This window comes from Ictalurus punctatus, chromosome 21, assembly GCF_001660625.3.
Source record: "Ictalurus punctatus breed USDA103 chromosome 21, Coco_2.0, whole genome shotgun sequence".
Classification (NCBI taxonomy): Eukaryota; Metazoa; Chordata; class Actinopteri; order Siluriformes; family Ictaluridae; genus Ictalurus; species Ictalurus punctatus.
In genome coordinates this window covers 553865-625953 of record NC_030436.2, presented here as the reverse complement: position 1 = coordinate 625953, position 72089 = coordinate 553865, and the positions used below count along the sequence as shown (strand labels likewise).

Sequence of the window (72089 nt, the reverse complement as noted above, 5' to 3'; positions counted from 1 at the left end):
ACATAATCGCAAACTCTAACTGGGGGCAGCAGTTAAATCGGTAATTAACGCCTACAAAAACAAAAAGATTTTAAACGCGACGCTACAGTTTCACCAGCGTAGCTCCTTAGCAAACGGATATATCGTGAGATATCGTTACATCGTCCACTCCTATGAGTAATAATTAACGTTTGAGAAATCACCCACCCTCTGTAGTACTGCTCAGGAGGTAAAATGGCGGCGCTGATCAGTTTGTGCAGCAGAAGGCCCAAGTGCTCTCGGTCGACAGTGCGGCGCTCGAGCGTCAACCCCACGGTTTTACGCACGAACACGAAGAGCACGGACGGGCTGTTCAGCTCCTGTACACACTCCACTGCAGCCTACAATGGGGGGGAGGGAGAGAGAGAAAGAGAGAGAGAGACGGAGAGGAGTTATAACTTGTCTGTTTAAAGCGAGTGCTGTATAGAATTGAGGTTGTGAAACCTTCAGGTCGTTGATGTGCAGGTACTCCTCGATGATGGCAGTGGATTTCTTCTCCAGCTCCTCCTCGTTCAGGGTGGGTTTACTCGGAGCGGGCGTCGGCACCAGAGCCATTTCAAGCTTCACTAATACACACGATATAACGCAACATATATACACACTATACTATACTATACTATACTATATTATATATATATATTTTTTTAAAACACAAACAAAAACTTTTGCATGCTTAAAAGTACTTATTATTTCACACCGACGCGTACTTATGAACTGCCATGTAACTATAAATATCACTTATAATTTATAACATCCCCATCCAATTTTTATTTATTATAACACTAATTTATAATAACTAATGATAAAGAGCAACTAAAAAAAAAATTATGTTTAATAAATTTACTAAAATCTACCTTTTCATAATGTTTTAAAAATGAATTAAAATCTAATTTTTAATATAAATATTCTACAGAATTTCTATAACTAAAATATTTATAACTATAAAAGAAGTTCCTTTTTTTAATAAACTTTATCGAGATTACCCTTCATAATAATAATAATAATACTAATAATAATAATAATAATAATAATAATAATAATAAAGATCATACCTGCGGTCTCTTGGCTGGCAGTCCGGTCTCGGCTCCTGCGTTCTCTCTCGTCCGTCATACTGGAGACACGGCGCACGTCTCCGGCTCGAGACCGGTCCTCACTCTCCCTGCTGAAGCTGCGTTTAATGACGGGGACACGCGTCCTGTCCAGCCCTCGGTCTTGGTCCTCACGACCGTCCCGTCGGTCCAAGCGATTAAAGCGGTCCCGGTCTCGCTCACTGCAGTCTCGACTCGAGCTGCTCCCGTACATCAGAAAAGAACAAACTGTTGACGTCAGCAACAAAAACAGAAGCTAGAAACTGTAAATATAACATTAAATGCAACTCATTGCTCCTCGGCTCCATCAGGGTTTAATTAATCAGTGGCCCGGAGACATTTCTGCAGGCTCGCCTTTGAGGAGCTCGGCGCCCAGGGTCCAGTGAGGATGAGGAGGACGTGGATGAAGGTCCTGACTGCTGAAGAGCTGAGAAGCGGTTCAGGGTGCTCGTAGCCAGCCGTCCTGCATCTTTAAAAGGAAAAAGCATAAAATAAACAAGACATGAGGTTCTGTGGACCGAGGAACGTTATATCGTAAAGGTTACTGTTGTATTTAAAATATACATGAAAAACACGAGGGAGACCTAGTATGAGTAATATGTAATCTTATTAAGAATCTATGCAGAAAACAGAATATGAAACAGATTAATTTCTGTTTTCTGCATACACACCAGGCCTCTGTGTGTGTGTGTGTGTGTGTCTGTCTTAGGTGAACATCTGTTCATACAGTCCACCAGCCCAGTGAATTCTCAGTAAGATTACATATTACTCATACTAGGTCTCCCTCGTGTTTATTTCATGTATATTTTTTATATACATTACGCAATAAATAAATAAATAAATAAATAAATAAATAAATGGATGGATGGATGGATGGATGGATGGATGGATGGATGGATTGATTAGAGCGCTGCTGTAAGGGAAGCGCTAAACGTGCTGAAAAAGTAAAGCACTCGGGTTAGCGAGGAGAAAAATAATCAAGATTAATTCAAAACATCAAAAGCAAGATATAATAGTAGTTGTACCTTGTTCAGTGCTGGTTTTGGCTCCAGACCCACCACTGCTCCCTTTACCCCAACTGCCCCATGATCCCTTTCCTCCAGGGGCAAGAAGCTGACTGTTGAAATCCAAAGCACCAGACTTTGGGAATAAACAGATTACAATAAAATACTGGAATATTAATCGTTTTAATGACAGGTTTTTACATGCAAAAATATTTATTAGTAAAATGTAACTTCATGTCATATGGACCCCCTAGTGGTGTTAATCATCTCACACACAAAACAATATTGAAGAGATATTCTTTTACGGTTACTAATGTCTTGGAAAACCTGTCCAATAAAACGCTGTCTAGAACACTCATGCCCCGACCCTAAACAAACTGCGGGTAAAGAGCTACAGTAGCAGCTAGTTAACGTTAAACACGGGTCATTAATGTACATTAACTTCTCACAACCGGCGTGACTGAACATCTCTGACACGCAATCAGGGCTCAGCTTTAAAATCTCAACAAAAAAAAAGATTGTTGTGATTGAGATCGTTCGTTTGTTAGTGCTCGGGCGCTCAGTACCTTGGTGATCTTGTTGAGGCAGGACGTGACGATGGGCCGGTTCTTGGTGCTGATCGGAACCGTGTTCCAGCCCTCGTCCTGAGGCTGATTCATTCTGCCTCCTCTTCCTCGACTCGGCTCTTTCTTGGACAGAAGCCGCTGCTGCACTTTAATCTGCTCCCGGTGTTCCTCTAGTTCTGCCTCTTTATGGATCTGGTCGATGGTTTTAGGGCACAGCTCACCTCGCCGAGGAACCCAGTTGCTCTGTACACACGGAAAAGACAAGGATCAGAGGCAGGACAGCAGGAACGAGGACAAGACTTACACACTTCCATTCTTACGGCTCAGAACGACCCCCCCGAGCTCACACATTAACAACAACGCCACTGTCCTTAACACTGATACGTTTAAATACCCCACCCCACAACACACACACGTACAAATAAAACTAAATCCTAAATATTACAAATAGCTCTATTTACAGTTCCAGGTTTAAAACTCGGATCGGAACCGATACGGAATTGGTGCTGTATCTACTTCTTAGTTCTTTAAAATATATAATTCACACGCTTAATTTATTTAATAGATACACTTTCATATGGCATGTTGTATAGAAATAAGGGTCTATATGATAACAGGACACACAGGAAGGCCCTAACATTTTAGGAAAACTTAAGGGAGGAAAGAAAAGAAAAGAAAAGAAAAAGTAGATTAAAGAGAGAACAAAATAATACAATGATGAGAAAAAGCAAAAAACCACCAGATCAAATAAATAAATCAATAAATATGGCTGCTTTCACGCTCGAAAAGTGTTTTTGTTACAGAAACAGTGCTGCCCTGTGTGCTGATTATTTATTTAAATCACTTTCACAAGTGTAAACACTTCTACCTGCTTAAAGAAAAAAAGAAAAAAAGGGGGGGGGGGTAGACTGTGTGAAAGCAGCTTAGAAAATCTTACTGTACAGGAAAAAGATAAGATAACATTTTATTAATCCCCAGAGGGAGAAATTTGGGGAAAGAGAGAATATTGTGAAAACCAAACAGAAAAATAAATAAATCTTATATAAATTCAGAGTTAATACGAAAGAGAAACCTGTAGACAAGGTTAAATGAAGAAAATAAAATTGTTCACCCTTCTCAGGTCCAACACGTCCTGCAGCATGAAGCGGATCCTCGACGAGGTTTTCCTCTCCTTTATTATTTTCTCCATTTGGTGGAAGTACTGGTCCATTCGGGGCTACGACTCACACGCACACACACATACACACACACACACACACACACACACACACACACACACACACACACACACACACTTCATTAACACACTGCGGAAGTCATAAGGCTTAAATATGTGCAAGAACTTCAACACTTAACATGACTGAAGAACGTTGAGCCAGCGTGTGTGTGTGTGTGCGCGTGTGTATGTATGTGCGCGTGTGTGTGCGCGCGCGTGTGTTACCTTGACCTTCTCGAAGTCCAGGTCCTTGCCGATGGTGGACAGGAGGCTGCAGAGACACTCGAGACTCTCCTCATCGTGGTTCTTCAGCAACTTGACGATGCAGTCATGCATGATCGGCTCCGTCAGCATCTTCAGCTTGAACAGCTCTCCGATGAACTTGATGTTGCCGAGGGAACGGCGGCGAGCTTGGTCCTTCGCTTCCACCAGCTCATCATTCAACCGCTGGCGAACCTCCCCCTGCAGGGAAAACATCGCCGCTCGGTTACACACCACCATTTAATATATTAAACACAGCGGGGGTGGCGGATCGCAGCTTCTTTTCGACTGCGCATTTTCCATAGCCAGATAACCCAGGTTTAACTTTAATGGCTAGTCAGTCTCTTGTTAGCATAAAGAAATTCAAAATGACCAAATGGTCATGATATACAAAACCGTCATTGGAGAGAAATATCAGATCAAACCAGAGAAATCAGACTGAAGTAATTTAAAGCGATTCTTACACGGGATTTATTTTCTCTCTTAAACGTGCCGTCGGGTAATAAAACAGCTTCTAATGAGCTGCGTGAAGAACGTGTCGGACGTGTGTGTGTGTGTGAGTGAGTGTGTGTGAGAGAGAGAGAGAGAGACAGAGAGAGAGCGCGCGAGCAGCACCTCAGTGGCAGCGTCCAGCTCCTTCTGCTCGAAGATCTCGTCATCGTCCTTGTCCTTTCCAAACTCTTTCTGGCAGCGATTCAGCAGCAGTTTGCGGAAAGTCACAGTGGTTCCCGGTTTGTCCGTGGTGGGCACATTCAGCTGGATGGGAAAAAAAAACACACGATTATGTGCTTCATAAAGATTAATCTCTAGAATTGTTTAACGCTCATGTCTGTCTCGAGTCCATCATGGACATGTCCCAAACCTAACAAGAATCGCCGAAAGACAAATGAGAGAGTAACTCCTCCACCACCTGCTGACCAGATGTGGGATCGCTGCCTTTATCATGCAGAAATAATCTTGAAAATTCCCTGTACTTTTATCTGTAATTTTCTAAATATAAATCCTGGCGGCTGCAGCGATCATAAAATCTACAGCGCATGCGTTAATGTACACTATTAAAACAAATAGATGGTGTCATATCAGGAACAACCACTAGATGGAGCTCTATAACGTTTCAGAAACCTGATAGAGATTAATTATATCTCAGGGATGTTAGACCCCCCTGTGGTCTATCAACGCTATTACACCAGGCAAAATTAAACAGCAATGTGGAACAGTTAGCAAATGCAAAGCAGCCATTTTAAATGGAATTTTAAACCAAAAGGCACACTGAGAAAATAAAGTACAGATCAATAACCGATATAAAGGTTTTATGGCGACATCCCTATAGGTCTCATAGGTAGAATTTTCTAGGAGATTTGTTTATTTTATACCACATCAGCAGCAATGGCTATATTCATTGTTTACTATAATTTAACTTTTTTTAAAAAAATTTTTTATCAATATACATGTATCTAAAAAAAAAAAAAAAAAATTTATATAGAATCTTTCCATTTAATGTATGATAGAAATTCTAAAATTATTCCAGGAGAATTTCCATTTTCAGATTTGATTTTAACATTCATTTGATTTGGTTTTAAGGTTAGACGCTGGTATATTACATTCCTTCATTTCTAACTTCCTGACTGAAAGGTTGACGGTTTGATTTTCAAGAATAAGAAGAAATTAGCAGCGCTTATGCGTAAAATATTACATAAATGTTAACGAAACAGAGTCGGAGTGTCCGAGTGTGGCGACTCACCCCAATAAGGCAGCGGCACATGTTGGTGTAAGCGGCGGAGAAGTTGGGTTCAGAAATGGCTTTTTCGAATATGAGGTCGATGACACCATTGAGTCTCTCCTCGGTGTCAATGTTCAGATCGGTGACCTTCTTCATGAGCTGCTGGAACATCTGCGGTGTCAGTTTGTTCAGGACGCTACGCACGCTCCGGAAAAGCTCCTGGGTCTTGTTGGTTTTGGGGTCGTCCTCGTCGCCGCGTGACTTCTTCACCCACGGCTTCCAGGCTTTCTCGGCCTTGTTCAGCTGCACATCGTCGTTCAAAGACATGCTGGTGATGATCTTGCGTGGCTCTTTACGCTGACCCTGCTGAGAGGACAAAATTAAACCATGTGGCTTTTGATTAAAATAAAAATCAATAAAACCATTTAAAATGAGCAAATTAACACGAGAAGAGACAAGTCAAAGCTCTTCGGTTTTAAGCACCGCAGCAAATAAATTCAAGCTTTCCCCGATGCGTTATCGTACAAAGAATCTCCATAACTAAAAAGAATGAACACATCTGCACGGCTTCTCTTAACTGCGATATTAAACTCCTGTGGATCTGAGAGTTAATAATACTAACTGGTGTTTAAAAATTCCTTTTGTGAGACTTACAGGTCCTCGTCCTCTTCCAGGGGGCGCTCTGCCCAGATTAGCGAAGGAAGGCGTGAAATCAGGCCCGCAATTCATCGGACGGCTCGGATCCAATGGCCGCAGAGGCGTTTTATTAGCCTGAGGAGCAAAAGAAAAATAAATAAAAAGATTAGGAGGACTGTAACGGGGGAAAATAGGATGCAATTGAAGAAACAACAGGAAAAATAAACAAAACAAAACAGCAATTGCATAACGCGCTCCGACAGAGCACTAACAGTCTTGTCTACCTTGTCCAGGACTACGTCACTGATGTGGGGAAGGCCCTCGGGTTTGTGCATGCTGACACTGATGAACTGGAAGCGCAGCAGGAATTCCCGATCATACCGCTTCTTCTCCTCCGGATTAATGAGCTTCCAGTGCTCTAAAAACAGGAAGTTTGTATTTTATTTATAAAATAAAATAAAAAAATAATTCCAATGAAGCTGAAAGATCGAACACATAAAAACCGGCTAAACGCTTCACTTAAAACATCTATGAAAGCATTCTCAATCGCAAATAATTCCAGCCTCACCCTCTTTATACTGATATTTCTGTTCCACGGGTTTCTCCGCCTCAGGCTTGACGTTCTCCGTGTCCAGTTTGTCCTCTTTTTCCTCCCATGTCTCATCCGTCTCCTCAGGGGAGGGAGAGGCAGCGGGACGAGGCTCGGAGGGTGGGACTTCGACGGGAGCCGGCTCGGGAGTGAGATCCTTCTCCTCCGGCTGAAAAATAAATAAATAAATAAATAAATAAATCATTTTTTAAGGGACGTGGCTGGGATCTAGTACACCGGGAGGTCATTTCTACAATCGGTGTAATAATTATATATATTTAAATATTTTTAAACAACACGAAGATGAGGAGTGAAGCCAAATCACACAGACCTCTTTATAGGCATCCAACACGTCTCCGACCACTTTATTATTCAGATCGCTTTTCTTCTTCTTCTTCTTCTTCTTCTTCTTCTTCTTCTTCTTCTTCTTCTTCGGCACAGACAGAACAGCTGAGAACACAAAGGAACGAGTGTTCAGACAGTTCCTGTTATACAGTCATTTGCAGTTCTGGTTCATAAATGTTACTAGTTAAATATAAAAAAGTCCCCTTCAGTGTAAAGACGCTTTATAAATAAAAAATACAAATCAAATAAAAATAGCAATAAAAGAAATAATATTGAATTATTTTAGTGGGTTTTTTTTGTTGTAAACACGCTGGAGGAGAAACGTTGGGTCACCTTGCATAGTTGTCTCCTCAGCAGGAGCGGATTCTTCCTCCACCCCCCCCTCCTCTTCCTCCTCTGCTGCAGAAGCAGGTGTTTTTGCATCGACTTCCTGAACCTCAGCCGCCTCGGGTTCAGATTCTGGTTCAAGTTCAGCGACCGGCTCCGGTTCCGCCTCGAGTTCCTCACCTTGCAGCTCTTCGGGTTCCTGAGGCAGGCCGTTGTCCACAGGGACGATCTCCTCCTCAGAAACAGGTGTGGCTGTGGGTGCTGGGGTGGGTGTGGACTCGGCAGATTCCGTCTCCCTGTTGGCTGCTGCTACAGCAGTGAGCGCGTCCTCCTCCGCAGGCGGCGCGTTAGAGGCGGACTCAGGGAGCGGCATTTCGGCGTGTGGATCCGTCTCCTTTTCTAGCTCTGTGTTCTCGACGTGAGCACACGGCTGTTTCGCGGGGGCGATGTTAGGCTCCTCCTCTTCCTCCTCCAACTTTTGGGCCGTGGTTTCAGGAGGCACAGGGGCATCAACGGCGTCACTTGTTGGCTCCGCAGGGAGCGCTGTAGGAGTGGGAGACGAGGACGGAGAGGGTTCTGAAACAGTGTCTTCGCTTTGTTCCGGAGGCACAGGGACCGCCGGAGGAGCGAGCACGATCGGGACAGATTTAGGCTCAGGGGAAGGGTCTGAACGAGGTGGAGGAGTCGACGCAGGAGACGCAGGGCTCGAGGACTTCACGTGATCATCTAAACAACACACACGAGGAGAAAGTCTGGATTAGAGAAGCTGGATTAAAGCAATTTTTTATAAAGGTTTGATGTCAGAGGAATAATGTAATAAGAGCAGTATATTTTATTTAAAAGCGTTAAAGGCGTGTTTACCGAGTCGGACCACCGGAGCAGCAGCTGCAGGAGTCACGCTTTCACCGTTCGTCTGGACAAAACCGCTGACTTCAGCGCCTACAGACTGACAAGAGAAGGGGAGGAGAGAAGGGGAGGAGAGAAACGAGAATTACTTCTCTTCTACGACTTCCCAGGTTAACACAAACTTGAAGATCTACATTTTCAAGCACAAAACTAACTCACCAAAGCACCGCGGGAAGTGCACTACAGAATCCAAACATTTATATTAAAAACTACTCTTACGTGAGGAGGTGTGGGTGTAGACGTGGTCTTTCCTCCAGACATGAACTCTTCCGTGATGTCACGTCCTCCCTGATTAGGGTCTCGTATTCTAATCTGTAGAACATTTAGCATTTAATTATATTATATAATATAATATAAAAGTAATCCAAAAATAAATAAATAAAAAAAATAAAAAAAGGAATCCAGGATCCCAACACTGGACTTAAAGCATGAAGCGTTCAGAGACAAGATTTAAAATAAATAATAAATAAATCTAACTTGATGAATATTACAACAAAACTTCAAGAAAATTTCATGACGTAGATTAAAAGTAAATAAAACATTTTTTGCACTTCTGTTTAATTTTACATCCATACTAAAGTGTTTTGTTTCCTTATTTTCTTTACTTCTTTAAATATTCAAGTCTGACATCTTCTCTTTAATTTTTCCCTTTTAAAGCACTTTGAACTGCCTTTTTGTACAAACGAAGTGTTTAGAATATTACGCGTTTAAATTCATTACCGGTTTGCACTCCCTTTTGTGCTGCTGGGACAGGGCTAGCTGCTGAGGGGGTGGAGCCTGTTGCTGCTGAGTGGGGTTGATCATAACAGGCGCGGCGGGCACTGAGGGTTGGTAGTGAGCTTGAGCGGGATAATACGCTCCAGCTGGAAAAGAGAGGAGAAAGAAAAGCACACAAAGAAAACCCAACCCAAATATGACATTTTTGTTTTATTTTTCCCCTCCATTAAGTCCCCCAATACTAAATAAATACAACATAATTTATACACATCCAGATTCAATCCAAGTCCACAAAGCACAGCTGCTCATTCGCATTTCAAAATCAGTTGGGGGCGGGGGATTTTAATAATAATAAAAAAAAAGAAGTTGGGTTCCACCTGCATCAACCACATGCAATTAAACTCGATTTAGTCAAAATAACTCGTAATAATTATATCACTTACGTTACAGCAGCTATAAACACTCGTTCCCTCACTGGACCTCCGAAACCAAAGAAAATGTCAGAAATAACTTAGTTACAGCTTTACCTCCGACACTGGAGACTCCTTCGCATCGACGAGTTTTTAAAAATCTGTTCATCATCAGTGACACAAGTCCCTATGAATGAGCCGTTACCATGGAAACGATGGTGTATCAGAACAAGCGAATTAATATAAACCTGCGCTACAGTCAGAGCTGCTGTTATAGACAATTAAACCAACACCTTCTGACCAGTCACAATCCAGAACTCGACAGTGCTGTCAGATCGCTCAGTAACGATGCCAGTTCAACTGGCTACGGGGATCAAACAAAAAACAAAAAAAAAAACCCAAAAACAAAACAAAAAGAATAATAATAACAATTATAATAAAGAAGAACAGCTATGACTCCAAACTCATGAGGCAAAGCAACACGTACAAGAGTGAATTTAAAATTATACCTGTATTATCCTAATTTTTTTTTAAACACCTTCTTTAAAATGCCCAAATATAGCACTCTCACTGAATTTGCTGAATATTAGGGTTTTCGGGAGTAAATCATTGAAGAAAAAAATAATAATAATAATGGAATTATATATTTAAAAATCAGCCTCATGTGTCTGATGGGAGTCAGACAGCGAGTGAGTGTGGCCAGAATATGATTTTTCTACTAGTTTAGGATTTGGTATCCATCCATCCATCCATCCATCCATCCATCCATCCATACATACATACAGCCCTGCATCATGTTCCACACTCACTGGAGTAGTGGTGGGAGGTGAGAGGAACGTCGTGATGAGAGAGACGGCTGTTCTCTCGAACCGCGCCTCTCCCAACAGAGCGGCCTCTGAACTCCGTCCAAAGCGGAAAGGTGAGAGAGAATAGAAGACAGAGTAGAACATGAATTACAGGATATTAAAAATATTTCAACAGCACAACCAGTGACTGGAGAACCTGCGACAGTCAGACAAGACAAAAAATAAAATATGCACAAAAAAAAAAAGAAAAAAAAAAAAAAGAAGAGAAGAGTGCAGGGCGGTGCTGGTAGTCCGGTTGAGATGAGAGGAACGAAGGACAGGGGTGGAGTTCAACAGCATTGAAGAGCTTCTTACCATACGTGGAGCTGTAGTCCGGGTTGATTCCGTGGTAAAAGCCTGTGGGCGCACTGGCCACCGAATACTGCAGCGTCTGGTGAACGTACAGTGCGTGGTACTGTGACATGGAAACACAAAGATACAGGTTTCACCGCCGTTAACTAGAGATGTCGCCAAAGTGGACCATGAGGACTCAGGTCATAAAGGTGTATTACATGGAGGCGTGTCCTACCTGTCCAGACTGGATGAAGTAGGTGTGGCCCTGAGAGTTGGGCTGGAACTGGAGCTGTTGTTGCTGGATCATAATCATCTGCGAGGACGAGGGGTAGACGGGAGGGGGAGGGACGGGGCGTGGCACGTTACTAGTTGCCACCCGTGGGGTGTTACTTTGCAAACCGCCCCGAGGGTAATACGACTGCAGAGAGAGAGAGAGAGAGAGAGAGAGAGAGAGAGAGAGAGAGATAGATAGATAGATAGATATGTGGGGGTTAGTCTTTACAGCTCTTTTAATGCGATGAACTTTCAGGTCTTACATATAATGGGGGGGGGGGGGGGGGGGTAAAAAATAATAAAAAAAGAGAAACCGTCTCTAAACATGCCATTTTAAAAGGCATTGTTCCTTAATTTTTGACATGAACCTTCAAGAAAATTCTGTTTTTAACAGAAATACGAAAATGTAGCAGGAAAAAAGGGATTTGGGTTTTAAAGAAATTCAGAAATACAAGAAAGATTAATAATATTTGAGAAACTTTCTGTTGAGATCTACATATGTGCAAAAACAATACTGACATCATGGTATTTAATTTTTTTATCTAACAAGGTGGCCACAAGACTACAGAAAAGTCAAAAGAAATTGTATTAAAAAAATGAAATTAAAAAAATATATTTTTTTAAAACCATGCAGAACAATAACAAATGCTGCCGTATCATCCAGCTTATTGTAAAGCTGGAATTTATTGATTATCTAACATTCAAGAAAAATTTTATCAAGAAACACTGGACTTCACTTAAATTCTTGTAACCCTGAATATAAATAAATAAATACCCTCGACTTTTATCACATACAGAAGCCCTGAAGTGCAAGAAAAATGTATTTTGACTCGTTTAACATCCCAGATTCACTCAAATAACATTAAATTCTTTGCATTAATTTTAGACTAGCATTAATGAACACAAGACAAAATTACAATGAAGCACTTAATGTTTTTTATTTTTTAAATAACTTGCAGTTCTGGGCTTCTGTAAAGACGTGCTAGTTCTACTGCATGCACAAAAACCGCCACAGCAAGTGTCCGGAGCGTCGTTTACCACGAGAGGAGGAAAAGCAAAAAGGAAAGGAAGAAGAGGAAGCAGAAAATAATTTTTTGTTGTTTTGGGTTTTTTGTTTGTTTGTTTGTTTGTTTGTCTTTTACCTGACCTGAATCCACCCTTCAACCGTAAACCACACTGCAGAAGACAGAGCAGAGCGAGAGAGCGAGAGAAAGAAGGACAACGCGGAGCAGTGGTTAATCAGAGAGCGGCGAATCAAGCAAATGTGCATTTAAATAAACAAAAACAAAAAAAAGCCTCAAATCTATACACAACTAACATGTTTTTGGAATTTGCACAATAAATCAACACTTTAATTTGAGATCTATGCAAATTTACTTTAAATTCTTCATTTCTGATTTTAAAAAATAAATAAATGGAAAAAAAAATTATAAACAGGGAGCGGAATTCTAACATCTGTCCTTTCATCTGGGAAGACCATTTCAAAGAGCAGATGAAGAGTCGTCCTACAGTCACTCTTTCAAGCTAAAATTGTTACTTTTTAAAACCACAATTTTTTTTTTTAGCAAAACAGTAAGTTTAAAATTTTTTTTTTTTTAAATAAAAGTGCAAAAACATCCTATGACTACAGTAAAAATAAATAAATAAAAAGTAAAAAGAAAAAAAAAACCCTGTAAATAAGTGCCGAATCAGTTCTTACACAAAATGTAAAAAGAGCCATTTAAATCAAAAAACAAAAATAGTAGCTTTTACAGACGTTTAACTTCAGCATTTTCAAATATATAAAATTACTATCCCACAAAATTCCTACTTGATATGAGAGATCAAAAGGATTCAAATTAGCAATGCAAAGTGCACAATTCAATACCCAACATTATCCCAACAATAAAAAACACCAATTAACAATTAATGAGAAGTGTAATTGGATCAGGGCCGGATATTTATCAGCTAATTAAGATGAAGAGCGACCGCAGGACCGGCGTCTGGGTCAAGATCCGTAAACAAAAATCATCCTAAACGTTAACAATAAAACTGGCCTCCCCCCAAAACGTGGTATCACCAACAAGTCATATCTGAGAAATGTGTGTGTGTGTGCATGAGACTTAAACATGTTAGTACCTGTTGATGTAAAGCACGAGGCCCTGGTGCAAGCTGGAGGACCACAGAGGAGGGAGAGGGAGAGAGAGAGAGAGAGAGGTCAAAAGGTCAAGACAGGGAGTAGAAACCGAGGAAAGACTACGGTCCAGCAATGGACAAAAGACGTCCTCGTAACAACTCGGAAGCGAACGAGAGGATTTACACGAGAACGAACGAACACACACACACACAGACACACACACCATTTCGCTTACAAACCAGATTAAAGACTATTCCGATTCAAATAACCTTTAGTGCCAAGTACATTTACAGGTGGAAGGAATTTGTCTTGGTGACAGGAGCTTCCAGTGCACAACAAAACAAAATAAATAAATAAATAAATATTTAATTTTTTAATTTAACTGAATAGAAAATAAAGTATATATAGAATACATAAGAAATCTAATACAAACTGTTATATACAGTGCAAGCAAGTGTAATGTAATGGCAGAAGAGTTTGGATGTGTTGGATAAATACAACCACAATTCCAAATTGTGAACTTCCTCAACTGGTGAAGAAAGTGCTGGGCCTTTTTCACAAGTGAGCCAACAACATGGGTCTCGCACTACAGGTCCTGTGAGATGGTAATGCACAGGAACCTAAACAACTCAACTGTTGCCACAGTGCTGTTTAGAATTGGGGCGGGGTGTGTGTGTGTGTGGGGGGGGGGTCAGTATTGGGGTGTTTCTCCTAAAGTCCACAAACATCTCCACCGTTTTGAGAGTGTTCAGACAGCTATTTAATCTCCATTCTGAATGCAGACTCATCGTCATCTCGGATAAGGCCGATGACCATGGCGTCATCTGCTAACTTCAGGAGGGTGATTGGTGATGCAGTCATTGGTGTATAATGAGAAGAGTAGTGGGGAGAGGACATTGCTGGGGGGCACACCAGTGCTGGTTGTACAGGTGCAGGAAGTGAACTTCCCCAGACTCACAAGCTGCTACCTGTCTGTCACAAAGCTGGTAATCCACCGACAGATAGATGTAGGAATAGACAGCTGCTGTAGTTTGGTCTGGAGTCTAGCTGGGATGATGGTGCTGAATGCTGAACTGAAGTCCACAAAAAGGATCACTAGTCTGTCTAGATGTTACAGGATATGATGCAATCCTATGTTAACTGCATCCTCCACTGACCTGTGAAGGGGATCTAGAAAGGGTTCAGTGATGTCCTCGAGGTGAGTCAACACCAGTCTCTCAGATGACTTCATGACTACAGATGTCAGGGCGACAGGTCTGTAGTCATTAAATCCTGTGATTTTTGGTTTCTTTGGGACAGGAGTGATGACTGGGTGTCTGACGCAGTATGGGACTTCACACTGCTCCAGTGATCTATTGACGACCCGTGTGAAGATGGAGGCCAGCTGGTAAGCACAGGATCCGAGACACGCGGGTGAAACGCCATCTGGGCCTGAAGCTTTCCTAGTCATTCGTTTCCAAAAGACATGGTACACCTCTTCTCCACAGGTCTTAAGTGCAGGTTGAGTATCAGGAAGTGCTGGTGTTTGTGTGAAGTGAAGCTCGGAGCAGGTGTTGGGTGTGAGATTGGGCCTTTCAGATCTACAACAGAAGACATTCAGGTCGTCGGCCAGTTGTTGGGTTGGGTTGGAGGTAGGAGTCCTGTAGCTCGTAAGTTGTCTCATGCCACTCCACACTGATGCGGGTAGCTAGCTGTCCGGCTTCAGTGTATCTTCTTTTAGCTACTCTGATATCCTTACTCAGCATGTTCCTGGCATGATCATAAAAGACTTCATCTCCACCCCTCTAAGCATCCGACGAAGCTGCCTGAGCTTTTTTTTTTTTTTTTTTTTTTTAAAAACAGGCTTAAAGACTTGAAGCAGGCTGGTAGTTCCAGCTCTGCTTCTCTGGTCCATCTCTTTACAGTCCTCCCTACAGGCTGGGCTGATTTTAATTTCTTTCTGTAGGTTTTCAGAAGAAAAACCAGACAGTGACCGGAGAGTCCCAAAGTTGCTCTAGGGACAGAGCGATATGAATCCTTTACTGTTGTGTAGCAATGATCCAGAACAATCCTGTATCTAGTTTGTTTGGGCAGTTCACCTGAGAGATTTGCTTTGTTAAAATCCCCAAGAATAATAATGACAGAGTCTGTTGTATGGTTAACTTTGTTAATTAATCAACTGTATCAGTTAACTAATTAAAACAATTTAACACGTTATCAACGTTTCATTGATTTAATAAAAGTCTTATTCCTCCTGTTCTTCCTTTGAGATTGTTTTTGTTTTAACAATTTACGAAAGAAGTTAGAGATGGCACCAAATCGATGCCCAGTACACCCAGTACCGGGACGATAAAAGGAAAGATAGCAGATCGGATAGCGGAGATAACATAGCAGATATCGGATCCTAGAACAAACAGCGAAGCCTGGAATTAGATGTTTCAGAACTGGAAATGTTTACACACACACACACACACACACACACACACACACACACACAGAGACTTGAATTCTTTCATTAGGGCTCTAGCATATTTATACGTTATTATTATTGTTTCAAAATCGGAAAACTGACACCCAGGGTTTCAGCATCAGAAATTAAAAATTGGTATTGCTCCGTCTCTAATAAACAGAAATCGTTGACGATGTGTCCGTCTCTTTGACCCCCCCCCCCCCCCCCCCCATTTTGATGAGAGAAAGTCGACCGGGGCGCATAAACTTTTGATCATTACTGGAACGAGGACTAGCTGACGTGCTAACTTGACGTCTCCCTCAAAGACATGAAGCAGAAGTTAGAGCAGACAGTTAGCTTAGCTACAATCACAACACCAAAGCTGAATATCATGTACGCACGTGTGTGTGCGCGTGGCGAATCATATTAAAGGCTTTTAGTTTGTCACCCGTGTTACTGCGACTCGAACAAATTAAATTAGTTCAAATTAGAATTAAATTGAAATTGACAATTGTGTGGCATGTTTTTGCGTTAAACAACGCAAAATAAAGTAATTAAGGTTTTCATTTCACTCACCCTCGTAAAATCAGAGTTAAACAACAAAAACAGTAGCAAAACATTATCCTGCTTAAAAGTCTAAGTATAAATGGCTCTTAGTGTGTGATATATATATATATATATATATATATATATATATATATATATATATATACACACACACACACACACACACACACACACACACACACATATATATATATACACACACTTTTTAAAAAAAAAAAAAAAACAGACTTTTTTTCCACTTATATCATATGTTCCTCATACTGAGAATTTTACACCCAATAAATCTCAAGATATCAAAATAGAAAATAAATAAAACAAACGACAAAAATGCCTAACAGACAATTTAAGACAATAAAACAGACTACTTAAAATAAAAGACAAATTACTTTTAGATTATATAACAAACAAATAAAATAATAATAATAATAAAAACATACATATAAATAATGCAAACAAATAGGGAATGTTTCATAAATTGTTATATATAATTAGTAATAATTCATTTAAAAAAGTCTTTGAACTGTATTTAATTGATTACAAACTAATTATCATAACTCTTCCATTCAACAAATTCAACTAAGAGTTTATCTTTCAATTAAGCAGAGAGGGGAAAAAAGTCACATAAAATAACATATCTCTCTCACTCTCTCTCTCTCTCTCTCACACACACACACACACACACAATAAAACTAATATTAATACCTCTCTGGGTTGTGGAGCAGACTTCATTGGTGGAGGTGGAGTGGCAAAAACAACAGAGGCATGCTGACCGGGGGGATAAACAGCCTATGGAGAGGTCAAGGGTCAAAAGTCAGTCGTGTGCAAGAATGAGGAAAATCTATCGTAAAGTATTCAGAAGTAACGTAATGAGTAAACACACCCCGGCCGCGCGCACACCGACTAATCCATAATGAGATTCACTGACAACGATTTTCATAATCGATTATTATCGATTAGCTGTTGCAGCTCTAATTATTATTATTATGTGTTTATTATGATGATCAGAATTAGCAAATTATAAATTATTTAGCATCAGCAGCAAACTGTCTTTCAAAACCACCTACTTTAACCCAATTTAAGCCTGTAGTGTGATTGGTTCTCACCGATGTCAATCCTGGTGAGGGGGCGGGGTGAGTGACGGAGGGCGGTCCTGTGATAGGCTGAGGCGGTTTATTCATTTTCTCGTGGTTCTGCATGAGGGGGCTCTCGAACCTGCCTGCCAAACTGGACACAACACACAAACGCTTTAAATGCAGTAATGTGTTTGATTGGATGCTAAAATATTTTTATACATAAATGTATTTGTTTTTTCATAGACACTGATTCAGGGAAACATACCCGTGTTTAAAATAACACATGATTTCGGTCACATGACAGTGAAGTCACCGCAGTTTGGGTCAATCCCAAATTACTCATAGTTTAAACATCTAGTGCACCAGATAAGGGGAAAAAAATTTGTTTGGTCTGAATACTAAATGGAGAATTTAACACCAACAAACAGATACTTAGATGCTAATTAGAGATACTAATATTCAAATTGTTATTTTAAGACATGACACTAGAGAAAATAGAAACAAGACAGAAACTAAAAACAGATGCAGAAACTTGATTAAACTGATATAGAAAAACAAATCATACAACTACCTAAAAACTACAATCAGAAATTGGAAGTCAAATAAATTGGATGTAGAAACTAGAAATAAAATAATCTAGATTAATTCTAGTATCTAGAAACTAGACAAAATACAGGATCTAGAAATTAGTTTTACAATGTAGGAAGTTCAAAAATTTAGAAATAAATGTAGAAACTATAAAATTAGATCTAGTACCTAAAAACTAGACAACATTGGATATAGTATCTAGAATATAAATAAATTACAGAATCTAGAAACTGGATAAACACTAGATACAGAATCTAGAGACTAGGAAATTAGATACAAAATCTAGAAATTTGATTTTAAAAAGTATATACAGGATCTAGAAATTAGAAAACACAGATTCTAGAAGCTAAATAAACTACAGAAACAAAAGACTAAGAATTAGATATAAAATCTAGAAACTAGATCAAATTAGATATATTTATATATGTACATATGTAGTGAGGGAAATTATTCATTTTTACTTTGTAATAATTTTGTTCATGTTCATCTGAGGATAACACCTAAGAAGGCCATGTCACATCACTGAGATCAGTACAGAATGTTTATCTGCTTACAGAGTCACATACATGTTCTGTTCAAGGTTCGTCTGCACATCTTCAAAGATCTTAAAACAAAGCCTGTTTGAATGGCCTCAAACTGCTTCTTATCAGTACACAGAAGTGTGTCATACTCTGCGTTTCATATATATAGTAGTGGTTCAGCACAAGCACTTCTCATTATTCTATCCTGCTTTATTCTATCCTGTATTAACCATCTTTCTGTAATAAAACTTTTTACCTTCAGAGGGCGAGTCTGAAGTCTGAGTTAGCACCCGTCTCCTGGGTGGGCTTCGCGAGTGTTCTCAGCATTTCTGGACAACACGCAAACTGAAGGATGCCCGTGGAAAAGTTTCACCCTGAAATCTATATTGATGTGAAGGCGGTTTGCCTTTTATTGTGCAGACTGAAAGACCTTTACCAGCAGCCTTACCACTGACTGGTAAGAATATCACAAATTTAGAATTAGAATTAGAATTTTATAAAGTTATTGTGTATTGCTGTCTGTGTGGAAGGGAGTCCATGATTTAGAATTTAGTCTGTCTGACTGTGTGAGCTTTCTGTCTGTCTGTCTGTCTCACTATGTGAGCTTTCTGTCTGTCTGTCTGTTTGCCTGTATGAGCTTTCTGTCTGCCTGTCTGTCTGTCTGTCTGTCTATGTGAGCTTTCTGTCTGTCTGTCTGAGTCTTCAGGTTCACACTCAGTGCTTCTGTGTGTGTGTGTGTGTGCGTGTGTGTGTGTGTGTGTGTGTGTGTGTGTGTGTGTGTGTGTGTGTGTGTGTGTGTGTTTTTACCTTGGGTCACCCTGAACCTACAAACAATTTACTGCAATCGGACATGTGAAAGCAACCAGGCAAACGAGGAAGAGGAGGAGGCAGAGAAGGAAGATAAGGAGGAAGTCCAGTACACAACTTTTAAGATTTATATTAATAGAAACCATTTTATATCCCAGTGTGAGTGTGTGTGTGTGTGTGTGTGTGTGTGTGAGAGAGAGAGAGAGAGAGAGAGAGAGAGAGAGAGAAACAGCAGTAAATCTAAATTGACTTAATGAATGTGTGTTTTATAATAAATTATGTATAAATAAAGTGTGATGTAATGAATCTTCACCGTTGAGTGATGATCTGGCCAAAGCTGCAATCTCCTGGATACTGAGGGCTCTTCTGGATTTCAACAGGCTCATCAATCTGAAAAACACAAACAGACGTCAATCCTGCGCTAACCGCCTTCGTCACCTCCGGAAACCTCCAGAACAACCGAACAACCGCCTGTAGCCGCTACAACAACAGAACAGGAACCGACTTTCACCCACGTTCCACAGCATTACATCTAATATTACACTCAACACAACACACACACACACACACACACACACACTCACATTCAGTTAATTGATTAAAAAATAATGTATGTAGAGAATGTGTGTTGAGGCAGTGTGTCGAGAATATGTGACGATGCAGTGTGACACAGAGCTTTTATATTTCTATATCTATCTATCTATCTATCTATCTATCTATCTATCTATCTATATATATATATATATATATATATATATATATATATATATATATATATATATATATATATATTATATATATGTGTGTGTGTGTGTGTGTGTGTGTGTGTGTAGGTGTAGACATATATATATATATATATATATATATATATATATATATATATATATATATATATATATATATATATATATATATAAACACAAACAGAGTAAATCACTATGTGTGAAATCTGTAGCGTGGGAAATTAAATCCGGTTATTTCCAGTAATCATTTTCACGCACGTGACGCCGCTGGGATAGAACTGGAGTGAAAGGTGAGGTGTGCTGTGATCGGGGATTTAAGACGAGTCGCGCGCGCCGGTAAACGCGTCTGCTGGCGGAAAAAAAGCCCGAGACGGCTTTGGGATTCAAATAAGGCTGAAATCGGCGCGCGCCGCCACCTGAGCTCGGCTCGTGACGTAATTAGTGTCGCTATGGCAACAGGTGAGAAGCTGAAACAGCTGGTCCTGCTGCAAATAACCTCCGTTTACTAGCGCGCGCACGGAGCAACAGCGGGCGAGAGAGCGCGCGCGTACACATGACCTCCGGACTGGAATAAAGTTGGTTTGATGTTGGACGTTCAATATTCGCAGATATGCGGAAATTAAGGGACCGTCTCTAAAGTTACATTGTTATATACGTTTCTAACTTCAATAGCATTTGAAGGGAATGACTTACAGTCATATAACTAACTGTAAAGTGTTCAACTAGGTGTCAGGTATGAGAAACACCTCTTAGATTTTTGATATTGAACAAAATAAACTATTAAATCATATGAAATTTTGTCATGTATTTTATTACTGAATGGGCCCATACACAAAATATACCATTATTTAAAGCTCAATAGAATTTGAAGGGAATGACGTACAGTCACACACCCAACTGGAAAGTGTTCATCTAGGTGTTTCACTTAACAGGTCAGAAAATAATTGACAAGATTGACCTGATTTCACCCTTTAAAGATGAATTTCTAAAGTGTGCTAATACTTTTGCACAGTTTTGTATGTAGAGTCCCATGTGGAATTATCAATGAATTGGCTTTCCATTAGCTTTGTTACCCATTTCCTCTCTGAGACCCGGGTGGGTTTAGTTGTTGTTGTTGTTGTTGTTTTCCCCAGCGGTAAAGAAGCGAAAAAATGTCCCAATTTAACCCCCAAACCACCACTGCCTGTGATGCATCTCGCTTCAACAGATAGACAGATATGATGAGACCACTAGCTCTTCTGCTAACCTTTTCGTAATATTAGCAGCATTTTATATGCTTATCGCCAAATTGACTGAGAGGGAATGTGTCGCTAAGTACTAATATAGCCCTTTTTTACATTTGAGCCCCTTCCCCTGGGGAACTCTCTGCACGTCCCTGATCATGAGAGAATGCGCGCTCACACATAGCTTAATGTTACAGGACGTAAAGGACGTAACTTCCATGTGCGAGCATAAGCGCCAGTTAAAATACATGCTGTGAGTAACGTATATGGTCTAATTGACATTTTTGTGGTTGTAAATTATTTGTTCAAATTCAGAGTCATATGGTATTTTAACTAACAGTATTTTATCAACTTGCTTCATTCACACTCGAGACGTAAAGTGACCTCAAGACAATAGGTAAACTTCATCTTAATCATTTCCCCATAAACATTTCATTTTGATGAACTGTGTGGGAAATTTATGTTTGAGATACGACTATATTTGGATTACAACATTTATTTTCCAAGAAAAACTGTCGTTCAAACACTTACGGTATCTCCACTGCATTTGGACGATTGAGTGCACAATTGCGTGGTATTTCCCGCATTTAGCCTAATGGGCACTCTCATGCATTGACAATAGTAGGACCCATTTTAGTGGTGGTCAAATTTATATTGACATTTTCTTTTCAGATAGACTGAGTAATGAAATTATTTTTCACTATTAAAACTAAATAGTATGTCAAAATTTCAAGATAAAGCTTTATTTAGAGCTGAAACCCCCTGTAATTCACACCCGGCTCACCTGGATTTTTTAAGACGTAGCAAATAAACAAATCAGAGATATGACACAAAACAATTTTGTTCAATAGCTGAAATTTCTGGGTTTGTTAAACATACCTCAAACAAATGGAATTTTTTTTCCAGCTCAAGTACAAGAAAAAATATATGGAATCACTCCGTGTTGAGGAAAGAATTATGGAATCAAAAAAAAAAAATTCACAATTAGTACTGAATGAAAACAGTAATGAAAACCAATATTTTCCATCAAGCTGCTTCCAACTTTCTCAAATAGCAGTAGACAGATCAGATTTGCAGGATGGAGCCTTGTCATGGACCAGTTTTGAAAAAAAAAAAAATCACCATAAATTTTCAATTGGATAGGGATCCGGACTGTTTGCTTGGCATGTTATTGAGTTGATATGGCTTTCCTGAAGAAAAGCTTTAACACACAAGATGGCAAGATGCATTCTGATCTTGAAAAATGACATAGGTGGAATGAGAAAAGTGTCCAAAATTTTAATGAGCACCTGTGTATTGACTGTTAAGATCTCCTCTGGTCCTTTGCCTGACATGCAACCCCAGATCATAAATGAGTGGTGAAATTTGATTGTTTTGTTCAGGGAGTAGGGCTCTATGGTAATAATTTATTTTAGGAGCACTTGTGCTCCTTATTACAAAAATTTAATTTATTAGTCAAATGAAAAAAAAACACTGTTAACCTGTTCCACCTTGTAAACAAATATAATAAACCTCAATGTTCAGTGTTTGGAGTCTGCTCCTCTTAAGTATATTTAAAGCTGCACTATTAGACATTTTCCACTGTCATGGGTCTGGGCTGGAGTCAGTTCTAGACCTGCTCTGTGTGTATTGTGTATATATCTGAATAATCTCATATAGGATGTGACTGGGTGAGTTCATTTATCCGTCAGATGCAAAGCACTTTAGTTTAATGGTGTTCATTAGGGATGCTCCGATCAGGATTTTTATGACCGATCCAGATACCAATCTTTTTTTGTTTAAGCTTTAATCAGGAGGTCATAAACAGTTAAATGTAAGCTCTATGCTCATGGTCACTGATTGAATTAAAATAATAGCAATGAGAAATACTGTTGGTTATTTGATAAATAAACAAGCATAAAATATTTATTTTTTAAATATTTTAAACAATAAAGAGTCTTAAGTAAAAGTAGACTAACACAAAAATGATCCATATTAGGAAAAAGAAAGCTAATAGCCTTCTAAGCAAACTAAGCTTAATGAGATAGCAAACTAATCTTAATATCAAATTGATAAATCCAACCCATAGTAAACATTATTTCATTTATCATTTTATTGATATTTTATATAATATAATGTAGTTTATTATAATATCTATTTTTTATATTAAATGATTTATTTATAACTAAGCACATTTTCTGTCTTTACATTTTATTAGTTTTTTTGTTTGTTTATCTATTGTTCCTTTTAGATGGGTTCCCTCAGTACAGTTTTGCCATGTCTGCTGATAATATTGCGTTTTTGGGGGATTAAATACAACATAAAAACTGGAGTTGACTTTTCTAGTGATATCTGGCAACCGTGAGTTTAAATGAAGTGAATTTGCTGTTTATTATAGTTGGTGAAGGAAGAGCAGCAGTGTACTGTATGGTTGCAGACTGAATAGTCGCTACTCTTGATTATGATTGGTGAGGAATTATTTAATACAGAAGTTTGAATTACACCCAATCTTGTAGTGTTAGCATTATTATTAATTTGCTGGCGCCCGACGCTGCTGTGGCTACACAAGTTTGTCACAGTCGCAGATTCAGGTAATTCTGCGTGATCAATAAAAGATGGTAGTTTGTGAGATCGGCGAGTTGAGAGAAGCAGATGATGTCCAGTGTTACACTTGTTTATATACAATTTGTTTATGTACAAATTCCGAACAGGTCACACAGTCGCACAAAGTGCTTTTTAGTCACTGTAAAGCCCTGGGGAGTCATCTTTATATGTTTCATTAGAGTGGCACCAGACAAAAGTTCCAGTATCATCTCCTTGGCCACTCCAGATTCGTGATTTATCACTGAATATCACTTTCATCCAATCATCCACACTACATGATTGACTTCTCTTTAGCCCACTGTCATAAACATTGACTACTGTTTCCATCCATTTGTTTTTCATTTGTTTTGTTGCATATAATTTAATTAATAACAAAGGCATATTGTTTTCTATCCTGATTTTTGGTGTATTCCTTGGTCTACCCTTATGTTTTCCTATTATAAACTTCCAATTTTGTTTATATTGCACCAAATTTTAGACACAGCTGACTGGGAACAACCGACATCTTTTGCCACAGTCTGTGTCAGATTTCCTTATTGAGAGAGTTTTATAATCCTCTTGTCAGGGCATTTGTTTTAGAAATGCAAATTACAAACTGATTCTATACATTTTTACTTGAACTTACAAAAATATCCCATTCATTAAAAGAATTTCATTTCATTTGTTTGAGGTATGTTTCACAAGGGGTGAAACATAGACTTTTTGCAAGGGGTTGTACATAGACTACATTAGAATATTATTACAATGACAATTATAATATTATATATAGTTATTACATAAATTATAATGTTATATTTCCTATATTATAGGTAAGACCTTATAAACAACTATAACTATATGGAATGTAACATAATACTTATTTACATTAGGTCAATGGACTTATCACAAAAAAAAGGCTCTGTATAATTTTACATACACAAATACAACAATGCTAAATAGAATAAATTGAAAACTGGAAGAACTGGAGTAAAATCAGACATTCAGTACTGTGAAAAAGTATTCTCCTGATTTCTTTTGTTGTTCTCATAGTAAATTGTTTCAGACATTAAAACAAAATCTGTAAATAAGATAAAACAAAGGCAACCTGTGTAAATAGAAAATACAGTTTTTAAATGACAGTGCTATTTATTGGAGCAGAAAAGTTATCCAATACCAACTAGGCCTGTGTTAAAATGTATTTGCTCCCATAGTTACTAGTTCCCCAAATCTATGAAACTGCATTCATAATGGGGTTCAGCTGGACTAGACGCAACCAGGCCTGATTACTGCAAACCCTGTTCAATCAAATCAACACTTAAATAGACCTTTTTCAACAGCATGAAGTTGGTTAAAAGGTCTTATCCAGTAACACACTATGCCAAAGTTGAAAGAAATTCCTGAAATGAAGAGGAAGAAGGTGATTGAAATACATCAGTCTGTGAAGGGTTACAAAGCTATTTCAAAGGCTCTGGGACTCCAAAGAACCACAGCGAGAGCCGTTATCTCCAAATGGAAAAACTCTGCACAGTAGTGAACCTTCCCAGAAGTGGCCGACCTTCCAAAATTCCTCCAAGAGCACAGCAACTACTCATCCAGGAAGTCACAAAAGAGCCAAGGACAACATCAAAGGACCTACAGGCCTCTCTTGCATCAATAAAGATCACTGTTCATGACTCCATTATCACAAAGACACTGGGCAAAAATGCCATCCATGCAAGGGTAGCGAGGAGAAAACCACTGCTAACCAAGAAGAACATTAAGGCTCGTCTGAATTTTGCCAAAACACACCTTGATGATCCTCAAACCTTTTGGGAAAATGTTCTGTAGATTGATGAGCCAAAAGTGTAATTGTTTGGAAGACAGGGGTCCTGTTACATCTGGAGTAAACCAAACACAGAATTCCACAAAAAGAACATTATACCTACGGCTAAGCATGGTGGTGGAAATGTGATGGTGTGGGGATGCTTTGCTGCTTCAGGGCCTGTGCAACTTGCAATAATTGATGCACAGAGCACTCCCAAGACCTTCACAACCTTATTGTTGCAAAACATATTGATGGAATCAGATACAGACGTATTTTAAAACTTCTGAATACTCCAGTAAGCATGATTGGGGCCTTTACCCGCAAGTGGAAGCAACATCACTCCGTCATCAACCGGCCACGCACAGGAGCTCCTTGTAAGATTTCTGACCAGGCAGTCAGAAGAATAGTCAGAAGAGTAGCCCAAGAGCCAAGGACCACTCAGAAAGAGCTCCAGAAACACTTTGAGGCAGCAGGTATCATCGTCACAGAGAAAACAATAGGCAAAATATCATTTGAATAGCCTCATTGGAAATATATTTCCTGCAAAAAAATGCTGACGCGTTCAACACTTATTTCCCCCACTGTATATGTTTTCTAACTGATGAGTGACTTAAGTGTTTCTTTGACACGCATATACTGACAGAAATGCTCCTTACCGTTTGCATCAATGCCCAAATAAATATCAGTAGGCTCAACATAAAATAAATTCTTCTTAAAAAGGTCTTCCTAGTTTGATCCAACCTAAACACACCCCCGTTGTACATCTTCAACATATCTTCTTTTGACAGCCCATAAACTATTTCTTAATAATAATAATTAACTTTATTTTATAAAGCGCCTTTAAAATCAGATTCTAAAAAGCACTGTGCACAAAATAAACAGTACACAGAATTTTTTTAAATAAACGTTAATAAGAATAACAATAATAATAATAATAATAATAATAATAATAATAAAAGTAGACATCAACAGTCAAATGCATGTGAAGTATGTCTTGGGTTGAGCTTTAAAAATGTCAAAGGTCTGAGCTTCCCTAAGTTCAAGAGGAAGAGAGTTCCAAAGTGAAGGAGCAGAGACAGAAAAAGCCCCGTCACCCATAGTGTAATTTGTTAAATGTTCCACAAACCTACTTAAAATCTGTGAGGAGTGCAGTCTACGATTTGGGGTGTAAGGAATTAATAAAGCAGATAAGTAATTAGGAGCCATGCCATGTAATGCTTTGTATGTCAGCATCATAATTTTAAAATCAACACGGAACCTGACCGGGAACCAGTGTAAGGACTCCAGAACAGGAGTAATATGACTGCATGTCCTGGTCCCATTCAGGATACAGGAGTTTTGTACATATTGCAGTTTATTGATTGTGGATTTAGACACGCCAGCTAAAACGGCGTTACAGTAATCCAACCGAGTGACAACAAATGAGTTAATCAGCTTTTCAGCTTCAGAGAAGTTTAGCATAGGGTGCAGTCTTACTATATTTCTGAGGTGAAAAAAAAGGATGTTTTAACAGTGCTCTGAACAAAAGAATCTAATGTAAGGCTGGTATAAAAAATTACTCCAAGGTTCCTCATCTTACTTTGAGTCTCTAGAACAGAGCCATCAACAAACAGTCAGTGGACCAGCTTTGAGAATATAATGACGGGAACCTATAAGCATAACTTCAGTTTTCCCGCTATCCAGGCACAGAAAATTATTATTCATCCATTTTTTATCTCAGAAATACAGTCAGAAAGAAAACCATCAAGGTTTTCACCAGATTTTGAGTGAATGTAGATTTGGGAATCATCTGCATAAAAGTGATAATGGAGGCCAAGCAATCACAGCAGATCCCCATGTGGAGATAGGTAAATATTGAAAAGTAAAGGGCCTAAAACCGATCCCTGAGGAACACCAATGAGCGCAGAGCTAGTGTCAGACCTGTAGCCACCACAGAAATAAACTGGGAACAGTCAGTAAAATAGGATTTAAACCAGTTTAAAACTGTCCCTGAAACACCAAAAACACTTTCAAGGCAGGTAAGGAAAAGACCATGATCCACAGTATTGAAAGCAGCTTTAAGCAGCTCTTCTCTATCAAGAAGAATAAGAATGGAAGTAGCTCCAGAATCAGAGGCCATCAACAAGTCATTGGTAACTCTGACCAACACCGTTTCAGTACTGTGAGATTTATGAAAACCTGACTGAAGGGGTTCAAAGAGGTTATTAATTGTAAGATGATTACACAGTTCAGAGGTAACAACACGCTCAAGTATTTTTGCCAAAAATGGAATATTTGAGATGGGACGAAAATTGTTCAAATCATCCACGGCATCATTTTCCTTCTTTGGTACAGGTGTAACAGCAGCAGACTTTAGTACTGCTGGAACGACCCCAGTCTCCAATGATTCATTTATAATACCGAGGATAGCAGGGCACCAAACATCGAAGCATGATTTAAATAGGTTTGTGGGAATTGGATCAAGCAAGCAAGTGGTTGATTTCATGCTGGTACCTCCCTTGTGAGAGCCTCAGAATCGAGTAGTGAGAAATGAGTGAAAGAAACGCCATTGAACCCAGATGGATGAAGGAGTGAAGTGTCATCAGGTGTAACAGAAATTTCTGTGCAAACATTATCAATTTTAGAATTAAAAAACTGAAGAAAAAAATTACATAGAGAAAACATACATGAGAAACACGCAAAGTGGTAACAACATTAACTTGAAGCAGTCTGTTCATGGTTTGGAACAAGTGTCTGGGTTTAATGCTCTGTAATCAACCAGAAGATCCTTCCACGCTTGATAGTAGACATTCAAGCCAGTAAGGCACCATTTACGCTCCATTTTCCGACAAGCAGCCTTTCTAGAGCGCAGATTGTCATTATACCTGGGAACAGAGTGGGCGAATGTAACCTTACAGGACGTTAGGGGAGCAAAAGAGTCAAGATTAGTAGCAAGAGCAGAATTTAACTGCAGAACTTTCTCCTCCAGCGATGAGGGATGAAGATCGCTTAAGGTGGAAACAACCGAATTGGAGAAAACGGTCTGATCAATAGACTTCCACTTCCGGAAGGTTACTGTTTGGATGGTAGGCTCACTTGGATGATACAGTTCCAGGTTAAAGAAGACAGCTGAATGGCCTGACAGTCCAGGGTATGGCCCTTGTTATGAGTCGGGTCAGTTACAAACTGTGTGAAGTTAAAACAATCAGGTAGCGACAGAAATTCCTTAACCGCCACAGAATCACTCCGGTCCACATGGATGTTAAAATCTCCCACAATTAGAATTCTGTCAAACTTCATTCTCAACATTAACAGGAAGTCAGCAAACTCTGATAAAAAAAGCTGTATGCATCTTAGCTTTAGGTGGTTTTTAGACTGTAGCGAGGATAGCAGATATACAGTGCATCCGGAAAGTATTCACAGAGCTTCAATTCAATTCAATTCAATTTTATTTGTATAGCGCTTTTTACAATAGACATTGTCTCAAAGCAGCTTTACAGAAATATCAACATGGTATACAGATATTAAAGGTGTGAATTTATCCCAACTGAGCAAGCCACTGAGTGGCGACGGTGGCAAGGAAAAACTCCCTAAGATGTTTTAAGAGGAAGAAACCTTGAGAGGAACCCGACTCAGAAGGGAACCCATCCTCATCTGGGTAACAACAGATAGTGTGAAAAAGTTCATTATGGATTTATATGAAGTCTGTATGGCGTTAGGAGCAGCCGTAGTCCCAGCAGTCTGGAATTAGAGAAGATTTGAGCTCCATCCAGAGGAAGAAAGGATCTGGATCTCTAGTATCTCCATAAATTCGTGTCGGGCTCGGCGAAAGGAGAGAGGGAGAAAAAAGATTATTATGACTGCGAAGTAGTAGAACAGAATCTAGTCAGGGTAGGCTTGACTAAACAAAAACGTTTTAAGCCTAGACTTAAACACTGAGACTGTGTCTGAGTCCCGAACACTAATAAGAAGACTGTTCCATAACTGTGGGGCTCTATAAGAGAAAGCTCTTCCCCCTGCTGTAGCCTTCGCTATTCCAGGTACCAACAAATAGCCTGCACCTTTTGATCTAAGTAGGCGTGGCGAATCATATAAAACCAAAAGGTCGCTTAGATATTGTGGCACGAGACCGTTTAGTGCTTTATAGGTTAATAATAGAATTTTATAATTAATGCGAGATTTCACTGGGAGCCAATGCAGTACTGATAATATCGGTGTGATATGGTCGTATCTTCTAGTTCTAGTTAGGACTCTAGCAGCTGCATTCTGGACTAACTGGAGCTTATTTATATTCCTACTGGAACATCCAGACAGTAAGGCATTACAGTAATCTAATCTAGAGGTGACGAATGCATGAACTAGTATTTCCACATCATGTAGTGACAATATGTTTCTTATTTTAGAAATATTTCTGAGATGAAAGAAAGCTATCCTAGTAATATTATCTACATGAGCATCAAATGATAGACTGGAGTCAATAATCACTCCAAGGTCTTCAACTGCTGCATATGATGAAACAGAAAGACCAACCAGAGTAACCATGTGATCAGAAAGAATACTTCTAGCTACACGTGGGCCTAATAAAAGTATTTCTGTTTTATCAGAATTTAGTAGAAGGAAATTAGTTAACATCCAATGTCAAAAAGCTTCACTTTTTCCACATTTTGTTATGTTACAGCCTTAATCCAAAATGGATTAAATAAATTATTTTCCTCAAAATTCTACAAACAATACCCCGTAATTACAATGTGAAAGAAGTTTGGTTGAAATATTTGTAAATTCATTAAAAATAAAAAACAAGGGGAAATGGGACTGACATGAATGGTGGCCAGACATTCCTATGTACACTGGCGTGACGCTCTCCTCGCTCTCCTCGCTCTCCTCGCTCTCCTCGCTCTCCTCGCTCTCCTCGCTCTCCTCGCTCTCCTCGCGCATCCATAGAGGAGGTGAAGTATTCAAGTATTCAAGTCACTGTGTTGAAACAGTCTCTATGTACTGTGGAGTGAGTGTGTGTGAGATTGGTAACAGGTGTGTATGATTAGCACTCCGGATAAGGTGAACTCCTGGGAAATGGAGTCACTGGTTTGCTGTGATATGACACATGCACACACAAACACACACACACACACAAACACACACACACACACACACACACACACACACACACACACACACACCAGTTCCTGTGAATGAATGTCCCTTATTCATTTGGTGAAAGTTGTCAACTAGTGTAAATACACAAAAAGATTTTGAAAAAAAAAAGTAATTTGATTCAAACCTAGAAACAGTTAACTATAATACTAACTGGAAAGCCCGTAGTATAAACGAATGCTATCTAGCTAAATTGTTTGCTGAGGTACACGTTACGAAGTAACCAATTATATTTAAAATTACAATGACTATTAAATGGGGCGCACGGTGGCTTAGCACGTTCGCCTCACACCACCAGGTTCGGGGCTCAATTCCCGTGTGTGTGTGGAGTTTGCATGTTCTCCCCGTGCTGCGGGGGTTTCCTCCCCCAGTCCAAAGACATGCATGGTAGGTTGATTGGCATGTCTAAAATGTCCATAGAGTATGAATGGGTGTGTGTGTGTGTGTGTGTGTGTGTGTGTGTGTGATTGTGTGCCCTGAGATGGATTGGCACCCTGTCCAGGGTGTACCCCGCCTTGTGCCCGATGCTCCCTGTGATAGGCTCCAGGTTCCCCGAGACCCTGAAAAGGATAAGTGGTATTGAAGATGGATGGATGGATGGATGGATGGATGGATGGATGGATGACTATTAAATGATGCCAATCATAAAGAAAATAAATAATAAAATTGTTTAAGATGGTAAATGTGATTTTTGCGCTTACCTTTCTTGTCCAATGGATTTAGATTACAGACCGTGATGCTGGCCTGGCCCCCAAGGCTGCTGTGCCTGATGAAAAGTCTTGTGTTGGCAGGTGTATTAGCACGCAATTTACGTGTGTGTTATTGTCAGAGATGTTTCTGGTTATTGCAGTGAATAATAATTAGAGATGCACCGATACTAAATTTCTCAGCCGATACCGATAACCGATTATTCAGAGTGATATCAGCCGATACCGATAATTCTGCCTTTTATACCTTCTTTTAAACGAATAATAAATAATTAAAGAATTCTGAAGGAAATACAAATAAAAACTTTATTCTCTCCATTTCAACAAGATTGTTCACAGTAATTTGGTCTCTTAAACAGAAGACACATTACTCTAATTAACATTAACACATGAACTAAATTCTGAAGATTAAAGTGAGATTTCTTAACTTATTGAATGTTATTAATTCATATTAACAGAATTCAATGACTGAATTCTAAAAAAAAAAAAAAAAAAAAAAACCCTCCTGTTAGTCTCACATTCACTCAACACAAACAAAAGCATTTCTACTTCATCAGTGAACATCAAACTGGTAATATATAGGCCTAATATAAACCTTTTTTGATTATATTAACTCATATTAACATTAACTGGATATGAAATACACTACTCTACAAATATATTTTTCTGTGCAATATATACTTTTTTGTCAACTCAGCTTCATTTAAATCTTTGAACGGTGTACTGGCACTTTAATTCAGCGTGGGAACAATGTGCGAGTGGGGGAGGGGGTTGGGTTTCAGGGGGGGATTAGACTCAGTGCCGCTTCACTGCTGCAGCATCTGGTGTAAAATTTTATTAGTGCAGAGATTATAGACATTAAAAATGGCAGTTTTGTCATCATTCCACACAAGAGACATCATCTTGACACACAGCATGAAATCGATGTGTTTTCTCGCCCTCTTTTGATTGACAAAATATAATCCACCCTGATCATCAAACGTTTTCGAACTATTGGCCGATAGGCAATAGCAGAAAAATAGCCTTTATCGGCCGATACCGATTATCGGCCGATACATCGGTGCATCTCTAATAATAATAATAGATATTTATTCTAATGTGATTACTGAATGTCAGCACATCATCGAATAATAGGTTATTATAAAGTTTCCATGTAAAAGGCTATTTTAAGGTAGGAGATGGGTCTGGGAACTGCAAATACACAACAAATCATTATTAACTATACACCAACATGAGTTACCTCATTTTAAATTATTATTATTGTAATGTCTCAAGTATGAATCAACAAAAATATAACCAGGAATATGTCAAACGTCTTCTGTGTAACATGTTTGTATGTACAATTGTAACTGGTTGTTGTCTGCGTTGTGTTTTCTTTTAACCAAATAAATAGGTAGACGGCAACTGGGTCAACTCTCCATTTACTCTCTGACAAAGAGATAACACAGTCTTATACAGTGTGTGCTTTTGCCCTTAACATTTCCCTCCCATGCAGTGTTGAAAGGGAGAAAGTGTGGAAAGGGAGAAAAGAGGAGGTGCAAAAGAATAAAATCAATAAAATAAAGATTTAGCAAATGACAAAAAACATACCTGACAAAGAGATAACACATACATACAGTGTGCTTTTGCCCTCAACATTTCTGTAAAATAAATTTCAAGTTCACTGCAATTAACACGTGCTCCAAGTTCATGGATGGAAGTGATTTTTAGGGCAAAGATGAAATTGGATTTATCAGAGCTTATTAAAATCCTATCTCTCCCATGTAAACACAGTGCGGAAAGGGAAGAGGTTGTGCAAAGACAGGAAGTTAACAATACACGCTGCAGTCAGAAAATTAAAGGGGAAGATGCACACATACAGACAGTCACTTCATGTATACATTTTTTGTGTAATTCTGTATATTAAATGTATAGAATACGTTCCATACCCGTTACACAATATTACATGTGTTCAAATTATTACTATATAATGTTTAATTATTACTGAAAATATTACTGTAATTATTTTCACACTCTTTTTTGAAGAAAATAAATTACAGGAAGTCACTGTAAAAACAATTTACAGTACACCAGAGTAGAAAATACAGCAATAATACTGCAATATTATTGCTAAAAGCAATATGCTGTAAACGTTTTTACAGTAAAAAAAAAAAAGAAGAAAGAAAGAAAAGATGAAAATATAGTAGAATAACACTGTGAAAACAAGAGAAATCGTTTACAGTGTATAGTTTGGGAACTACTGTGGTATGTCCTGAGCGTTATTGACACAGACATCTTAATACTTTGTCTTTGGCATTTCTATTAAGCTGCCAGTGATCTTAATATCATCAATGCACTGTAGCATTGAGCATTGGCAAAATGTCCTGCAATATCCATACAATACCCAATACCCAGCAACAGTACTTAACCCAAGTGCTATGATCTAAATGATCTATAAGCCTCCTCTATCATGTGGCATGCCCCCCCCTCCCTCCTTGTAGGAGACCAGGTATAATGATATGGACACCCTAAGCAGCCATGCATTATTAATTTTTTTCTGTTGTTTTTACATGATATTGACATAACATAAGCTGTTTTCTCACGATGTAATTTTATTGTAAGAAAATCTGGTGCTTTGTGAATGGGACTGGTGTTACATGCACGTTGGCATCTTCGCCATCATAAATGTAATAATTGCCTGCTGTAGAGATGGACTTTACCTCTGCATTAAGAGAGAGGGATGTCCCCTTCTCAAGTGTCTGACGCTAATGTTTAAGTCAGCAATCCTGCAGGGATGACGTATTTTTGTAGGCTACCCCAGAAGTAGGGATGTCACGATACCAAAAATATTGTAGTTGGTTCCCCGATACCACCAAAAGTACACGATACTCGATACCAAAGTCGATACCTTGGTAAAAATTTAATTAAAAACCCTCCTGGAGGACATCCTTCTCTGGCTGATACAGACAAAAAGAGGGGGGGGGGGGGGTATTTTAGTTATCAAACACTGTCTGACAATGACTCATAAATTAGTGGAGCGTACAAGTGCTAAGGTGCACTCCTAAATGCGCGCACACACACACACACACGCACACACACACACACACATACACACCTTATACTCTAAATGCCAGCATTAGTTTAAATTCACTGATATGGTTGCAGGACAGAAAGATTTATTAAACGCATTAACATTTGAATAATTATTAGTGACAGTAGCTACATTTAGCTGACAGGACACGGGCTGAATGGTGATGCATGGTGGTCCATTAGGAGTAAATGATAAATGGCACACTTATATAGCACTTTTATCCAAAGCGCTTTACACTGTGTCTCATTCACCCATTCACACACACACACACACACACACACACCAATGGTAGCAGAGCTGCCATGAAGGCACTAATTTGCCATCGAGAGCAACTTGGGGTTCAATGTCTTGCTCAAGGCATGTGGAGTCACGTGGGCCGGGAATTGAACCGCCAACCCTACGATTAGTGGACAACCCGCTCTACCACCTGAGCCACAGCCGCCCCAGGAGGTAGTTTATAACATTGCAATGCATTAGCGTTGTTAACAAATAACTGGCTATCGCTAACATTACATGGAGCATAACGTTAGCTGGTTTCACGGCCACAATGCCAGCTGTCTCAAATAAACATAATATAGGGCCTGTGTTTCAGGTGCTTCGCCAAATTCCAGGTGTTTCCTCGCTGTGCACACCGGCTTCACAGCATCAATTGTAGGTTTGTTGTCATCCGGCTCGAATGCGAAGTATTTTCATATTCCATATCATCTTTCCTCTCAATGAGTCGGGGAACTAAACTTGTAGCCATTTCTGTAGTTTTTCTCGTGTGCTTGTAGGCGTTCTTCTTCTTCTTCACCACTTGTGGACCGACTAAAACACTTATGTGTATTTACTGCCTCATCTGTTCCAGACCTCGGTACCTCCATTAACAATGGTACCTACACTACTGCAGAAAACAAATACCATCAGTATCAGTTCTCGTGACATCCCTACCCAGAAGTTAGCATCACCCTGGTTCCCTCGACAAAAAGCCAATAGAATTTTTCCATTGGATATTTTGGATTATTGCAGAAAATAAACTCTGTGACCAACAAAAGTTTATGACTCTTACATGTTTCGTTCATTAAGATAAGATTCATTAGATTTTGAAGACTATACACTCACCAGAAGTGTATATATATATATATATATATATATATATATATATATATATATATATATATGCTTTAGTTTTATTGCACTTTTCATAACTTTTATGATTTTCTAAAAGTATTTTTTATGACTTTTTTAACACTATATAATGGACAGGTATGGAACATGAATGATCAAAAATGTTTCTGAACACTATAACTAATTTGAACAAGAGAACTAGGTTGTAAAAGCATGGACTATTTTACATGTAAAACATGTTGCATTCTATTCGTCTTGCGTTCTAAAAAACATTCGCATGTGAATGATGTAAACTGGGAGGAAGGGCGCGTCTCGTTATCTGTGACTCCGGCTCTCAGCCCCTCACTGAACAGAGCAGACAGAGAGAGGTGAGAGTGCAGCGGGAAAGCAGGACCTCGCGCTTGCAGGACAGAACAGGTGACATTTGGAAAGTTGCTAAGGTTTGTCCAAAAAGTCACTAGATTTGTCGCTAGGCGCTTTTTTATTATTTTGTTTTCTGCAACAAAAAAGCCGTTAAAGGGGTCTGAAAAGTCGCTAAGTTGGCAACACTGGTCTGCACTGACGGCTAGATAAATGGCAGTTTAAGCTCCGCCTCTCCCCAGCAAAAAGATCATTCAGAGGGAGAGGGAATGCGGAGTTTTTCCATTTATACACATTCTATTTGAAAAGCAATAAAATACACCGAGAACCCAAACGATGCCCTGTCTGTTTTTTTTCCCTTTTTTTCTTCTTCTTCTTTTTTTTTTTCTTCTTGAGAACAATTTGCACTCCCTTCCGATCTCTCGGCGCGCCCCCGGGGCATAATTACCTGCAAAACAGAAGCAAGTATGACAGTCAAAGGCTCCAGATGAACTGTGGAAAATTCTCCAAGATGCTTAATAAAACTTACAAGATTATTTCCTTATAAAACTGCACAAGGTATACCTGAGACTATTGGTGCATTTTTAAAGACAGACGGTTGTCACACCAAATACTGACTTTGTTTATTGCATTACTGTTTACTGCTCCTTATAGTAGATTTTGTTGATGATTGTTGACAGTTATAATTTCATTGTTTTTGAAGGCATCTTTTCTTTACAGCATTTTTCACAGTACTGAATGTATTTCAAATGTTTCAATATCCTACAAATGGCAGAACAAACAATTTATTTAAACATAATTTATTGAACTCAATTTAAACACGATTAAGGTAAAATCTTATTTCTAAATTGTTTTTATTCACCCTTTATTATATTCATGATTCTCCATCTTTGTCAAAAAGCTAATGTAGTAAGGAAGGGACAAACTAACAGTTTGGTTTCACAAGTTTATTTAATTAAATATTTTTTTAAGGAAAAATCAAATATATTTAGATGCATAAATGTATAATTAGACGGAGGAAGAATTAATATAATATATTTACATTGTATTACATTGTTGAAGCCCTTATTAATTAAGCACAGATTACTTAAGCAGAGATTTGAAACCCAGTGAAATTTAAAAAATAAATAAATTTTAAAAAACCTCAAGAGGAATGTCAAATGAATGTTGAATGGCGTTTCATTCAGTCTCTGTCATAAGTCTGTTCTTTCTGCTGACATTCAGGTGTAAATTTAAATTGTGCTAGTAGTGAAATTGTACCTATCATGAATGGTTCAGAATTAGCGGACTTCCAGACGTACCAGATAGAATGTACCAGATGATGTTGGAAAGGTATATTTGATGTCAATTCCTATAATTCATTTTCAGTTTTAGATTTTTATATTTATGATGTCTGTAAACAACTAATGCAAAAAAATCTGTTAAAAATAATAAAAATTTAAAAAGCTGAAGAACACCTTCAATATTCTAGAATGTTGACCTGAACATTGTTGTGAAAATTCCAATCTTTTGATTTTCATTAATATGCGGCCAAAAACATACTATTATTTCTTTAGAAAAACAGGTGCTAATTACCTCAGCTAAATAAAACATGTACTGAACTCAGGATCTTAGTATAAACTAAAATATGTAATGGATTCAATTAAAAAGTATACAGACTGTTCTCTGTACCTGATGTGATGTGCTCCCATGGAGTCCCTGTGTAATAAACCCCCAAATTCACCCTCCCACCCCCACAACTACTTTGTGATAGATCACAACAGGATGTGATAAAGGATAACACCAGACCATGCCATGCTTTTCAGTTAAACCCAGCTTTCCCTAACCTGAACCATCAATCTGCAGGGATTAGCAAGGTTTGGACTGTGTCCTTGTCAATAGTAATTAGTACTTGGTGTACAGAGTAACCAGGAAGCCCGAGCTCCCAATAAGCTGCTTTGCACCCAACAGAAATGCCGTTCCTTGACCCATGTTTTGTCTCTTAATAAACTGCCAATTAAAAATCTAAAATAAACTTAAAATAATTCCACCAGATACAAGAAGTGTGATGAGAATATATTATATTTATATGTTATATAAAATGAATTTTTGTGTTGATAATAACATTGCCTAAATTTCCAACAAAACAGCAAAAGGCAAACCCTTAGTTTTGATCAATTCTGTGTATTACTAAATATATTTATTTTATTTTTAAGCACATGCCATTAGGTAATCAAGTTGGGTGAGGAAAAAAACAATACTGCTTCTTGGATGATCCAAGGGCTAAAAGAGTTAAGATTCACACTGACAAACTGAAATTAAAACAACATGCTTACTATACACAAAACCAGAAAAACTTCAACCAAGAACTAGGAAATAGGATAATAATAATAATAATAAGAAGAAGACGACAACGACAACAATAATAATCATAATACTCGTAATAATCACAATAATCATACTTATTATTATTATTATTATTATTATTATTATTATTATTATTATTATTATAACAATAATAATCATTTTTTTTCTAACATCCAGGCATCCATTTTCTGTACCGCTTATCCTACACAGGGTCACTGGGAGCCTGTAGCCTATCACAGGGGACTTGGCTGGGGACACCCCGGATGTGTGAACCCTGGAAGTGTGAGGCAAATTATTATTATTGTTGTTGTTGTTGTTGTTGTTGTTGTTGTTATTATTATTATTATGGAAAAGAGGAATTAGTTCAACAAGGAACTAGGAAAACTTAGAGATAGGGCACGGAGTTGCAGAGAAACATGCAAGCCAGATTACACAGCTCATTTTTTGTTGCTCTGTATAAGAGTCAAAAGACTGATTATAAATTTCACAACTGTGCAGCGAATCACAGCTCGAATCACATCATCAAGTTTGCCGATGACACGACCATGGTTGGTCTTATCAGCAAGAACAATAATTCAGCATACAGAGAAAAGATGCAGCGGCTAATGGACTGGTGCAGAGTCAACAGATGTCTCGGAACATGGATAAAAGAAAAGAGATGATTGTTGACTTGGTTATTGGTTGCTGTATAGCACAAGGCAACCACTCTGTGCTATATATGGTATAAAATTTTCTTCTGAATACTATGTCATAGTATGTTATGTTTACATTCACAGCATTTTTATTAAATTGTTATTCTGTGCACTACATGTTATATCTGACACTTCCATACTGTCCATTAATGTGCCTATTGTCCTGTTTTAGTAGTTACTGTACTGTCTTGTACTGTACTGTCTTCTGTTTTATGTAGAAATATGCAGGTCTTATACAGTTCTGTGTAGTCTCTTGTAGTACTGTGTTGTTTTATGTAGCACCGAGGTCCTGGAGGAAAGTTGTTTCGTTTCACTGTGTGAAATGACAATAAAGGGTGCACAGTGGCTTAGTGGTTAGCACGTTCGCCTCCAGGGTGGTGGTTCGATTCCCGCCGTGGCCCTGTGTGTGCGGAGTTCGCATGTTCTCCCCGTGCTATGGGGGTTTCCTCCAGGTACTCCGGTTTCCTCCCCCAGTCCAAAGACATGCATGGTAGGTTGATTAGCGTGTCCAAAGTGTCCGTAGTGTATGAATGGGTGTGTGAATGTGTATGTGATTGTGCCCTGTGATGGATTGGCACCCTGTCCAGGGTGTACCCCGCCTTGTGCCCCATGCTCCCTGGGACAGGCTCCAGGTTCCCTGTGACCCTGAAAAGGATAAGCAGTATAAAAGATAGATGGATGACAATAAAGCCACTTGACTTGAAATTTTGAACATGGACAAACATAAGGCTATATATACACAGACCAAATGGGAAATAAGGATTCAGATACGATTCTTTTCAGGAGGTGATATATATGCTCAGTTGGAGTAAGGTCCTATGACTTACTTGGGTGAAATTGATACTGGGAGGTCTGATAGAAAATGTGCTTTGTTCTATTTCTTTTAACACATCTACATATAAATACCAGGAAATAAAAGCTGAAGCTCTAAACACTCTTCTCTTTTTCATCTTTTGATCTCAAACTCAAACGTCTTAAGACTACAGCAAAAAAAAAAAATTGGCCTTGCCATTCCAATAGTTTTGGAGGGGACTGTATAAAAACTGTTAACTGTAATCCGTTACAGTTATGCCAAAAAACAAAGTAATCATATTACAGGTACATTTTGTAAAAAATGGGAATACTACCAGGATTTATTTTTATTTTGTTTATTTAAACCAAAGAAATGAAAATTTTGACATAACACAGTATAGACAGCTGCTTGATTATAGTTTTGGTTCTCTCTTGCTAGTCGTGGCTCACATGAGCAACCTCCTGGTGTATGCGCAAATAAACTTAATTTGGAAGAAATTAACAAAAATTGTTTTCTGAAATGCTCTTGTTAGGGTGACCATCTGTCCTCATTTTCAGTCTTTTTCATACCTTAATAAAGCATTTGACCTGGAGTTCTATATTTGAGAACATGTCTGGGATTCAGCTTTAGTTTCATTATGACGTGCTATTGATCTGATACTGCATCATGTCTGTGCATTGTTTAAATAAGTATATAAATAAGTATTTTAGATCATATTGCTTTTCTCCTGAGTTTATTTACATATGTGACTTTGAAGTATACCAAAAGTAATCAGATTACATGACTTTCATATTGTAATACTTGGATTACGTTACTGATTACATTTTTTTATGAAGTAATTTGTAACTGCAATGAAATATTTTTTTAAGTAACGTTCCCAACCCTGGTGATAATGTAAGTTTAATTTGGCTAATGTTAAAGGATTGATGGGAAATTGATTTCTAGACGCAATCCTTCAGCTTTGACTAGGAGTTGAGATCAACTCTGTCGACTCTGTGTTGATTAAAAATGAAGTGGAGTCTAGACATTCAAGAAAAGAAATCCAGAATCATGATCGTTATTGCTGAATCTCAAATGGCTCCCTACTCTCAGTGTAACATTAGTGCACTAGGTAATAAAATAGTAATTTCCACGTGCATTCTGTGTCTAACATGAAGTTATTTATGTTCTTCCACTGGATGCATATTTAAGGCTGCAGTATCAAACTTTTTGGTTAAAATGAACAAAAAGCAATTATTGATCAAGTACATAAAATAATAAATAATATAAATATAAATAATGATAATAATAAAATAATCAGTGTTCACAAATGTCTTCTTTCCATACCCCTATTCGCAACAGTAAGCTTAAAATAATGATTTATAATTTGAATTGTTGGATCGGATTTCATGGAAAATGTCAGTTGACATCATTCATGATGACATTAATCTTTGCCTGGTTACGTCACGTCCGTAAACAGAAAGGAGAAGACCTTCTATAGTGCTGTGAATAAGTATTTCCTGATTTCTTCTTTTTTTTGTGTGTAAATCTCATACTAAATTCTTTCAGAAATTACGACAAAATCTAAGATAAAACAAAGGCAACCTGAGTAAACACAAAATGCAGTTTTTAAATGATAATGTTATTTATTGGAACAAAAGTTATCCAATACTAACTGTGCCTGTATGAAAATGTATTTGTCCCCTTAGTTACTAATTCCCTAAATCTATGAAACTACATTCATAAAAGGGTTCAGCTGGACTAGACACAACCAGGCCTGATTACTGCAAAACCTGTTCAATCAAATCAATACTTTTTCAACAGCATGAAGCTGGTTAAAAGTTCTTACCCTGTAACACTGTCAAAATTTAAAGAAATTCCAGAAATGATGAAGGAGAAGGTGATTGAAATACATCAGTCTGGGAAGAGTTACAAAGCTATTTCAAAGACTCTGGGACTCCAAAGAACCACAGTGAGAGCCGTTATCTCCACATGGAAAAACTCTGCACAGTAGTGAACCTTCCCAGAAGTGTCTGACCTTCCAAAATTCCTCCAAGAGCACAGCAACTACTCATCCAGGAAGTCCCAAAAGACCCAAGGACAACGTCAAAGGACCTACAGGCCTCTCTTGCATCAATAAAGGTCACTGTTCATGACTCCACTATCAGAAAGACACCGGGCAAAAATGCCATCCATGGAAGAGTGGCAAGGTGAAAACCACTGCTAACCCAGAAGAATATTAAGTTTTGTCTGAATTTTGCCAAAACACACCTTGATGATCCTCAAACCTTTTGGGAGAATGTTCTGTGGACTGATGAGTAGAAAGTTTGAACTGTTTGGAGACAGGGGTCCTGTTACATCTGGCGTAAACCAAACACAGAATTCCACAAAAAGAACATCATACCTACAGTCAAGCATGGTGGAGGAAGTGTGATGGTGTGGCGATGCTTTGCTGCTTCAGGGCCTGGACAACTTGCAATAATTGAGGGAAACATGAATTCTACTCTCTACCAGAAAATCCTAAAGGAGAATGTCCGGTCTTTAGTCTGTGAGCTGAAACTCAAGCACAACTGGATTATGCAGCAAGACAACGATCCAAAGCGTGGGAGTAGCTTCTAGTCCTAGAAGTAAGTGAAAGACTGATCTCCGAAGAGTTTGGTTAAGTTATTGCTGCTAAAGTTGGCAAACCAGATTTTAAGTTTAAGGGAGCAATTAGTTTTTCACATTGGTGATAGGTGTGGATAACTTTTTTTGCTTCAATAAAAAAAACTTTATTGTGTGTTTACGCGGGTGGCCGTTGTTTTATGTTGTATTATGTTGTTGGGGAGGATGAGGATGGTGGAGTGTTTGTAGCTTGTTCTTACAGCAGTTGCTTCAAATTTAAATGTATCATCTAGATCGCTGCTTTTAATCTGGATAATTCTAAACACAATCATCATAGTCAATTCTGGTTTAAGAAACCCCATTTTAAGGTGTCTGCTCTGGTGCACCTATGAGCTCGGAGGGTAGGAATCATGTTTTAGCAAATTAGATAAACCATCATAATTTTCTTGCCTGAAATTGCTGAATTTTAGTATAGTTCAACTATTTTGGTGCTCTAGTTTGAGTATATTTGTATAAGTGCCTGATCCCAGTATGAAGTACTGCTATGAGAAATGACTGTGGTATAATTTTAGCATGGACGGTCGCCATTGATTTCTTTACTGAGAAATAATGTTAACTTCTTTGCCGGCTTATTATTTGCATTTTTCTTTACACCTTAAATGGTGGGTAGGCATCTGAATGCAATTGTTACTCCTAGAGATGTTGTTGATCAACATTATCTATTAATTAAAAAAATAAATAATTGTTCTGTCAACGCTTTTGATTAAAAAGATTATTTAATTTCCAATAAACTATGGTTGATAGGGTAATTGCTCTCTGTTCTCTCTCAAACTAGAAATCTAGGAGAAGTCTGAAAATCCAGGATCAGTGGTGGACTTTGCTGTGGTGCTGGGGGATACCATTGTCTGTGAGTGCTTTATGGATTTGCCAGCTGCTTTTGGAGGTATACCTTTGAGGCAATATAAAAGATCTTTATGGGTCTTGATTAGGACTGCTCTGCTAGGGTGCAGTTTCTGAGAACGAAACTCAGAGGTTCAGATAATATGCAAGTAAAACATTGAATTATTTATTTTAATTCCGGACAGTTTATCGTTCTTTTGGCTGGATGATTGCTAATTTGATGATTGTTAATTATCTTTAAAAGCACAAGCACTGAACTCTCTCCTTTTGGAGCTATATTTAAGGTGCTGCCTAAAACACTGTTTTCAAACATCAGAATGAAGGAAAAGTGTGATCTCTGTGACACTAATCATGGCATGGATATTGGTACCAGTTGGGCTGGTTTCAGTATTTCAGAAACTGCTGATCTCCTGGGACTTTCGCACACAACAGTCTGTACAGTTCACACAGAATGGTATGAAAAACAAAACACTGAGTGAGAGAGAGTTCTGTGGGTGGAAACGTCTTGTTACCAGGAAAGATATTGTAACTAATATAATCACTCTTTACAACTGTGGTGCTCTTGACCTGTATCTGCATGATTTTATGCATTGTGCTGCTGCGACATGATTGGCTGATTAGATAAATGCATCAATGTGCAGGTGAACGGGTGTTCCAAATAAAGTGGATGGTGGGTGTATTCTCACCATGTACAGAATATGAGCTCTTAAAGTTGAACCTGATTTTGTGATACAAAAGTGAAACAAATTGAGGAAAGAAATTAGCATTGACACCAGGATTTTTATCGATTCATATATTTTACTGTTATTTCTTGATTAAACAAGGTTTAACCGCAGATCTGTTCTGAAAGAGATCAAATTGATAATTGGCAAGAAATTAATACTGTTCTGTATAACTGTTGGGTGTCTCCTTTGCCATATAAGTAATATATTTTAAAAACCTAACTTGCAATTACTTAATATCTAGATGAACAACATATTTTCAGTAAGGAAACCCAGTATGAAATAATAAGTTGGTCAACCTAGACCTAGACATTTAATCCAGATAAAGTTGAGCCAACAAGTTGGGAAAAATGTCAAACTAACCTATTTTTAAAAGTTGTCTACCAGTTTGTCCAACTGCTTGTCAATGTTTATTTTTAAGTCCGTGGAACAACTGATCAATTTCTTTTTTGGTAAACTCAAAAAATCTGTGCAACCAGTTATTAAATTATTTTACATTTGGCCACCTTCATTATTTTTTACAGTAAGTGCGTGAACACATACACGTTTCATGGCAACTGATTAAAACAGGGAAATTTAAACAGAGATAAATAATATTTTCAGTGATAGTCTAATTGTAAAGGTCAATTTACCCCAGACATATTGTGAATTGACCTCATTAGTTTTTATTTTGTTTCATTTTATTTTTTCACGCATGTCTAGCTCTTGAACTATGCTTATTACATTAATGATTAAACATTAAACAAAGCAATAACAGGAAATTTAAATTCACCTGCTTGTAACTGATGAATGAAATTCTGAAGCTGCCAAAACAGCTTAAAATCATGCACTGTTGCACTTTCTTCTGCCAGTAGCTCATATAGAGGCACAGTTGAGATGCATCCAATACCAGTATTGGTGAGTACCAAGAAACATGTACTCATACTTGTATTCTGTCTGAACATAATGGCATCAATTTCATCAGACTTGCCAGCTTGCCCATCTCAGCAGAGTTCTTCTTCAAGGAAAAGAAAGATGGAAATCTCTGCCCGTGTACTTACAACTCAAGTCTTAATGAGCTCACCATCAAGTATCACTACCCCCTGCATTTAACACCTGGAGCTCTGGCCAAACTACATCCTGTCATTTTCTTTTCCAGAGAACTTACCCTAGCAGACAGAAATAAAAAGAGTCAGTAACCTTGAGCTCCTTGCTATCAAGTTCATTGATAGATAGATAGATAGATAGATAGATAGATAGATAGATAGATAGATAGATAGATAGATTCACCTACTGTATTACAGTAGCACAACAACATAAATGAAGCAAAAAAAGAATAAATATTTACTGTCCCCTTCAAAACTATTGGAACGTCAAGGCCAATTCATTTGTTTTTCCTGTAGACTGGAGACATTTGTGTTTGAAATCAATAGATGAATATGATAGGAGAGTTTTCAATTTCAGAGTTTATTTCCTGGTATTTATATTTAGATGTATTGAACGACAGAGTATCGCATCTGTTAAATTAACTATTTCTATTAAGATTTTTGGCTCCGTGAAGACTTTGTTAACTGACCTGAGGTGGTCTGATTGGTCCTGTGAGCACGTGCGCTGATAGAGAAGCAGGATTGAACCAAGATGAACCTCTACCAAAGTGATGGAAAGTGTGAAGAAAGAAAGGATCTGCTCATCATACAAAATATACAAGCTCATCTATGAAACATGGTTTTGTGTCTTAGACTCGTACAAGTAACCATAGAAAGAACTGCAGTAACAACAAAATGTGTTCTCTTCACTCTTCCACTTTATTCTTCTCTTCTCCATTACACACATACACCTCAACTTCCCTACTGACCCCTAGTAACAAAGCAAGTGAAGTTAATATGTAACATGTTCCCTTTTTCTTTAAATGATGTACCCTACTATGCTAATATATTTTTGACAAATAAGTCATTTCCTTAACAACGTTGTCCACAGAACAATTGTCTTTAACATATCTAATCCACCAACATTAACAACATAGGCAATCACATTATAGTTTCTTAACCCATAACACAAGGAAATGTTTTTTCCCATCCAGCAATAATTGTTGTGAACCTCAATAAACACATTTTAAACACAAGCAACAGCAATCACAGATGTGACAGAACAGTAAATGCCTTAACGTTTAAATTTCAAAAGTTTAACATTTAAAATCCCAATAACTCAATGTGGTGATTAGTGCATGTGTAATGTTCATGTAACATAGTCTTTGTGCCAGACAGGAGGGCATCTGGTTCTAGACCGCCTTGGAGGCAGATTCCGGTGCGGAATCTGATTATGGCACCTCTCCAAGGCCACTATCTGAATGGCTTTGGCCAGGAGGGTGTGAAAGGTGTGTGACGCTCCACACGTTCCCATCATCCAAGATGTAAGTGTAATTTTTTCCAGCACAGTAAAGGGTGAACAAAATTTTGACCTGCCCTTTTTCACGAGTGGGAAGATTTCACTTGGGACTGGTGGGCCCAGACTCAAGCTTGCACTGTAGCATCATCACAACCTGAGGGCCCAGTGGGTAGAATATGAAAGATTGTTCTCATTTTGTGGCCAAGTAAGAGTTCATTAGGTGCAACACAGCACAATAATGCAGGAAGAACTCTCTCACAGAGGCTTTCCAAGGCTTACCCTCCAAGCTTGCCATTTGAACACAATCCTTCAGAACACGGTTCATGTGCTCCACAGCCCCGTTAACTTGGGGAAATTACAGGTAGGTTCGAGCATGTTTGATATTCCTACTTTTAAGAAAATCAACAAAGGCAAGGGAAGTAAATTGGACATAATTTTCAGCTACAATTTGTAATGGGTTTCCAAAATGGCTGAATACTGTAGCAAGAAAGTCAGTGATGGTATCAGTAGTGACACTACTGGTGAATGCTATTTCTGGCCACTTGCTGTAATAGTCGACTAAAGTGAGTGCATACCTGCAGTCCCAGGTCCCTAACTCGAATGGTCCAACAATGTCTAGTCCAACCTTCTCCCATGGTGCAGACGGGATTGGTACCGGCAACGGGGTGGAAGGTGTGTTTTGGCACTTTTATTGTGGCTTTGAAAAAGGTGGCAAGAGGAGATTGAGGACTGAACTGAGTGGTCCATGCCAGGCCACCAATACAAATCACGGAGGCACTGCTTGGTCCTGACGATGCCCTGGTGACCCAGAGGAGCTAGATTAATTAGGGCCCCAAGCATAGATATGGGCACCACCACGCAGTATGAACCCCTATAGACCAGGTTGTCTTGCACTGCCAGTTCATCTCTAACATGAAAGTATGAAGCCAGCTCAGGTGCCACATTTTTCTTGTTTTTAGGCCAGCCTGTGAGTAGTTGCAGATGCAGCGCTGTCAATTCAGTCACGTTATTGCCTGATTGGATAACTGAATAAATGAGCAGGTGTATATGTGTTCCTATTAAAGTGGATGGTGAGTGTACATAGACTAAATGTGAATACACCACATTTTAGACGTCATTCAACAGAGATTAAATTAGCTGATTCTCTAAAAACCAACTACCTTGGTTGTGTAAATAAATCTTGGGAGTTTGCCTTTATTTATTTAAAGTATTGAAGAACAAGCAAAAAAATTAAAATAGAACTAAAAATAAACTAAAAGTTATTTTTCCCTTTAAAGATATTTTGTTTTTGCTCATTTAAATATAGTAGAACATGTGTTTAACATTTCTATGGGTATTCCATCCACCCAAAAAGTTGATACAAGGATATCTAACCAGAACCATTAGCTATAAGGGATTAGGAAGGTTTTACTCCATCCTTGTCAATACTAATTAAGATCAAATGTGCAGGATAACAAGGCACCCTAGTTCTCCCAATAAGCCAATTTGAGCTAAGCTAAAACTTAACCTACACATCTGGTTTATATGAAACAAGCAATTGGTGAAACAAACATGAATTTGATAAATTAGAATTATATGGACATGGGAATTTGAAATTATGTTCAGTGTAATGAAACACTTATAATAGTCCTGTTATAATGGTAGTAAATAAATTACACTACCAGCACAGATTATCACTTGAAAATTAATTTCACTCCAGGCTGGTATTGTGCCTTACAATATATATTAATAATTCAAGCATATGTCACTAACTGAATCCATCAGTGCCCATAGGGTCAACGGGTAAATTACCTTAAAACCTACTTTCTTAGTTGCTAATCAGATTAATGAACTATTATATGAGGCGCAACTTAAACAACATCTTTTTACCAAAACTTTCACTGAAAACCAGCATCAAAACTGCTGATTTGTCTTCATATTATTTATATCAAACATTTAGACCAACCATAAAAATAAAAATATGAGATTAACAAGCCTTAAAAGTCTAACAAATCCTCTGCTTCACTTGGACAAAGTGCAGAGTTACTTAGTAATTGCACTGCTACACATAAGGTCATCTTAGAGAACACTCTTCAATCAGTGTAAAGAGTCTTTGCTAAAGCTCGATGACATGATTTTTAGACTTCACCTATACTTTAGCAATCCTCCTTTCTGGAAGGAAAAGTAGCTTAGACCTTTGTAAGTTAATATATTAATTGGAGTCACCCTCCCCCACCCCCACCCCACCATTCCCATTACACATGCCCTCACTGACTTCATCCAGACACAGGTACCAATCCTGACCCTGTTTGTATGTTAGTCTGACTCCGCCTAGGTATCGTCAGATACCATATAAAAGCTCATAGAGAACAACCAGAAATCCACAGATGCCCTTCAGAAAGACATACTGTTGCTGAGAGAATAACAAACAAACTTAGTTAGAATAAGCAAGTTGTAAGAATTGAGGAAGAGGTAGGAATCACTAAACAAGCAATTCCAGATATCACTCAAAGACTTTCAAATCCTCACAATGGCAGAGCAGTGGGGAGAAGCTATTTTTGCAGCCAGGCGGCGAGGTGATGAAACAACACAGGAATCAAGCTTCGTTTACACCAACAGCAATAACACCAAAGGTGAGAGGGCTATCTAAAAGAGAAAAAAAAAAGCAGATCAAAGTTTTCCAGCTTCAGGCCCTCCAATACAAAACTTTCTGTTTACCTGCTCTAATATGCTTCATTGAACTTGCCAGAAGCTTTCTCTTTCTTTTTTAGGTCCATTTGAGGGACCCAACTACCACATTGCCCCAAGATGGGTGTACCATGTTGCAACATTATGGATGTTTTTTGTGGTTATTGCCTCAACCTTCACTAACGGCCTGGTACTGGTAGCCACGGCCAAATTCAAGAAGCTTCGTCACCCTTTGAACTGGATCTTGGTCAATCTTGCGATAGCCGATATTTTAGAGACATTGTTGGCCAGCACCATTAGTGTCTGTAACCAATTTTTTGGCTACTTCATCCTTGGGCACCCAATGTGCATTTTTGAGGGTTTCACTGTTGCATGCTGTGGTAAGCAGACTTGATTAAAAATGAAAGCACTTATCTAGTATTAAGATACTAGTACCAAACTGAAATGTCTGAAATGCATATGTCTAGCTTTTTATTTATTTATTTAAAACGTCTTAATAATTAATTCATCAGGTATTGCTGGTTTGTGGTCTCTGACATTCATATCATTTGAGAGATGGATGGTGGTGTGCAAGCCTTTTGGAAATGTAAAATTTGATGGTAAATGGGCAGCTGGTGGCATTATCTTTACTTGGGTCTATTCTGCATTTTGGACTATACTTCCTGTCTTTGGTTGGAGCAGGTAAGTTCATTGTAAGGTGTCTTAATTGCTGATCTTAACTAATCATAGAATAATGTAAACTAATGTAAAATAGAATGCATGATCTCTACAGTTTTCATGTCCTACAGGTATTGGCCTCATGGCCTCAAGACCTCTTGTGGACCAGATGTATTCAGTGGAAATGAAGACCCTGGAGTCCGGTCTTACATGGTTGCACTGATGATCAGCTGCTGCATTATCCCCTTGGGATTGATCATTCTCTGCTACATTCCTGTGTTGCTGGCCATCCGTGCTGTAAGAAATCCCATTTTTAAAATACAGTGTAAATTTTTGTTTTTCTCATAAGGGCTCAGTCATCCTTGGCCTATCTATCTCTAACAGGTTGCAGCACAACAGAAGGAATCTGAATCAACACAAAAGGCTGAAAAGGAAGTCACGAGAATGATTTGTGTCATGATTGCTGCTTATGTTTTCTGCTGGGGACCTTACACTTTCTTTGTCTGCTTTGGAACTGCATACCCTGGTTATGCTTTTCACCCACTTGCAGCAGCCATGCCTGCCTACTTTGCTAAGAGCGCCACTATCTATAACCCCATTATCTATGTCTTTATGAACCGACAGGTAACAAATGAAGAGTCATTTTTGTAAATGTCTCTCCTTTTCACCGTCCTCTGTAACTTTACCGTTTATTGATCTATGTTTTAATTCATGCAAATTTTTAATAAATATGTTCTCTTGCCTTGTAGTTCCGTTCATGCATCATGCAGCTCTTTGGAAAGAAGGTTGATGATGGCTCTGAAGTGTCTTCTACCTCCAAAACAGAAGTCTCCTCTGTGGCACCTGCCTAAATATTTTCTGACTTGTGGCAAATGAAAAAGATTTTAGACCACTGAACTTCTTGATTTCTTCACTTTTTGTTACCCTGTAATACTCAACAGTCTAAAATATCCAAGAATATGGAATCAAACTTAGTACTGTTTCAGCTTTAATGTATTTTGTAAGAAGACCAAAATTTTGGTTGAAGTGAAAAGCTGAATTTAACCCAGCAAGACATATCTGTAAAGATTATTTTTACAATATAATATTATGCATGTGGATGAAGCAAGCCCCCATGATCATTTGTTAATGCAAATGTACTTTGAAAACCATGCTACTCAGTATAAAAATGTATTGTTAATGGATTTGTGTAATTGCTGTCACAAAGTTTTATAATTTAGGTAGGTTTGCAAATTACCAAAAACAAAGGGAAAAAAATAATAAAATAAATAGAGAATATACACTTTTTATGTAAATCTGTTTTATGTCTAAAATAAATATGCAGCAGATGGCTATACTAAAGTGGTCTGTCTATTTTAAGTCCATTTTAGAACTATTAGCACCCTGTTAAACATGCAAAAAAAAAAAAAAAAAAAAAAAAAAAACTACTGTGACCCAGGCCTCCTCTCCAGCATCAGTGTCTGACCTTTTAGTTGTTCTTCTTGGCAGAGGCAGCCAGATTATAATTTAAATCTCCTGATTTATGGTGTCCACAATGAAATGTATCCTAAAATGCCTTTGTATGTAAAAAGGCCTTTGTTGGGCCTTTGTAGAAAAGACAGACCCACAGCATCACTCTTCCACCATACTTAACAGTGGGGTTTAGAATCTTTTCTGTATAGCCAAGGGACTCATTTTTATATCACACTGAAACGGGAAGTCATGAATGAGCTCTTATGGGCTCCTAAACACTCATCTGAAAGTTAAATATAAAAGGGAGCATGCTTCTCCTGTCTTTCCTGCCACACCCTGTCTTCTGAAACTTTGCAATGGGGGTGGGGTCAAAGATGTCAGCATAAATTGTTATTTTGTTATGACCCAGTATAGGTTAGGCCACACAGAGTCATCAGCTCATGATTCAAAGGAAATGATCTCTAAATAAGGGAATAAGATTTCAACAAAGTTGTGGTATATTGTACAAATCAGCAAGTGTATATACACACACAACTGTACATAGAACACAACACCAGGCGTATCTTCAGGGTGGGCTAAGGCCAAAATACAAATGTACTTCCTTAACTCCCTAAACCAAAAACAGAGACAAAAGGACCCCTCTCCCAAAGGAAATGGCAGTCACACCCCTACTGCTGATAATCAAGTGAAACATATATACAGTGATAATTATAAAACACTTTTATAATTGTTTTTTAATTATAAAATTATAAAACAATATTCGTATTGGTGATAGTGGTCTAATAAATTAAACAAATGTTAGCACTAATATTTTTAATACATTGTAGTCGTTTTAACCACCATGTAACCCCATCCCATCATCTTCACACCACCCTTGAACACAAAAACACCTACAATTTATCTTAATATTTTATTATAAAGCATAACCTTTTCCCATAAATATTAACAAGACAATTTCACAAGTTGTATCTTCAGCAAACGAAATGTTTTCATTACCGACGCTGTTCCATTTTCTTTGTTTTACTAAAGATTTATTTATTTTTTGCTGGAACCCTTCAAATTTGACAATCCGATTATTACGGTATGTGCTGTAGTGAGCTACAGTGAGGGAAAAAAGTATTTGATCCCCTGCTGATTTTGTACGTTTGCCCACTGACAAAGAAATGATCAGTCTATAATTTTAATGGTAGATTTATTTGAACAGTGAGAGACAGAATAACAACAAGAAAATCCAGAAAAACGCATGTCAAAAATGTTATAAATTGATTTGCATTTTAATGAGGGAAATAAGTATTTGACCCCCTCTCTATCAGAAAGATTTCTGGCTCCCAGGTGTCTTTTAAACAGGTAATGAGCTGAGATTAGGAGCACACTATTAAAGGGAGTGCTCTTAATCTCAGCTCGTTACCTGTATAATAGACACCTGTCCATAGAAGCAATCAATCAATCAGATTCCAAACTCTCCACCATGGCCAAGACCAAAGAGCTCTCCAAGGATGTCAGGGACAAGATTGTAGACCTACACAAGTCTGGAATGGGCTACAAGACCATTGCCAAGCGGCTTGGTGAGAAGGTGACAGCAGTTGGTGCGATTATTCGCAAATGGAAGAAGCACAAAAGAACTGTCAATCTCCCTCGGCCTGGGGCTCCATGCAAGATCTCACCTCGTGGAGCTGCAGTGATCATGAGAACAGTGAGGAATCAGCCCAGAACTACACAGGAGGATCTTGTCAATGATCTCAAGGCAGCTGGGACCATAGTCACCAAGAAAACAATTGGTAACACACTACGCCGTGAAGGACTGAAATCCTGCAGCGCCCGCAAGGTCCCCCTGCTCAAGAAAACACATATACATGCCCATCTGAAGTTTGCCAATGAACATCTGAATGATTCAGAGGACAACTGGGTGAAAGTGTTGTGGTCAGATGAGACCAAAATGGAGCTCTTTGGCATCAACTCAACTCGCCGTGTTTCTAGGAGGAGGAATGCTGCCTATGACCCCTGGAACACCATCCCCACCGTCAAACATGGAGGTGGAAACATTATGCTTTGGGGGTGTTTTTCTGCTAAGGGGACAGGACAACTTCACCGCATCAAAGGGACGATGGACGGGGCCAAATCTTGGGTGAGAACCTCCTTCCCTCAGCCAGGGCATTGAAAATGGGTCGTGGATAGGTATTCCAGCATGACAATCACCCAAAACACACGGCCAATGCAACAAAGGAGTGGCTCAAGAAGAAGCACATTAAGGTCCTTGAGTGGCCTATCCCGTCTCCAGACCTAAATCCCATAGAAAATCTGTGGAGGGAGCTGAAGTTGCTCCCTCCACAGTTGCCAAACATCAGCCTCGAAACCTTAATGACTTGGAGAAGATCTGCAAAGAGGAGTGGGACAAAATCCCACCTGAGATGTGTGCAAACCTGGTGGCCAACTACAAGAAACATCTGACCTCTGTGATTGCCTACAAGGGTTTTGCCACCAAGTACTAAGTCATGTTTTACAGAGGGGTCAAATACATATTTCCCTCATTAAAATGCAAATCAATTTATAACATTTTTGACATGCGTTTTTCTGGATTTTTTTGTTGTTATTCTGTCTCTCACTGTTCAAATACATCTACCATTAAAATTATAGACTGATCATTTCTTTGTCAGTGGGCAAACGTACAAAATCAGCAGGGGATCAAATACTTTTTTCCCTCACTGTATACTGTGTGAAACCATAAAGTTTTCCAAATCACTCTGTGAAAGTTTTCACAAATCCATTTTTACCCCTAGATTTTTCCTGTAAGCTGTGGATTAAAGAACTCAAACAAGAGTTAAAAGACAACAATTTAACTGTGAAACAATTCACAAATCAAGATAGCTCATTTGAGTGTAGCATGACCCATCTGGTCGGTCACTTATGAGAATATTATGGCTTTATTTCCTTTTTTGGTTAAGAACACAAATATTTCACAATGCCAATATTTGTGGAATCAACCAAAAGAGTAAAACCAATAGCCTACGTGAAAGTTTTCACAAATCCAGTTTTGTATGAAATTAGTGTTTCTCCATGATTTATACAGCGTGTTGAATTACTGGTATTGTTAGGCCAGTAACAATGATTTATCAAATCACACTCAGGTTAAACAAGTGTTAAAAGAAAGGGGAAAAAAACGGGACTGTGAAAAAATTCACAAATCAAGACAACCTATCTGACGCAAGTATGACCCATATATGAGGTCAACTGCAATAAGTTGTAATAAGAAGTTTTAGGCTTTATTTCTTTTTATGGCTTAGAAGATAAATATTTCAAATGCCAATATGTATGAAGCCACAAGAAAGAGCCAAATCAATCTGTGGAAGTTTTCACAAATTCAGTTTTGTCTGAAACTGGTGTTTTTGCTGTCTTATAGGCAGTGTTTAATGATAATTTCCTGTAACACGTTTTTTTTTTTTACTGATAAGCTGTTGACTCAAGAACTCAAACAAAGGTTAAAGGACAAAAATGATCTGAACAGGTCTGTATGACCCATTTAATTTGGGGGGGGGGGGGGGTACACTCATAAATTAAGCATTCTGATGGTATTTTAGTGTATGGATTTTGAGAAAACATAACTAATTAGCGGAAAGTAAAAAACTAAACTTTCTTAACCATAAGTTTATGCAGCGTTTTGGGGGCCCTTGGTAGCTCAGGGCCCAAGGCAATTGCTGACCTTTGCCTTATGGTAAGTCCACCCCTGTTGAAATAATCTAATGCTTGAAATTCTCCTGAAGGTGTCTACAGTGATTTGTGGAATAATATTTGGCGAAGTAAGCAAGGCTTTCATCAGCTTCAGAAAGCGTGGATAATGTCATTTGTTCAGCTTGATTAAAATGAGCATGTAGCCTTAAATGCTTAAACACAAAATCTTTGGAGTCAGTAAAACTGAATAGTCTGAATATATTCAGATAATGGAGAAATGCGATACAGAATGATGACAAATGTTAGTCATGTACTACCAGAGTTGACCTCTCAATACACACTTCCGTCCAGTAGATGGCAGCAATTCGTTCCGTTAGTAGTCATCCGCTTCAACCGGAAGAGGTGTAAAAGACTTTTATGTTGCATTATATTCTTTATTTTTGGAGGAATTTTCACGCACGTGTGAAGCCATGACCAAAGCTAGTGAGTATGCTGCTTTATTTTTGTCTATTTGTCAGTTGTAGTTTGACGTATTATAGCAAAGCTTATGTTGTTTTTATCTCGTTACAGGACAAAAGCGTGCAAAAAGACTGGGGTTCTGTGGTAAAAAGGTGCGTAGATCGTGTAGCTAATGCTTACTAGCCTCTTGTGAAAATATGGGATGAAAATATTACAGTAATGTCCTGAAACCGTATTTAATTACATAGCGTGATTCTTAAAGTTTAAGGGGACACTCTCCTTCTGAGGACCGATTCAGACGTGCATTTCCCCTGACCTGTTTCTCTCTTCTATTTGTAAAAAATAAATAAACCAAAAAGACGTACACAAGTGATAAAAGACGTGTTTTCACTCTGGACTGGACTAATCGTTGGCGTTCAACAAGCGCTTTGTGGAACAGCTTTAAAAAGGGTTTAAAAGCGCTTTAAAAGTGCAGACTATTTCCCATATATTTCAATACGTTTGACGGTTTCAAATTCGCACATGGTTTTCTGTCTTTAGAAGCATTTTAGTGGACCGGAGAAAAGAAACTGAAGTTTACACACCAATGTAGAATCTGCACAATCTTAATACTCTTAACAAAATAAGATTGATCATGAAAATCCCATGTTATTTTTTATTTAGTTCTGTTCTGAATAATCTATTTCACATAACAGATGTTTACATATAGTCCACAAGACAAGATAATAGCTGAATTTATAAATATTACACCGTGAAAAAGTTTACACACCCTTGATTATTAATACTGTGTGTTGTCACCTGGATGATCAGCGACTGTGTTTATGTTTTGTGAGAGTTGTTCATGAGTCCCTCGTTTGTCCTGAGCAGTTACACTGCCCACTGTTCTTCAGAAAAATCCTCCAGGTCCTGCACATTATTTGCTTTTCCAGCATCTTCTGCATATTTGAGCCCTTTCCAACAGCGGCTATATGATGTTGAGATCCATCTTTTCACACTGAGGACAACTGAGGGACTCGTACACGACTATTACAAAAGGTAGAAATAGTCACTGATGCTCAAGAAAGTAACACGATACATTAAGATCCAGGGGGATATAAAGATTTGAACAGGATGAACAGTGTAACTTGTTAGTGTTTTGTCTTCTGGGAGACATGTGAATATATTATTTAGCATTTGAAGGGCAGTACTAAATGAAACATTTCTTTAAACAAAATAATTTACACTGATCATCCTGTTCAAAAGTTTACATCCCTCTGTAAAATAACATTTAGACCTGTTCAGTTCGGTTTTTGAGTTGAAAGCAGTGTTACAGGCCATTATAGTTGAACACTGCCTATAATACAGTAAAACACAAATTCAGACACAACTGGATTTGTGAAAACTTTCACATATTGTCACACAGGCGGTGACATGGCAATGTACTGTTACGGCCCTGCCTAGGTTAGGCCGCACAGAGTAACCAGCTCGCGATTCAAAGTTAACTGTAGCAGACACGTTATAAAAAGAGAACGGAACGGAGAAACGCAGCAAGCTAACAGGCTTGTTTGAAAGGACGGGATAAATGCGTAAGCATTCGATGAAAATCACTACAGTGACTAAAAAATATTTTACTGCTGCTATGATCAACTGCCTTTAGATTTAATGTTTGACTTTGTTCACACCGTTTTTAATGTAACCTGTTTCTGTGGTAGCACTATTTTAATCCATCAATATGCTGCGCAACCTGATGCTCGAGACAAAATACATATATTTTCACATGTTCATATAATGTGGATATACTCACGTTTTTGCTTACCGTGCTGATGTTTCACCTTCGTCCGTGACACCAACGTGTTTTCGTTTCAAGTGCTCGTGCATCACTGTGGTAGTCCCGTGCCACACAAGCTCAGCTTTGCATAGCATGCAAGTTACTATCTTCTTTGATGCATTTAATGTAAAATGCTCCCATGCACTATTTGACTTGGGATGCACACTTGTTTTTTTTTTTTTTTTTGCTGCCCGGTTATCTGTTCTCTCTGCCATTTCATGTGTGTTTGCGTCTGTGTTTTCATGAAAGCGATGTCATACATAAACAATCCCCCCGCGTGACGTCAGCAGACCAACTTATCGATAATGACTTTCATTGCCAACGATTTACATAATCAATTTTGTTGATTAGTTGTTGCAGCTCTAAAGTAAGCTGTGTTGAATATGCCATAGAAAGGCTTAAACAGCACCTAAGTCTTTTTGCAGAGCACCTTAAAGTGTTATGAAACACTAAACTACATTTTCTTAGATTTTAACAGAGGTGTTTGTATCGCACATCATAAAAGATAATCCTAGCATACATTAATTTTAATTGTAGGAGAAAACTGGTTAATTTTGAGCTTTTCCTGCTATTTTCATCTTCCTGGTTTAAAACATCATCCTGTCACAGGCGGTGACATGGCAATGTACTGTTACGGCCCAGCCTAGGTTAGGCCGCACAGAGTAACCAGCTCGCGATTCAATGGAGTTTACCTTTAAAATGAGGGAGCCAGGAATGACAAAAACAAACAGGTTTGTTCTAAAAGGTTGTGGTATATTGTAACTCACACCATTATATACATATAACTGTACAAAGAACCAAACCAGGCATAACTTCAGGGTGGGCTAAGACCAAAATAATAAACAAAATAATTCTTCTGTTAGGTAGCTAGCTTACCTAAAAGGAAAATAACAAAGAAATTACAAGTATACTTCTCTAACTATCTAAGCCAGAAACAGAGACAAAAGGACCCCTCTCCCAAAAGAAATGGCAGCCACACCCCTACTCCCAGTGAACTGAGTGCAAAATATACACAGTGGTGTATAGAATAGCCAAACAGGTACAGGGACAACCAAACTCAGGCAAGAGTCAAAAACCAGAACAGCAGTCAGAATATAGAATACAAGCCACACAACTAACACAATCCCTAAATACCAACGGACATGTAACCACCTCCAACCTCCCATGACATTCTCACTCCTCTTTAAATAGGGTTGTCAATTAGTGATGTCATCCTGGCAGGCGGGAGCTCTGGGAAGGAGTTCGGACCTGCGCACACAAATATGGCACCACAGAAAAAAACTTCCCGTCCCAAAGATAGCAGGTTGTAACAATACTATAGTACTTCAATGACGTGTCGGTGCTTCATAATTATTCATGAGCCTGCGTGTTCTTATCCTATGAGAAGATGCTGTCTCTTAATTATTCATGACCGCACGTGGTGCTTTCCTACAGATGTAGTAGAGGAGCAAGGCTTTCAAATGGGTCGCAGGTGTTTTTCAGTGGTGTAAGTGGAGAGCGATGAGAATTGGAGAAAGGTGGACTTCGGACTTGCTCATGAAAGCAGTTTTCGTCTACACAATGATGCGGTACTCAGTCCCGAGGACTTTTCCATCCCTTCAAATGAGTTGTCTAATTTTTAACCGGCAGTTTTACTTGCCTTTTGAGCTGATTAAACCACATAAAGCTCCACAGGCTAATGTGGTGTGGTAGTTAAACAAAGTTAGGCTGTGTTCACTGCTCAAAGTTTTTTCTAAAAAAAAAACAACCTGCTGTTCCAGAATGCAGTTGAGAATATCCCCCAAAAAAGCTCATAGGATTATGATAAAACAGGTGCTGATTGCTTCAAAAAAGAAAAATGTTAAAATAAAGCAAGAAATTGTCTGTTATCTTGTCCTTTGGATGCATCAGAATAATTACAAATCTATTTCAACATGTTTATTCTTCCTATGTGCACATGTTAGTGTAATCTACATATATTTTCAGTAAATCTCAAATGTTATTGTACTTGTAGTCAAATGTCTATTCTTTTCTCCAAATAAGTGTTGCCAGCTTTCTTTCACAAATATGAAAAGGGTGATGATTGAAAACATGAATAAAACTTAAAATATTTCCTTAGAATAATTTCAGCCCCTGCCCCATCCAGCACCACCCCTGGAACCCAGACAGCACCCTCTGAAAATCTAGGGAAAACCCTGATGTTAACCCTGATGTTATTCTCTCTGTAAAGGCCAAAGCCTTTGAACATCAGACAAACCCAAGAGGAGGAAGAAAAGATCCTGGATTACCCACTGTTTGTGACTTCAAGGGACACAATCAGAAACAAGCTGAACTTCGAAAAAAGAGGGTGAGTATTTATCTTGTCCAGTACTGGAAATCTTATTGATTAGGTGATTTTTATGTCCAGTAGGTTTTTGTGAGATTGATTTTTTCCCTGCTCATGATTTACCATTTTCAGAAATCACAATAACTGATTTATTCAGCCACAACTAATAGCTTAAAAACAAAGACAGGAAAATGAACATTTCTACCATTTCAAAAGACTGCTCTTTGATGTATTTTTGAGTGATAACCAAGTTCTTGTGAACTCTGATGTTAAATTGCAGTGCTCTAACAGAAAATGCGAAAGGTAAAATTATCAGAGTAAACATCACTGGATACTGAAGAAATGTAAGCTTTGTATAGTGACAACAAAATCATTAACACACAAGCCTAGTGTCCAAGTCTTCTTCTGAGCTACAGGTGTATTTAACATTTGGTTAGAAATGTAAAACCACATCAGTGTGTCTAAAGATTTTCTGATGTATTTCAGTTGGAGGAGCAGCAGCAGAGGCAACAACTATCCAGGGATAGGGAACTTATGAAGAGAAGGAGTCTTGATATCTTCCAGAAGGACATCCAGGAGCGACAGCAAGAGTTTGAACAAAGGGTTGGTGGCCATCCAGGTGTACAGTAAAACTACTGTACTTCATGACATGTCATTGTTGATTTGATTCCGTGGTTATGGGTTGATTTAGTTTCTTTAGTCCTATGTTGTGATTACGCCTCTAACTTGCAATATTTAAAGTTTAAAGATATTTAAATTGCGATGGCATATGAAAGATGCTTTTCCTATGCCATCTACTCATTCGATACTACTCAACACTAGTGTTGTAGGTAAGAAATGTTCTATACAGGAGCTGAAATTAGGTGTGCATTTTGCCTAATTTTTATATTCAAATACATTTAAAAGTTTAAAAGAAGTTAATGTTAAACCGCTAAGAGAGGAGAATTGTTTTTATTAAAGATGCTTCGTTAATACGTTTATATTAAAATATAATTTTCACACTGCAATTAAACTTTCTTCAGCTGGTGTAATTGTTAATGTAATGAGCAGGTAGTCATGTGAAAAAATAAGTACACTCCATGGAAATTGTTGGCTTTTTTGACATATTTGGACAAGCAAACATTTGAACCTCTTTGAAACAGTGCCTATTAATAAAGTTTATACACTATTAAATGGCACACACATGACATTTTGTAGTAATTTTCAAAATTTAACTGAACAAAAAACAGATTATTCACATGGAAAAAATAAGTATGCATTTATCACACCTTCAAATCCATAAAAATTAGATTCAGGTGTTCAGGATCGGGTGTCAGTGATCAGAACCTGCTTAGGGAGTGCAGGTGGAACCTGTCTTAATTATGCCCCTCTCATATCTAGTGTCTGGTGTTCCCTTTGCTGTTGAGGTGCATGTGTGGAGTCATCATGCCAAGATCTAAAGAGTTCTGTAAGGCCTTCAGAAAAAGGGTTGCAGATGCCTATGAGTCTGGCAAGAGATTTAAAAAGTAAAGAAAATCTACAAATTTCAAACAGCAGTTTGTCCAGGACTGGCCATCCAGGGCAAACTGTCTGGTGTAAAATGAAGTCTCCAAGAACACCAAAATTTCATAACAGGATCTGAAAGAGGAAGATGTTGATGGGGGAACAGCAAGATGAAAACCAGGTCGGTGATGCTGGATCTGGGGCCCAATGGACACTAAAAGACCATGCTAGACCATGCCTCTGCTGCCACACCTACTCTTGCTTTTTAAAAAAGTAACTATTTATATACTATAAATATAACTATTTATAGTTATATAATGTAATTTTTTTTGTGCAGGAAATGGAAAAGAGAGATTTGAAGAAACATGTCAGTTTTGAAAATGAGAATTCAAGGAAGACGTATTACAGAGAATTTAAAAAAGTACGTACTCCCATGCCTGACGGTCTTCAGTTACAATTCCCAGCCTTTTTTCTTTTTTTTTTTTTTTTGATTCAGTAATACACTATTTGTCCATGTTCAACCAGGTGATTCAAGTCTCCGATGTTATTTTGGAAGTTTTGGATGCTAGAGACCCGTTAGGCTGTCGCTGTCCTCAGGTTGAGCAAGCTGTTGTCCAGAGTGGCACCAATAAGAAAATTATTCTTGTTCTTAATAAAATTGGTAAGTGGAAATGAGAGGTTTTAAATTGGTTAACATATCTTAATTTAAACATCAGGAAATGAAACCTGAAGTTCTGATCTATCATCTAATATTCATTTTTTGATCTTAAACCCAAGTGTCTTCATGGTCTTTACCTTGCTGTTCCAGTATTTTCAGAGGGGACTGTATAGTGCAACAAATAGTTTCTAAATGTTTGTATTCCTTAAGACTTGGTGCCCAAGGATATTGTGGAAAAGTGGATTAAGCATCTTCGCAATGAGTTCCCCACAGTGGCCTTCAAAGCTTCCACCCAGCAGCAGAACAAGAATTTGGTGAGAGCCCTGGATTAATGGAGTGCATTCACATGCAATGGGATAAAATAAATGACTATGTATGAGTGGACAACATGGTTGGTAGCTACTGTGTTATTTATATGTAATATGCTAAACTGTCATAATTCACCGGTTTTGATTTTAATGTCAGGAAAAACTTGTAGAGCTTTAGTTCACAATCAACTGAGCTACCATTTGCTAACCAGCTAACATTTATACTTACATTGCATGAATAAAATGATGGATAAGTAGTTAACATAAGATACCACAAGGCTTGAAATCATGATCAGTTTGGTCGCGTATGCTCCCAAAATTTAATCTTTGCGACCTTAAAATATATTTGAGAGCATTTGTGCGAGTGCAAATAATTTGCTGTGGTGCGACCTATTTTCATTTCTCTACAAAACGTTCGCTAATTACTACACAGCATGTGCCTTCCGTGAGCTGGTACAGTGACCGGTTCACCATTCGCCACAGTGGCAGGCAGCCAATCAGAACTGTGTCCCAGAAAAAATTGTTAGCCAATGATATAATGATATTTGAGGCTACAGTCAAGCCAGTTGGGCCCGCCCACTGCTGACAAAAAAAAGAAAAGTATTTGCGTGAGCAGAGCATAGAGATTTTTCCTTGCATGCGTGATTTCTCCCTTTTCTGCAGGTAATCTATTTTCCGCTTGTGTTTGTAATTTACCGCAGAGTGATCCTCAGAGTTTTGCCACTGATTTGCCGCAATTGAGACATCAATTGTAGTTATGGTTCTCCTTAATTTTTGGTGGTGCTCCTAAATTTTTAAAGTTTCGAGCACTAATGTTACCAAGTAAAAAATATATATATTTCGAGCCCTGTACCAACTGAAAATATATTGGCAAACAGCAGTCAACATTTAAACAAACTAGGGGAAAAATCACTGCTATAGCGATTTTCATCTAGCTCTAGCACAAGTTAATAGCTCTATCATCCGTTCATTTTGTCAGTGTAACTTAAATGGAGACATTTTGGCTTCACTTTTTAGTCCCTGTAGCAATGTCCACTTGTGTATACAGTCATTAGCCAAAAGGTTGTGCCTTTTTGTTTGTTCCTGATGTGTAGTCTTTGGGGTAACAGACTAACTAAAGATTGGATATGCTTTTTATAGAAACTTAGCCATGTGCCTGTGAGCCAGGCCACTCAGGAACTCCTGGGCAGCAGTGCATGTGTGGGGGCTGACTGTCTCATGAAGCTGCTCAGCAACTATTGCCGCATCAAAGACATTAAGACAACCATAACCGTAGGAGTAGTTGGTGAGTGCTGTATCATATTACCTCAGCAAAGTAATTTCTGTTAGGTAAAATTACTTTAGTGACTACATTGTTTAATTGTTCTAGGATTTCCTAATGTTGGAAAGAGCAGTTTGATTAACAGTTTGAAGAGGGCACGAGCTTGCACAGTAGGAGCTACCCCTGGTGTAACCAAGTAAGTAAACTCCTTGATACAGTGTGTTCTTGCAACTGTGGTTGTTTGTCACATGTTTTTGTCTTGGCTAAACTCTTGTTTCCAGGTGCCTACAAGAGGTGCATATAGACAAACATATCAAGATTCTGGACTGTCCTGGTATTGTCATGACCTCAGCCAGTGATGCTGCTGTGATTCTTCGGAACTGTGTAAAGATTGAACAGTTAGTCGACCCAGTCCCAGGTGTTGAAGCAATTTTACGACGCTGCAGTAAAAAACAGGTGGGTAATTCTCATGATAGTGACTTTATTCCGATTAGGTTTTAAATGGCAGATTACAATGAAAAACCCATTTATTCAATGTCTTTCATTTTGGAACATAAACAGCCATATGTCTATGACCACATTGAAAATCTGGGAAGCTCTGAAATACTTAAAACAATGAAAATAATTTTCGGTATCTTGAATATTTCATTTTCAAGGTTCTGCATTATTTATTTGTCCCTATTTAAATGTAAGCAAGCTTGTGATATTGGCTATGTTGTGTACTAAAGGTCAGAGTTTTCCAATCCCTAAACTCTTCTATTGAGGCATGCGATCAGATAACACTCAAATTGATTTGCTCTAAAATGGATGTATACATGTATGCAGATAAATGGTCTAGAGTTGATTTCAAGTCTTGCATTTGCATTTGGAATCGGTTACCGTTAACTCTCAATATAAACTCCAACGAGTCGTCACTGTCAGTGAAGCAAAAGTCATTGGAGTACCAGAAATGATGATTGACACTGATTCAGTTGGCTTCATGACCAAGCTGCTTATGGACATTTTTTGGCTTCAAACTGTTCCTGTACCAATCAGTTTTGGACTAGCACATAGACTGGGTTGCTCCGTTACTGATAGGTACTGGTACAAAACCAGGGCTTTCATTGTCCTTTTTTACACTCACCAGGACAATGAACTTGCGTTGATGAAGTCACAACATGCTGTTCTTTCTTGGTTACAATGCTGACCTTTCTTGGAGATGGGGAATATGTTGTAATCTAGCTAGTTAATTCATTTTAATTTAGCCATAACTATCAGTATGACAAGTGAAAAACAGCCTTGTTAATGTTAGCTAAATTTTATTTTAAACGTTCCCATTATCAACTGCAAGATTGTTCACACTGGACGTGACGTTCACATTGTGCACTACAATGGAATGTTAAAATCTCTCAGTAAATAATATGCAAGTTTTAATCAGTTACAGTGTGGATTCATTTGGACTCATTATAGATAGATTTATAATTTATTTGTCCTCAAAGAGGAAATTTGTTTCCACCGTGGGTGTGTAAAAAAACAAACACAATACCATACATATTAACCATCAAAAACAATCACAGACTTAGAGGGGAGAAGAGGACTAAAAGAAAACATCAGGACACCAGGATTATGCCATGTGGAAATAGTTTTAATGAAACTATCATTTGATCATAAATGCTTGTGGATGATAGATTGAGGGATAGAAAAATGGATAAGCAGAGAGAAATTATGTAATGAAATTGCAGATATGACAGACTTTTTTCAGTTTTAGGAAGCTAGTCACTTGATAAGGATGAGGGTTAGCTAGTGGGTGGCCTGGATAGATAAGCATTAAGTAATAATTTTTATTTTTATTTTAAATCATAGAATTTTTATTGGAAAACCACATTTTACATATTATCCAATGTAATCCAACAACCCCCACCACACCCGGCCCCAACAAAATAATCATAGCCAAAACCAAAAGAAAGGGGTAAACAAAAAACAACAAACAAACAGAAAAAAACAAATAAACCAAAAAACAAACAATTAAAAAAGATCAAAAGTAAGATGATTAGTATTTGCAGTCTACCTTCCCTCAATCCACCTCCAGGGTGCGTATGTCATTGAAGTAGATAATAAATTGTTGCCATTTTCCCAAAAATTATTCACCCCTCCTCTGATGATTACTTGATTTTTCAAGTTTTAAAAAGCACATTAAATCTCTAAGCCAGACTGATATAGAGGGTGGTTGTGGAGAGGCAGGCTGAATGATGAGGATAATTCAAAAAAATTTGCAAACACATTAATGAAAAGATCCTCAAAGCATTTCAGACCGTTCTTTTCCCAAAAAGAGAATGTGGAATCTGTAAAGGAGGGGGGACAGAGGTGGTTATTACATATTGGTGCCATGGTTGAGGCCGAGATAGATTTAAAATGACGGCGAAACTGATACATTTTTTAGAGAGGTACATACTATTGGATTATCCATGTAGTGTGAAAGGGGTATAGGAAGGGAGGAGAACACCATAGCAGGGAGGGAAGCTGAAATACAAGACTTTGCTTCTAAGTGGCACCATGGAAGAGAGGGGGCCTGCACCCAGAGCACCAGTTTCTGAATATTAGCCGCCCAATAATAATACATGAAATTGGGCAAGGAGAGGCCACCACTTAGTTGACTCTTTTGAAGTGAAAATTTGGAAACCCTGGGAGTTTTTCCTGCCTGTATAAAAGATGTGATTAATCGGTCTATATTCTTGAAGAAAGATTTGGGTAAAAACAAAGGAATGGACTGGAAAAGGTAGAGGAATTTTGGAAGAATGTTCATTTTTACCATATTTATTCTACCAAGAGGGGATAATGGTAGAGCTGCCCATCTTTGAAAGTCTGACTTCATGTATGAAATTAAGGGTGTAAAATTCACCGCCATTAATGCAGAATAGGAACGGGTGACATTAACTCCACCATTAATGCAGAACAGGTGACATTAACTCTGAGATATTTGAATTTTGAATCCTCCAAGTGAAAATGAATGTCAGACTGTTTTATTTTTTGGCCCAATTGGTTTATGGGTAAGCATTCACTCTTTTGTAGGTTCAGTTTATACACAGAAAATTTCCCCAAGTCATTTAATATGCATATTATCCCTGGAATAGATGCAATTGGATCTGTAACATAAAGTAGTAAGTCATCAGCATATAGGGTTAGTTTATGTTCCCGTGCGGATTATACTCTGAAATACAGTAAGAGTTCTAAGCGTTATCGAGAGAGGCTCAATTGCTATGGCGAAAAGTAAGGGAGACAGAGGACATACCTGGCGTGTACCCCGTGACGAAGTAAAATAGTCAAATTTAGTATCGTTGGTATATATGGAAGGTTGCGGTTCCACATATAATAAACTGATCCATGATATCAGTCCATCCCCAAAGCCGAACTTCTTTAGCACCATAAAAAGATATTCCCATTCTACCCTATCAAACGCCTTGTCAGCATCCAAAGAAATGACCACTTCAGAGGAGTTGCTGTTTTGTTTTGAATATAAAATTCTAAGAAGAGTATGAATATTAGAAAAGGAATGCCATCCTTTTATAAATCCGGTTTGCTCCTCTGAAATAATGCTAGGGAGAATCCCCTCTAAATGAGAGGCCAAAAGTTTGCCTGAAATCTTGACATCAACATTGAGGAGGCTAACAGTTACATAATTACATAATGTTGGGTCCTTCCCATCTTTAAGCAATAGAGTTATAGATGCTTGTCTCAATGTTTGTGGTAGCGTACCTACTTCTAAGGATTCCTCGAATACAGCCAGAAGTAATGGGGCCAATGTAACATGAAATTTCTTATAAAATTCAGAAGGAAACCCGTCCGGTGATTTCTTAGATTACATAGAAATGATTGAGTTAATGATCTCATCTAAGGTGATGGGGCTGTCAAGTTCAGATGCCAATAGAGGGTCAACTCTGGGAAAATCAATATTTCTAAGAAATGGTCCATGTTACCTGAATTGTCAGGAGCTCCAGCTGTGTATAAAGAGGAGTAAAAACGTTTAAAAGTTGGATTAATTTCTACAGGATCCGAGGTTAATGCACCACTGGACTGCGTAATCTGAGTAATAGAGCGTGAAGCCGCTCGGCTACACAGTTGGTGAGCCAACAACTGACCGACCTTATCCCCGTATTCATAATAATTGCTACATGTATGTAACAAAAGCCTCTCCGCCTCACCTGTCGATAACAACTCGAACTCTGCCAGTAAATTAAGCCTTTGTTTATGCAGCTCGGGTCGGGTTGAGAGCATATTGGTCATCTATAGCTCAAGTATTATCAGATAACTGTTTTTTTTTTCTTATCCTTACGTTATTGGCATGAGCAGAATAAGAGATTATCTGTCCCCTTAAGAAGGCCTTTAGAGTTTCCCAAAGTAAAGAGTAAGAGATTGAATCAGTTTGATTAGTAAGAAGAAAATCATCTATTAAAGTAGAAATATACTTGCAAAATGCTGAATCGGATAAAAGTAGAGAATTAAGCTTCCATGGTGGGCGAAAGGTGCGATGTGAAGGCAGAAGAATGTCAAGATTTAACGGAGCGTGGTCTGAAATAACAATTGGTAGATACTCAGAGTTTACAACCCGAGAAATTAGAGTGTTATTAATAAAAAAGTAATCAATGTGAGAAAAAGATTTATGTACGCGAGTACAGTTATTTTCTGGAAAAATTGTGACATAAACGTTACCGGATCACTCCCTTCTTCTCGTTGCGGAATACCGATGACCCGGAGATTGCCAGGTCCTCCACTTTAACGGCGAGTTGTTTGTTAGCCGGATTTAGCTTCAGCACCGTCTGTTCCAGTGCTACAATGCAGTCACTGTAATCGTTCAGGTGCTGGTCAAGCTCGTTAATACGTCGTCCTTGTGATTCAATGCCTGATTTAAAACTCTCAAAAGACGCAATAACTAGGGCCAGAGCAGAGTCAATAGCTGCTTTCACCTGTACTGCGATGGTAGATGTTAGCTCTGCGATCAAATCGGTGCGGAGGCTTTCCAGGTCCACCGGTAGCTTGTCGCCATGACTCACTGTCATGCTCGGTGAAGATTTGGGTTTCCGTAGTCTTTCAGAAGCCATAAGTCCTTTCTGGTTATAATTGTAAACAGAGTAATTGAAAAAGAAGGCACCAAATGTCTTAGAAAAGATTCAGGTTACCTGAAAAGCACAATTAAAAGATAAAATGCTCATGAGCTCACTCCACTCGTGTCTTCTAACTCACATGCTCAGCTGGAAGTCAAGTATTACTTCTCTTCTGATGGAAGTCATTGTTTGTATCTGTTCTTTATAGATTATGGAGCACTTCGGTGTTCCAGACTTTCACACCACGCTCGACTTTCTGGCACTGCTTGCCCATCGTCAGGGCAAACTGAGAAAAGGTGGGGTGCCTGACAGTGACCAAGCTGCCAAGAGTGTTCTGATGGATTGGACAGGGTGAGTTTTGTATTAGTAAGCTGTTTCAAAGTTTCAAGCAGAGCAACTGTTATATGATTTTATGTATCTAGTTTTGTTGGTAGAGGACTGAAGATTGGTTTGTGTGGTGAATTAGGTAATTTAACTGTTGTAAAATTAAGTTTTGCATGTTATTTAATCATTTTCATTTGTTTCTTTAGAGGACGTATCAACTACTTCACATATCCTCCAGAAACACACCTACTACCAACTCATGTCAGTGCTCAGATTTTAACTGAGATGAGCAAGGAGTTTGACTGGGATGAACTCGAGAAGGGCAACCAGGAGACCTTAGCTGGTATAGAATCATTAAGCTGCAAAAAGCAGCAATTTATATTTTACAGCACTTCTGCCATTCTGGGTTTAGTAGTCATCTAATGAATATTTAATATATGTATTTTAGAATGTAACCCAGGAAATGTTGAAATGGCCTTTTGCATGAGCACATCTGGAATGACTGAAATGGGCCATGAAGAGCCTGCAGAAATGGAATCCTTGGATGTAGATTCCCAACACACTTCTGAATCTGTGGATGCAGATGATGATCCAGAGGTGCATCATTATATAATTACTACCTCCACGTTTCTGAAAGCATAAATATACATTTTACAAAGCCAGTCCACAATCGTATAATAATGTAAACTATTTTAGGGTACAGAGTTGTATCTGTTAAGACTGCAGATGAGTGAGCCTTTTTTAGGCCAACTCTGGGCCATACTCCATTTACAGTATAGTTAATACTGTTCATTAATGGGCAGAGTCCTTGAAAATAAGTTAGTAAAAAAGAAAGAAAGAAATTAAACTTTTTAGTATTTTTTCATTTTTGTAAATGTCAAGTTTATTTTTGTCTGCTTTTAAGTTTGGATCCCTGACTGTAGACCTCAAAGCAGGAAAAAGAAAATCTGGTGCAGTGGGGGTTCCAGCTCCCAAGCCTGTGGACTTAGATTTTCTAGCTGTTGACCCACTTCAGCAAGGCCAGGCACTTCTGGCTGCTAACAAGAAAAGAAAGAAGCAGCAAAAAAGAGCAGGTATTTATTCTCTCTGCCACTTGCAAGTCATATATTTGAGTTGCAAAATCTCATTTATCATGTCGTGCAGTTGGCAAAAAAATTGGTGTACTGTATAAGTGAATTATTTCTAGGAACAATTTTGTTGTCCTGTCAATTAATGAATCTGAACACATTTTGGGTGTAAACACTTTATTTGCATTTTGCTCTCTGCTTTTTCCGTAGACAAACTTGCAACGAAACTCTCAGATTCTCTCATGTCAGCCATGAATTTTGCCTTTCTGGATAGCTGAAATTGAGAAACAAGTACAACTCACCAGCAGCAGCTTGAAATGCCTCTGTTGCCAGCAAGTCTAGTCCTTCTTTTTGTTCATTTGTATGCCTCAAATACCATCAAAATATACTTCAAACAGGAAGGAAGCTATTGAAGAAAAACTTTCTGACATTTGACCTTGCTGTGACTGTGACCCTGTGTGGATGAATTCCAAAATCTAACTAGTTCATATGCTGGTTACAATAATTTCATATTCATAAATCCTACAACCACTTAACCACTCTACCACTCTTTTCTTGAGAACAAGTGTTTTGGACAGACCTGAGAACATATTTAAGAAATAATAATGATACTCCACCACCTAGTGGCAGAAGCATAAATTTGCTGTAGGGTGAAATAATTACATATGCTTTAGGTATGTATATTTCAGTGATGTACATGCGTTTAAATGCTAATAAACATTAATGCTCTTTCCTTATTTTATTATTTTCTTTACTATTATGTATGAATGCAGAATTCTCCATGAGTAATTTAAATCATTTTTAAGAAGTAAACTTCACATCCACCACCACTTTGAGTCATGTACGAGTTCCTTGAGGTTTTTTGTTCTGTTGGGTGCATGGTAAGTGTAGACATTTCTCTTGATCAAAGTAATGTACAGAGATTACGATTTTAAGCATACATTTAAACGTTTGGGGAGTAACTCGGTCCCTTCAATACATTTGTTAAATTGCAGGATGGTGTACATTATAAGACATCCCTCAACCCCCGAGAATGTGGCTCTTGTACTCCTGGCCACTGAAGGCTGTAGCATCCCAACTATAGGGTCAACAAGGTGGCCAGTTCAGAGATCTTGTTTTCCCACCTTTTGGAAGTTCTTAGGAAGCCATAACTACCTCCTTACTGTGTCCTTAAGCATCAGACATGTTACTGCTCCCCTGAAAAAACTCCCCTGAAGAAGAGCAGAGAGAACCATGCTGAGTAATGAACATTAATTACAAAGGTGTTTATTGTGCCTAAGAATCAATGAAAATATATTCCAAAAGAATCTGATACAAGAACAATTCATGTAACAGATTGGCTTAAAATCAGACGCTTCATATACTGCAGAATTCTAGCACATGATTGGTTATTGGGAAAATGAGGAGCCAGCCACATCTTATTAATCTAAACGATCACCTCAGTCTAACGAAGGAGGAGTAAAGACAGAGTTACATGAGGTTACTGGAGTGAAGGTGCATGGTAATCTCAAAATGGTTTCTACTATGGCACCAAGCAATCAGAAAATAAAACCTTGGGGATGTGATAAAAGGAAAATATCTCATCACATATGAGGTCACTTCACTGCAACCTCAAAAATATGAAGACTAAATCATGAGTTCAATGTGTGTGCAGACAAATCAAGTACAAACTGGTCAAAACAGAAGTCAAAATGTAAAAACATAATATAGATATAAAATACTGTTAATAAGTATAGCTCTGATTTCACTGCTGTATTGAATACAAAAGCACTTCAGATACACATCATCACAGACAATGTAATCAGCTCCCTAACCTGTTCATGGTTATGTTCTAATTAATTAAACTCATTCTTACTCAAGGTTTGATAGTGTACATTATACTGGTTAGAATAAACTATGAAGTTGTAGGTTTTTAAGAAAGTTTGGTTTAAGAATTAAGATGTTAGTTTGTGAAACCCAGTGGTTTTCCAAATTGATCTCTTGGATTGTAACCCAAATTTTCTTAAAAATTCTTTTACAGTGTGCTTAACCAGTCCTTTTCCCAGCCTTTTAAACTGAACTAGCAAGTTTAATTGAATGCAGTACATATCCTGGCTGGGATTATTAACTTCTGTACATCAGATGAGTGAGATAATTTGAGATTGCATATTTTACATATAATATGTCATTATTATTATTATTATTATTATTATTATTAATGATCCAAGTACTGGAATCCTATTGTTTTTGTTAGGCTTTTTTTTATCCTGATTCTCTGCTGAAATGAATCGAGCAGACCAAGCCATGGGTCATAGAGACATGAAACTTGGTCAGTGGTGAACTTGGTACGCCCTCCTACTACTCAGTCAAGTGAGATGGGGTGATGTGGCATGATGCGTCTTGGCCCAAATCTGTGGGAATTTGCGGTAATTTTTAAAAATTGCACGCTTCTCCAAATATTTTGGAGTTTGCTTGATTTTGTGTTCATTTCTGTGATC

The 72089-nt window shown here is 38.3% G+C and overlaps 2 protein-coding genes and 1 pseudogene across 2 annotated transcripts; 2 read left to right on the top strand and 1 right to left on the bottom strand.

The window, feature by feature from the left end:
• LOC108280982 (eukaryotic translation initiation factor 4 gamma 1-like) overlaps positions 1-18951 on the bottom strand; it is a 22640-nt pseudogene extending 3689 nt beyond the window's left edge.
• A 29827-nt stretch (positions 18952-48778) lies between these two features.
• Positions 48779-50849, top strand: LOC100304472 (red-sensitive opsin). Its single transcript, XM_017496519.3, has 6 exons — positions 48779-49033; positions 49172-49468; positions 49601-49769; positions 49877-50042; positions 50130-50369; positions 50495-50849. The coding sequence occupies exons 1-6, from the start codon at positions 48931-48933 to the stop codon at positions 50594-50596; spliced, it is 1077 nt and encodes a 358-aa protein (XP_017352008.1). The 5' UTR covers positions 48779-48930; the 3' UTR covers positions 50597-50849.
• Positions 50850-55239: 4390 nt separating this feature from the next.
• gnl3l (guanine nucleotide binding protein-like 3 (nucleolar)-like) lies at positions 55240-70442 on the top strand. Its single transcript, XM_017450971.2, has 15 exons — positions 55240-55346; positions 55434-55474; positions 59339-59455; positions 59921-60037; positions 61254-61337; positions 61442-61577; positions 61785-61888; positions 63023-63167; positions 63252-63339; positions 63425-63599; positions 68430-68572; positions 68752-68888; positions 68994-69142; positions 69450-69618; positions 69823-70442. The coding sequence occupies exons 1-15, from the start codon at positions 55334-55336 to the stop codon at positions 69888-69890; spliced, it is 1686 nt and encodes a 561-aa protein (XP_017306460.1). The 5' UTR covers positions 55240-55333; the 3' UTR covers positions 69891-70442.
• The last annotated feature ends 1647 nt before the right edge of the window (positions 70443-72089 follow it).

What these genes read in the sequence shown, in the direction of transcription:
- LOC100304472 (XM_017496519.3), top strand. Translation starts at nt 48,931, where the DNA reads ATGGCAGAGCAGTGGGGAGAAGCTATTTTTGCAGCCAGGCGGCGAGGT. An exon ending in TTTCACTGTTGCATGCTGTG is followed by an intron (nt 49,469 to 49,600) that starts GTAAGCAGACTT and finishes TTAATTCATCAG; the next exon opens with GTATTGCTGGTTTGTGGTCT. An exon ending in TGTTGCTGGCCATCCGTGCT is followed by an intron (nt 50,043 to 50,129) that starts GTAAGAAATCCC and finishes TATCTCTAACAG; the next exon opens with GTTGCAGCACAACAGAAGGA.
- gnl3l (XM_017450971.2), top strand. An exon ending in CAACCAGGAGACCTTAGCTG is followed by an intron (nt 68,889 to 68,993) that starts GTATAGAATCAT and finishes TATGTATTTTAG; the next exon opens with AATGTAACCCAGGAAATGTT. An exon ending in GAAGCAGCAAAAAAGAGCAG is followed by an intron (nt 69,619 to 69,822) that starts GTATTTATTCTC and finishes CTTTTTCCGTAG; the next exon opens with ACAAACTTGCAACGAAACTC.